At 50.5% G+C, this 70,020-nt stretch overlaps 7 protein-coding genes across 7 annotated transcripts; all 7 read right to left on the bottom strand.

The window, feature by feature from the left end:
* Window positions 1-6,961: 6,961 nt before the first annotated feature.
* LOC142830405 (olfactory receptor 52K2-like) lies at window positions 6,962-7,969 on the bottom strand. The gene has a single exon (XM_075935082.2). The coding sequence runs from the start codon at window positions 7,967-7,969 to the stop codon at window positions 6,962-6,964; it is 1,008 nt and encodes a 335-aa protein (XP_075791197.2).
* Window positions 7,970-14,842: 6,873 nt separating this feature from the next.
* On the bottom strand, window positions 14,843-15,985 carry LOC149526074 (olfactory receptor 52J3-like). The gene has a single exon (XM_089771357.1). The coding sequence runs from the start codon at window positions 15,983-15,985 to the stop codon at window positions 14,843-14,845; it is 1,143 nt and encodes a 380-aa protein (XP_089627483.1).
* A 6,132-nt stretch (window positions 15,986-22,117) lies between these two features.
* Window positions 22,118-23,260, bottom strand: LOC142830412 (olfactory receptor 52K2-like). The gene has a single exon (XM_075935164.2). It carries the CDS (start codon window positions 23,258-23,260, stop codon window positions 22,118-22,120), a length of 1,143 nt encoding a protein of 380 aa, XP_075791279.2.
* Window positions 23,261-29,997: 6,737 nt separating this feature from the next.
* Window positions 29,998-31,140, bottom strand: LOC149526075 (olfactory receptor 52K2-like). The gene has a single exon (XM_089771496.1). It carries the CDS (start codon window positions 31,138-31,140, stop codon window positions 29,998-30,000), a length of 1,143 nt encoding a protein of 380 aa, XP_089627622.1.
* A 6,121-nt stretch (window positions 31,141-37,261) lies between these two features.
* On the bottom strand, window positions 37,262-37,831 carry LOC149526076 (olfactory receptor 52J3-like). Its single transcript, XM_089771557.1, has one exon. The coding sequence runs from the start codon at window positions 37,829-37,831 to the stop codon at window positions 37,262-37,264; it is 570 nt and encodes a 189-aa protein (XP_089627683.1).
* An 8,023-nt stretch (window positions 37,832-45,854) lies between these two features.
* Window positions 45,855-46,802, bottom strand: LOC149526077 (olfactory receptor 52E8-like). The gene has a single exon (XM_089777148.1). The coding sequence runs from the start codon at window positions 46,800-46,802 to the stop codon at window positions 45,855-45,857; it is 948 nt and encodes a 315-aa protein (XP_089633274.1).
* Window positions 46,803-58,758: 11,956 nt separating this feature from the next.
* LOC142818197 (olfactory receptor 52E8-like) lies at window positions 58,759-59,706 on the bottom strand. Its single transcript, XM_006126308.4, has one exon. It carries the CDS (start codon window positions 59,704-59,706, stop codon window positions 58,759-58,761), a length of 948 nt encoding a protein of 315 aa, XP_006126370.3.
* Window positions 59,707-70,020: the final 10,314 nt, after the last annotated feature.

Here is a 70,020-nt window from a genome sequence, read left to right on the forward strand (position 1 = left end):
CAATCCCCCCCCACAGCTCGTTAGGAACCAATAGTACACAATCAAGTAGCATCAGTCCCCCGAAATATAAAAAATAAAATAAAATAAATAAAATAAAAATGTAAATGCAGGGCACTTCTATGTTAACTTTAAAATATAAACAATGAAGGGAATGTTTTAAAGAACAGATTTAACGAGGCTAGGAAGCAATGGAGAGGCTGGTATGGGATTGTTTTTAACCAAAGAAGGAATATAATTAATGCCAGCGAACAAGAGGGCTTATGGAAAACCGCATGTGTCTAATTCCATCCTTTGATGAGAGTAAATGTTTGGCCGATTAAGGGAATTGCGTGGACGCGCAATTTGATTTCTGAGAGGCATTTGATTTAGTAATGGAAAACATTCAGGGGAAAAATGAACATTGTACAGTATCACTGGAATGGAGGTAAAATGGACGAGACCCTGGCTCTCGGACAGATCTTGGAAAGCTGCTGTCAATGGGAAATTGTCAGTGAACAGGACTATTTTGAGCAGGGCTATGCAGGGATCAGATCTCGGCCTGAAGCTGTTCAGCGTTTATGATCACCGATCAGGAAGCAAATAGGAAATGCCTGTGGAGTTCATTTAGGTGCCAAAGACTGGCAGAGCAGTGACTAGCCGATGATGAATGGAGTCCAATAGAAAACGATCAACTCAGAACTGGAAATGTAGGCCTGGCCCACAGACTATAGCGCTGTGTTCTGGAACACAGGGACACAGAGAAGTTGGAGCAGGGGAAGGATTACAGCTCTGCACGTGGCATCGGTGCAACCGACTGTGTCCTGTCCTGGGGTTGAAAAATTGGAGACAGTGCAGAAAAGAGCCACAAAAATGACTGGAGGCTGCAGAAAGAGACTTAATGAGCTTCTCCTACTTTTGTCATCAAAAGACAATCAAGTGAGATGTTCATGAGGAGAAAACCATGGGTGATAAGGGCTCTTTAATCTTGTGGAGAAAGCCAGCGCACATCGCAGTGGCTGGAAGCTGTAGCCAGACAGGAAACCCCTTGTAACATCTATTTTTGCTTGCCTGGAGCATGCAGGGCACACAGAGCAGAAGGCCCAGGCTGTGTGACCGTGAATGGCTGTAAACAGAGATACGCCAATTGCTGACCAAGAGGCTGCCAAGGAGTGCCCTTGACTCAAACCCATATTGATACCAACACACCGCTGCCCGCGGGGGGAGGAATCTCTCGCCCAGTAAAAAAATGCCTAGTACTCACAATTTAGTTCTCTCTCTTGCAAGTGTAAATTAACTTGAAACTTGCTTGTAAGAACTGGCGCCACGAAACGGACCAGTACAATTTGGCCTCTTAGATAAGAAAGAGGATACGGGCCCCCAGGGGTATATAGATGGGTCCAGCAGCACATTTTCTCTGAGTGTCAATCTACCATCTATCTGCTGGTTGGGTTAGGTGTTTGATCTCCCAAGGTTCCAAGGGGATGCCCACCTCGTATTCGTCTTTCCTAGGAATTGAGAGACCGGCCCTGGCCTGACACGCTGGAATCGAGAGGCACAGAAAGGTGTAAAAATTGTACTTGGATGTGGTACTTTGTCTTAAGTGTACACATAGACTTAGAGCTCTTTAAAGATTAAGCTGTCACTTGGTACCATTATTTCTATTTTCTACCTTTATTTTCTTTGTAACCATTTTTAAAATCTGTATTTGTTAACAGTTAAGAAAGAGAGCAATAGCCATTGTAACCATATGCTTTTATAAGTCTTTTAATAAACCTGTAACTGTTTAAGCTTTAACCTGACTCCTTCAGTTGCTGTGATAGAACCAAGCACAATTTAAAAGAACTTCAGCCGGTCATAAAGGGACAGACATAGGGAGAGCTTGGGCGTTTGGATCTGTGTCACTCCCAGGTGACAGATCCGTTGGGGCACTTTTCAGCCTTCCCTAGGCTGCCCGCTGTGAAGGAACCCCTGTGTTCTAGCAGCTAAAATCTAAGGTGTAATATGTTCTTCCTATATAACGGGGCATCTGTTGGCCTGCTGGCCACCCTCTGCGATGGGACCCCGGTCCTAGCAGTAAAGACACGGACGTTAAACCTTTTCTCGGAAACATACACACACACACTGCCCTGACCGTCAGCTGACAGAATCTAAAGCCAGACAAATCCCAGCTGGAAAGAAGCACAGATGTCCCTGTAGACACTACCTACATGGCCAGCAGAGTTCTCTAATCAGTGTAGGCAATCCACCTCCCTGAGAAGTAGTAGCCAGGTGGATAGAAGAATTCTTCTGTTGACCTCATGCTGTCTGCACTGGGGTTAGCATGCTAGAGGTACATCTCACTAGGCTAAGCTTGCTAGAGGTACATCTTTTGGGCTGTGGATTTTTTTATTGCAAAATAAAACAAAAATAAAATGGTGTTGTGGGTTGCATTAAGGAGGCAAAGCGAGTAAGTAGCAGGACATGATAGTATTCTTTCGCTCCTTGCTGCTCAGAACTCAGCTGGAGTATTGTGTCCAGTTCGGTGCACCAAAGCATTGTAGGGATGTAGAAAAAACTGGGAAAGATCCCGAGGAGAAAGAAATTTAGTCCAAGGGATGGACTAAAAACCATATGAGAACAATGGCTGAAGAAGCCGGATAGGTTTAATTTAAAAAAGAAGAAAGTGAGGGGAGACACGACAGCCATCTTCAGATACTCGAGCAGCTGAAAGAAAGACCCCTTGTGGGCCTTCTCGCTCTGTGATTCAATGATGCAAACTCCTATTGGAGGTCAGGTTTCAATGAAACACAAGTTACGGAGTCCAGTACAGGGGTAACCGGGTGAAACGTAATGGCCTGTGTTATAGAGGGGGTCAGACTGGATGATCGGATGCTCCCCTCTGGCCTTGAACCCTATGAATCTGAATTAAGAAAACTAGATCTGGCATTTGCGTTCACCCTTTCTCACAGCCCACGAACGAGGGAGCATTCCATTCCACTGATGGTCTGAATGGATAACACGGATGCAGTACAATTATTTACAGTATACCGATTTGACCAGTGGAACGCCTTGCCCCTGACAGTATGGCAGAAAAGAGCTTAGCTGAATGGCATTCTCAAATGGACGGGCCATTGAAAATGGGGCTGGCAGCAGCATCTTTTGCTAAGGGGTCTGACAGCTTCAATTAGAAAACCTCATTGTCAGTTCCTTATCGGTTTGCCAATCTATACGCTTTGGGGCTAAAATGCCCCACCCTGGGTGTAATCTCAGGAAGACTGTCGTAACGGTAAGAACAGGACTGCCTGCTGCTTTGCCTTGGGAAAGTCCCAGGCCTGAGAGTTCAGCTGACTTCTCAAATGAAGCCAGGAGAGACGATGTCTTCCCCACGAAGAGAAATTCTTTGGATGGCCCCAACGAGAAACCCATATTTCCAGCAGAGAAAAGTCACAAAACCCTACCTCCCCGACACCTCCTTAACAGCCAGAGACCCGGGATGCAAGAGGAAACCAGACTACCTCTGAGCATTCACACACCGCTGGCTCCTCAGTTCTTTACTCAGTTCTAACTACAAGGGGAGTTTTCCCTCAGTGGGGGTTAAGTAAAGTCCGGGTCGCAGCCCCAGAATCTGGCCTCGTACCACACATCTATTAACCCCTTTCATCCAGACGGAGTCTCTCTGGCACTGAAACACAGTCCCTAGGAACTGGAGGACATTGACCGGAGAGGGGGACGAGGGTATCAAAAAGGGATATTTTGGCCAGTGACACTGGAGCAACCTCATCCCCGGGTCAAGGTCCTGGGAGTTTAATGTCTGTGCAGTGGGCGAAGGACCCCAGACTTTCCCTCTGTCCCCTCACACGCACCGTGCACTGGGTCTGTCAGGCTGTGGAGTCTTCCTCAGTGCCTTGGACTTGTGAGACGCAAGTGTCTTCCCTGGGTACCTCGCTCCGTTCACCTTCTCCCACGCCGCTCTGACCCCAGCATGGCCTGGACCCGCCCACGCCGAGAGCCGACAGCGGGGTGTGCACCGTTTATAACAGATCTCCGTGCAATCCCAGCGGGGTTCCCTCAGCCCCGAGCGGAGATGCAGCGTCTGGATGTAAACAGGCTGGAGATGAGCCCGTCCGGGCTCGTGGGCTATTTATCGAGATTTAGGAGTAAACATCATTTAAGGGCCCTTCCCACAGGGCGAGGAGAACTCCTGAGCTCTGGGCTGAGTCAGGGAGGAATTGGCCGCTCTGGGCATTTGCGTGTATTGAACAATGATTGTTTATTGGGATGAAAATCTTGGGTTACTATGGAGCTAAAATGCCCAGGAAGGACAGGTTGATGGTAAACAAAAAGCTCTGGAGAAAGATGGCTGAGGAGAGATGTGAACACGCCCTGCAGATGCACAGGGCTGTCGCGATCAGTCGTTCTAATCAGTAACTATCGTCGTTTTGTGCGGCGGCTTTTCTTTTAAGCCCTTCAAGATACCCAGCAATTGAAAGTCCATCCCCATGATAGACATAGGGAAACTGAGGCAGGGGGGCGACATGACTGTTCCAAAGTCACACAGAGATTGAATGTCCGAGTGAGACAGAACCCAGAGGTCCTGCCTTCCCTGCTGTGTCACCACCATTTCTCCCTCATGCCTAGACGGGACCGGACTCCCGCTCTGTGGGGCCTGTGTGTTGGCTGGGAGGTAGGGGAGTGGCTGGAAGGCACTGGGGCCGGAGAGAGGCACAAGGGCGTTCGAGGGGATGCTGTCACCCCCCTCTCAAGGTGAATCTGAGGGATTTAGACCATGGCAGGCTGTGGGATCACCCCGCTCCTGGGATGTGGGAACACCCCGGGCTCTGTTTCCACTCACAGAGACCTGCCAATGCATCACTTGGGGGAAGCGACTCACTGGAGGCGACATGAGCAGTGTTTTTGTGGGCAGGGGTTAGCGGGGGCCAACCCAGGGCCAGAGGCCTCATGACCCCCCTCCCTCACCTAACACTGCCCTCAAACAAGGGTGGAGAACAGATCCTAGAGCAGTATTTGCATTGGGTTTAGTCTGCAGCAGGCTCTCCCGGGGGGACCTGGAATCGGAGGTGCCAGGCTGTGTCAGGGTATGTCTACACTACAAAGTTAGTTCGAACTAACTTTCATAGGCGTTACACTAGTTCTCCGTTAGTTCGAATTTAATTAGAACGAACGGAGTGCTTAGTTTGAATTAGGTAATCGTCATTCCATGAGGATTAAACCTAGTTTGAATTTACTAGTCCGAATTAAGGGGTGTGTAGCCCCTTAATTCGAACTAGTGGGAGGCTAGTCCTCCCCAGCTTGCCCTGGTGGCCACTCTGGCCAACACCAGGGAAACTTTATGCCCCCCTCCCGGCCCCGGAGCCCTTAAAGGGCCACGGGCTAGCTACACAGTTTGTGCCAGGTGCAAGCCTGCCAGCACCCAGCCAGCACACACACCCTGCACCTGGCACGGCTCGAGCCAGCCACCCGATGCCCCCCAGCCCTCCCCCTCTTCCCGGGACCAGGCTGGCGGCTGCCGGGAGCTTGCCCAGGACCGCAAGAGGCGGGCACCCGCCTGGTCCAGTGCAGACATTGTGGACCTCGTCCATGACCTCTGCACTAGGCACAGGACAGTGGCCGTCTAGGGCAGGAGAGCTGCCAGCCTGGCCACCCAGGAGCAGGTTTGCATGAAAATCAAGGTGGTCCACTGAGACCCCCGACCCTGAGCCCTGAGCTTAGAATAGCCGTCCTGGGTCAGACCAAAGGTCCATCTAGCCCAGTAGCCTGTCTGCCGACAGCGGCCAATGCTAGGGACCCTGGAGGGGATGGACCAAAACAATAACCAAGCCATTTGTCTCGTGCCATCCATCTCCAGCCTTCCACAAACAGAGGCCAGGGACACCATTTCTACCCCTAGCTAATAGCACTCCATGGACCCAGCCTCCATGAATTTACCTCACTTCTCTTTAAACTCTGTTCTAGTTCTAGCCTTCACAGCCTCCTGCAGCAAGGAGTTCCACAGGTTGACTATTTGCTTTGTGAAGAAGAACTTTCTGTTATTAGTTTGAAGCCTGCTACCCATTCCTTTCCTCTAGTGTCCTCTAGTCCTTCCTTATGGGAGCTAATGAAGAACTTTTCTGTATGCATCCTCTCCACCCCACTCATACTTTTATAGACCTCTATCATATCCCCCCTCCATCTCCTCTTTTCTAAGCTGAAAAGTCCCAGTCTGTTTAGCCTCTCTTCATATGGGACCTGTTCTAAACCCCTCATCATTGTAGTTGCCCTCTCCTCTCCCACCCTCTGACTTCCCTTCTCCCACCTCCTTTTCCCAGTCTCTTCCAGTTTTGTTCAATAAAGAGAGATTCTATTTTTGACCACACGTGTCCTTTATTTTGTACATGAGGAAGGGGGGCTAGGGAGGGTAAGTGGAAGGAGGTGAAGGAGGAATGGGGTACGCGCCCCCGATGGGGAGGACTGGGCTGCCTCTGCGGGCTTCTGGAGGTGGAACCTCTCCTGCAGCCCCCCAATTGCCCCCTCTCCCCAGATGGCAGCCTGCGGCAAGTGCAGCCGGTCTGATGGCTGAGTGGTGTGATGTGCCCAGTGTGGGTACTCTGGGCACTCCAAGCCAGGACTGCTTTGCAAGCGGGGCACCCCTTAGAACTGTCTGTACGGGGTGGGGGTCGGGTCCCTTTAAGCGCAGCCCTCGGCTAGCCTGAGACAGCTGCTCCACACTCTAAGTCCTCCTCTGATGCCCTGCCGGCACTGCTTCCGGCCATCCTTAAGCCCGGTTCAGGGTCCACTCTGTGTGGACATGCTTGTTCGAATGAGCAAAACGCTAATTCGAACTAGTTTTTTAGTCTGGATGCGTTAGTTCGAATTAGCGCTGTAGTGCAGACATACAAATCTACCTGGTGCCAGTTACAAACACACACCAACTCTAGAGTTTGTCGCGCTGGAATAGTCCATTGACTGTCTAGTACCTGATTGAGGGAAGAGAGCACAGCCCATTCTAACCCACCAGAGTTGCATGGGATGTGGTCTGCCAGCTGGAGCCCCAGGCAAAAGCTTTCCGAGTCCCTTTACGCGTAAACAGACAGAGCAGCCTGTCCCGGATCTGCTGGGTCTTCACCCCGTAGATGATGGGGTTCAGCGTGGGGGGCCCCAGGACGTACATGTTGCCAATGAGAACTTGGAAATATAGGGGCACATTGTGGCCAAAGCGGTGCGTGAGGAAGGAGAAGAGATACGGGATGTAAAAGCCTAAAATGGCACCCAGGTGGGAGCCGCAGGTCCCGAAAGTCTTGATCCGGGCATCCTTGGTGGGGAGGCTGAAGACGGCCCTGAGGATCTGGGTGTAGGACATGGTGATAAAAAACACATCAGGAGCAGACACTAAGAACAACACAAAGAGTCCATAGTAGCTATTAATGCGGGTGTCGGCGCAGGCCAGCTTCACCACGGCCATGTGCTCGCAGTGCGTGTGGGATATGATGTTGGTTCGGCAATAAGGCCACCGCCTGGCCAGGAAGGGAGTGGGCAATGCGAGTGTGACCCCGCGCAGCACCACGGCCAGGCCGATCTTGGCGACCACCGAGTGTGTGAGGATGGTGGAATGTCTCAGGGGGTGGCAGATGGCCACGTAGCGATCCAACGCCATTGCCACCAAGATCCCAGACTCCACCGCTATGGAGCTGAGCATGAAGAACATCTGGGCGAGGCAGGCGCTGAAATCGATCTCCCTGGAATTGAACCAGAAGATGCTCAGTGTTTTTGGCAGCAGGGATGTGGAGAGGACCAGGTCGGTGACAGCCAGCATGCAGAGGAAATAGTACATGGGCACGTGGAGGCTCGGCTCCATCTTCACAACCAACAGGATGGTGAGGTTCCCGAAGAGGGCGATGGCGTACGTGATGCAGAAGGGGATGGAGATCCAGCCATGGGCTGACTCCCAGCCAGGGATGCCCAGCAGGATGAAAGTGGAGGGGTTGGTGAAGTCGGTGGTGTTGAAATCTGACATGGAGCAGGGGAGAAGGCGTCCAACTCCGAAACAGAATGGTGTCTCCAGCAAGGACCGTATGTTCCCCTGACGGCCTGTCTGCGCCCAGGCTCGAGGGTGATGGTCACAGTCCAAATGCCTGGAGGGAGAGACCATGTTAACATGAGACATGACATGCGCTACTGGAGGCTGTTCTCATGTCACGGGTGAAGCACGTTTTTTTCACTTCACACACTGAGAAATGACATTTCCATTGTCCAGAGACATGAATGATGAGCCACTGACTCTCCAACACTGTAGGGATTTCTAGTCACCCCACTGCTCAAAATCTGAGAGTGGAGACCATCTGAGGCTTTGCCAAGCCACGTGCTTGGGGAAACATCCCTCCTGCAACACATCTCATGGAACAAAAACCTGCCTATCATGTGTAGCAGCCGTGTGAAAACACCTGTACATTCCCGGTGGTGGGAAAAACAAACACAATGGTCCAATTCTGAAGGAGAGGGGTGGAAGATTACTTGTTCTAGACACGTGCTCAGATTTGGTCACTGAGTCTGTACAAAGGAAATCACAGCTAAAAAGGGGGTTTCTGAGATGGACTGTGAGAATTGGGGAGGCTGTCCTATGCAGACAGATGGCAAATCTGCGACTGTTTCATAGAGAGAAGAGGCAGACAAAGGACACAAACAGAGAAGAACAAAATAAAAGTTTGGAACTGATTACATTCCAACTGACATAAAGATAAGAGTTCCTAACCAGAAATATCCATAGAGTCTTAGTGCTTGAAAGGGGCTCGTTCTCTAAAGCGGCAGCAAATTATTAGCACAGCTGATTGGAACAAAAAATGTAAGCAGGGAGCTGACAGTTAAAATTGGGGGCTCTTTAAGAAGAGTGCATTGGACAGCAAAAATTCCTCGATGCTACAGTAAAAAAGCACCAAGTTAAACATTGAGGTTGCGTCTAGATTGGCAATTTTTGCGCAAATACTTTTAATGGAAACATTTTTCTTTTAAAAGTATTTGTGCAAGAGAGAGTCTATACTGGCACGTGCCTTTGTGCAAAAGATTTGCTTTTGCGCAAAAGCATCCGTGCCCAGTATAGACGCTCTCTTGCGCAAGAAAGCTGCAATGGCCATTTTAGCCATCGGGCTTTCTTGCGCAAGAAATTAAGGTGGCTGTCTACACTGGCCCTCTTGCACAAGAATACTTGCACAAGAGGGCTTATCCCTGAGCAGGAGCATCAAAGTATTTGCACAAGAACCACTGATTTTGTACATTACAAGGTCAGTGTTCTTGCGCAAATACTAGCGGAGAGTGTAGACAGACGGCAAGAGTTAGCGCAAAATCATGCTAATCTAGACACAGTCTGAGGGTACGTCTAGACTACAAGCCTCTTTTGAAACAGGCTTTTTCAAAAGACATCATCTAGACAGCTACAAGAGCTTCAAAAAAGTGATCTGCAATCTCTTTCAAAAGAGCCTTGTGTGCGTTTAAGAATGCCTTTTTTCAAAACAAAATACAGGACTATGTAGCACTTTAAAAGAGCTCTTTTGAAAAAGGGCGTTATTCCTGGTAAAATAGGTTTACCGATTGCAAAAAACCTGCCACATTCTTTCGATTTAATTTCGAAAGAACAGGGATGGCAGTCTAGATGCAAGGACACTTTTTTGGAAAAAACTCGGTAGTCTAGACCAGAGGTGTCCAAACTTTTTTCAAAGAGGGCCAGATTTGATGAAGTGAACATGCGTGAGGGCCGACCATTTTGCCTGACATTCTTTGAACCATTAAAATTAAACGCCAATTAACTATTTTATGCAAAGTTTATTGCAAACGGCATACTTTTCATTTCGTCACATGGATGACAAATCTAAACAGGTGTTAAATCACTCTGCCTTTCATATCTGAAGGCCAGATGAAAAAAAAAATCCAGGAAGCTGAAATATATGTCAGGAACGTTGTAAAGTACATTACATATTATTGGTAATAAAGGTTGTCTGTCAACTTTTAAGTTCAAAAAATATGAACAGGAACATAACACCAAGTATACATGTTGTGTCCAAATATATTTATAACTGATTTAGACCAACTGACATTAACTGAGATTTTACAATGTATTCATCTCAATACATATGGATTCGTTGGGGGCCATAAAAGATAGATATTGCCAAATTACCTGGGGGGCCGTATTAAACCGGAACACGGGCCGCAATTGGCCCGCGGGCCGGACTTTGGACATGCCTGGTCTAGACACACCCTGATTCAGTGGCAGTGAAGGGAAGGAGGAGCAATATATAACTAATAGGAACAAGGGAGCTAGAGAAGTCATGACATTTGATAAAGAACGTTAAAAACATCAGGGAAAAATCCATGTTTGTAAGGATCACAAAAAGGATGTTATTCGGAACAAAAGTCCTTCATTTACATTCCTCTGTCGAAAGAGGAATGTCGTCCAGACTTACCAATCTTAGAAAAGGTTTGGCTGTGTCCGAGAAAGATGAAGGGAAATGTGTTAATGTTGCAGGAAAGTCAGACGTGTTCAAAAAATAGCTCTGTTCTGTGTTTGGAAGGAAGCAGTGGGAGGAATTCATATCACCGGAGGAGATGAAATACGTTGCAGGACAGTGCCAGTCAAGGAGGGTGTAGAAGAGCAGCTACAGTAGAACCTTAGGGTCCTTTTGGAGTACATTCTTCTTTCGACAGAGGAATGGAAACGAAGGACTTCAAAATTACAAATGAAGCGCTGATTTTCAAATTCCGCACTTCCTTTGCATCATGGATGCTGATTGTTTTTTCAACAAAGGATTTTTCGAAAAAATATCCCTGCGGTGTCGATGCAGTTCTTTTGAGAAAAAAAAAAAACTTTTTATGAAAGAACACTAATGCCTGAAAAAATGAGGTTTATAGGTTCTATTGAAAAAGGGTTTTTTCCCCCGGAAAGAACTGTGTCTAGACCGCTGGGTTTTCTCTGTGAAAAATACTTTGTCGAAAAAGCGATTGGAATCCATTATGCAAATGAAGTGCTTCATTTGCAATTTCAAAGTCCTTCATTTACATTCCTCTGTCGAAAGAGGAATGTCGTCCAGACTTACCAACACCAGAAATAACAACCCACCGAACAAACAGTCACCTCATTTGGAACCAAAAGCACACAAATCGGGCAGCAGCCGAGACAAAAGCAAGCAAAAAGCAAGTGGTAAACACAGGAGAGATCTGTGTTTAACTTTGAAATAGAACAAATGAAGGAAACGTTTTAAAGATAAGATATAACAAGATTAGGAAACAATAGAAGACCTGACATGTGATTGGTTAAAAAAAATTCTAAGCATGTAGATGGGTGATGGGGTGTAATTAGGAAGGCCAAAGTGTGTTTGGAAATACACCGAGCACGAGGAGGCGAGGCTGCCTCTGAGCATTCAGACCTGGCTGGCTCCTGAGCTCTTTACTCAGTTGTAACTACAAGGGGAGTTTTCCCTCAGTGGGGGTTAAGTAAAGTCCGGCTCGCAGCCCCAGAATCTGGCCTCGTACCACACATCTATTAACCCCTTTCATCCTGACGGAGTCTCTCTGGCACTGAAACACAGCCCCTGGGAACTGGAGGACATTGACCGGAGAGGGGGACGAGGGTATCAAAAAGGGATATTTTGGCCAGTGACACTGGAGCAACCTCATCCCCGGGTCAAGGGCCTGGGATGTTTAATGTCTGTGCAGTGGGCGAAGGACCCCAGACTTTCCCTCTGTCCCCTCACACGCACCGTGCACTGGGTCTGTCAGGCTGTGGAGTCTTCCTCAGTGCCTTGGACTTGTGAGACGCGAGTGTCTTCCCTGGGAACCTCGCTCCGTTCACCTTCTCCCACGCTGCTCTGACCCCAGCATGGCCTGGACCCGCCCACGCCGAGAGCCGACAGCGGGGAGTGCACCGTTTATAACAGATCTCCGTGCAATCCCAGCGGGGTTCTCTCAGCCCCGAGCGGAGACGCAGCGTCTGGATGTAAACAGGCTGGAGATGAGCCCGTCCGGGCTCGTGGGCTATTTATCGAGATTTAGGAGTAAACATCATTTAAGGGCCCTTCCCACAGGGCGAGGGGAACTCCTGAGCTCTGGGCTGAGTCAGGGAGGAATTGGCCGCTCTGGGCATTTGCGTGTATTGAACAATGATTGTTTATTGGGATGAAAATCTTGGGTTACTATGGAGCTAAAATGCCCAGGAAGGACAGGTTGATGGTAAACAAAAAGCTCTGGAGAAAGATGGCTGAGGAGAGATGTGAACACGCCCTGCAGATGCACAGGGCTGTCGCGATCAGTCGTTCTAATCAGTAACTATCGTCGTTTTGTGCGGCGGCTTTTCTTTTAAGCCCTTCAAGATACCCAGCAATTGAAAGTCCATCCCCATGATAGACATAGGGAAACTGAGGCAGGGGGGCGACATGACTGTTCCAAAGTCACACAGAGATAGAATGTCCGAGTGAGACAGAACCCAGAGGTCCTGCCTTCCCTGCTGTGTCACCACCATTTCTCCCTCATGCCTAGACGGGACCGGACTCCTGCTCTGTGGGGCCTGTGTGTTGGCTGGGAGGCAGGGGAGTGGCTGGAAGACACTGGGGCCGGAGAGAGGGACAAGGGCGTTCGAGGGGACGCTGTCACCCCCCTCTCAAGGTGAATCTGAGGGTTTTAGAACATGGCAGGCTGTGGGATCACCCCGCTCCTGGGAGGTGGGAACACCCCGGGCTCTGTTTCCACTCACAGAGACCTGCCAATGCATCACTTGGGGGAAGCGACTCACTGGAGGTGACATGAGCAGTGTTTCTGTGGGCAGGGGGTAACGGGGGCCAACCCAGGGCCAGAGGCCTCATGACCCCCCCTCCCTCACCTAACCCTGCCCCCAAACAAGGGTGGAGAACAGAGCCTAGAGCAGTATTTGCATTGGGTTTAGTCTGCAGCAGGCTCTCCCGGGGGGACCTGGAATCGGAGGTGCCAGGCTGTGTCAGGGTATGTCTACACTACAAAGTTAGTTCGAACTAACTTTCATAGGCGTTACACCAGCGCTCCGTTAGTTCGAATTTAATTCGAACGAACGGAGCGCTTAGTTTGAATTAGGTAATCCTCATTCCATGAGGATTAAACCTAGTTTGAATTTACTAGTCCGAATTAAGGGGTGTGTAGCCCCTTAATTCGAACTAGTGGGAGGCTAGTCCTCCCCAGCTTGCCCTGGTGGCCACTCTGGCCAACACCAGGGAAACTCTACTGCCCCCCTCCCGGCCTTGGACCCCTTAAAGGGGCACGGGCTGGCTACACAGTTTGTGCCAGGTGCAAGCCTGCCAGCACCCAGCCAGCACACACACCCTGCACCTGGCACGGCTCGAGCCAGCCACCCGATGCCCCTCAGCCCTCCCCCTCTTCCCGGGACCAGGCTGGCGGCTGCCGGGAGCTTGTCCAGGACCGCAAGAGGCGGGCACCCACCTGGTCCAGTGCAGACATCGTGGACCTCGTCCATGACCTCTGCACTAGGCACAGGAAAGTGGCCGTCTAGGGCAGGAGAGCTGCCAGCCTGGCCACCCAGGAGCAGGTTTGCATGAAAATCAAGGTGGTCCACTGAGACCCCCGACCCTGAGCCCTGAGCTTAGAATAGCCATACTGGGTCAGACCAAAGGTCCATCTAGCCCAGTAGCCTGTCTGCCGACAGCGGCCAACCCTAGGGACCCTGGAGGGGATGGACCAAAACAATAACCAAGCCATTTGTCTCATGCCATCCATCTCCAGCCTTCCACAAACAGAGGCCAGGGACACCATTCCTACCCCCTAGCTAATACCACTCCATGGACCCAGCCTCCATGAATTTACCTCACTTCTCTTTAAACTCTGTTCTAGTTCTAGCCTTCACAGCCTCCTGCAGCAAGGAGTTCCACAGGTTGACTATTTGCTTTGTGAAGAAGAACTTTCTGTTATTAGTTTGAAGCCTGCTACCCATTCCTTTCCTCTAGTGTCCTCTAGTCCTTCCTTATGGGAGCTAATGAAGAACTTTTCTGTATGCACCCTCTCCACCCCACTCATGCTTTTATAGACCTCTATCCTATCCCCCCTCCATCTCCTCTTTTCTAAGCTGAAAAGTCCCAGTCTGTTTAGCCTCTCTTCATATGGGACCTGTTCCAAACCCCTCATCATTGTAGTTGCCCTCCCCTCTCCCACCCTCTGTCTTCCCCTCTCCCACCTCCTTTTCCCAGTCTCCCCCAGTTTTGTTCAATAAAGAGAGATTCTATTTTTGAACACAATTGTCCTTTATTTTGTACATCAGGAAGGGGGACTAGGGAGGGTAAGTGGAAGGAGGTGATGGAGGAATGGGGTACGCGCCCCCGATGGGGAGGTCTGGGCTGCCTCTGCGGGCTTCTGTGGGTGGAACCTCTCCTTCAGCCCCCCAATTGCCCCCTCTCCTGAGATGGCAGCCTGCGGCAAGTACAGCCGGTCTGATGGACAAGTGCTGTGATGTGCCCAGTGCGGGTACTCCGGGCACTCCAAGCCAGGACTGCTTTGCAAGCGGGGCACCCCTGAGAACTGTCTGTCCGGGGTGGGGGTCGGGTCCCTTTAAGCACAGCCCTCGGCTAGCCTGAGACAGCAGCTCCACGCTCTAAGTCCTCTTCTGATGCCCTGCCGGCACTGCTTCCGGCCATCCTTAACCCCGGTTCAGGGTCCACTCTGTGTGGTCATGCTTGTTCGAATGAGCAAAACGCTAATTCGAACTAGTTTTTTAGTCTGGATGCGTTAGTTCGAATTAGCGCTGTAGTGCAGACATACAAATCTACCTGGTGCCAGTTACAAACACACACCAACTCTAGAGTTTGTCGCGCTGGAATAGTCCATTGACTGTCTAGTACCTGATTGAGGGAAGAGAGCACAGCCCATTCTAACCCACCAGAGTTGCATGGGATGTGGTCTGCCAGCTGGAGCCCCAGGCAAAAGCTTTCCGAGTCCCTTTACGCGTAAACAGACAGAGCAGCCTGTCCCGGATCTCCTGGGTCTTCACCCCGTAGATGATGGGGTTCAGCGTGGGGGGCCCCAGGACGTACATGTTGCCAATGAGAACTTGGAAATATAGGGGCACATTGTGGCCAAAACGGTGCGTGAGGAAGGAGAAGAGATACGGGATGTAAAACCCTAAAATGGCACCCAGGTGGGAGCCGCAGGTCCCGAAAGTCTTGATCCGGGCATCCTTGGTGGGGAGGCTGAAGACGGCCCTGAGGATCTGGGTGTAGGACATGGTGATAAAAAACACATCAGGAGCAGAAACTAAGAACAACACAAAGAGTCCATAGTAGCTATTAATGCGGGTGTCGGCGCAGGCCAGCTTCACCACGGCCATGTGCTCGCAGTGCGTGTGGGATATGATGTTGGTTTGGCAATAAGGCCACCGCCTGGCCAGGAAGGGATTGGGCAATGCGAGTGTGACCCCACGCAGCACCACGGCCAGGCCCATCTTGGCAACCACCGAGTGTGTGAGGATGGTGGAATGTCTCAGGGGGTGGCAGATGGCCACGTAGCGATCCAACGCCATGGCCACCAAGATCCCAGACTCCACCGCTATGGAGCTGAGCATGAAGAACATCTGGGCAAGGCAGGCGCTGAAATTGATCTCCCTGGAATTGAACCAGAAGATGCTCAGTGTTTTGGGCAGGAGGGATGTGGAGAGGACCAGGTCGGTGACAGCCAGCATACAGAGGAAATAGTACATGGGCACGTGGAGGCTCGGCTCCTTCTTCACAACCAACAGGATGGTGAGGTTCCCGAAGAGGGCGATGGCGTACGTGATGCAGAAGGGGATGGAGATCCAGCCATGGGCTGACTCCCAGCCAGGGATGCCCAGCAGGATGAAAGTGGAGGGGTTGGTGAAGTCAGTGGTGTTGAAATCTGACATGGAGCAGGGGAGAAGGCGTCCAACTCCGAAACAGAACGGTGTCTCCAGCGTGGACCGTATGTTCCCCTGACGGCCTGTCTGCGCCCAGGCTCGAGGGTGATGGTCACAGTCCAAATGCCTGGAGGGAGAGACCATGTTAACATGAGACACGACATGCGCTACTGGAGACTGTTCTCATGTCACGGGTGAAGCACGTTTTTTTCACTTCACACACTGAGAAATGACATTTCCATTGTCCAGAGACATGAATGATGAGCCACTGACTCTCCAACACTGTAGGGATTTCTAGTCACCCCACTGCTCAAAATCTGAGAGTGGAGACCATCTGAGGCTTTGCCAAGCCATGTGCTTGGGGAAACATCCCTCCTGCAACACATCTCATGGAACAAAAACCTGCCTATCATGTGTAGCAGCCGTGTGAAAACACCTGTACATTCCCGGTGGTGGGAAAAACAAACACAATGGTCCAATTCTGAAGGAGAGGGGTGGAAGATTACTTGTTCTAGACATGTGCTTAGATTTGGTCACTGAGTCTGTACAAAGGAAATCGCAGCTAAAAAGGGGGTTTCTGAGATGGACTGTGAGAATTGGGGAGGCTGTCCTATGCAGACAGATGGCAAATCTGTGACTGTTTCATAGAGAGAAGAGGCAGACAAAGGACACAAACAGAGAACAACAAAATAAAAGTTTGGAACTGATTACATTCCAACTGACATATAGATAAGAGTTCCTAACCAGAAATATCCATAGAGTCTTAGTGCTTGAAAGGGGTTCATTCTCTAAAGCGGCAGCAAATTATTAGCACAGCTGATTGGAACAAAAAATGTAAGCAGGGAGCTGACAGTTAAAATTGGGGGCTCTTTAAGAAGAGTGCATTGGACAGCAAAAGTTCCTCGATGCTACAGTAAAAAAGCACCAAGTTAAACATTGAGGCTGCGTCTAGATTGGCAATTTTTCCGCAAATACTTTTAATGGAAACGTTTTTCTTTTAAAAATATTTGTGCAAGAGAGAGTCTATACTGGCATGTGCCTTTGTGCAAAAGATTTGCTTTTGCGCAAAAGCATCCGTGCCCAGTATAGACGCTCTCTTGCGCAAGAAAGCTGCAATGGCCATTTTATCCATCGGGCTTCCTTGCGCAAGAAATTAACGTGGCTGTCTACACTGGCCCTCTTGCACAAGAATACTTGCACAAGAGGGCTTATCCCTGAGCAGGAGCATCAAAGTATTTGCACAAGAACCACTGATTTTGTACATTACAAGGTCAGTGTTCTTGCGCAAATACTAGCGGCCAGTGTAGACAGACGGCAAGAGTTTGCGCAAAATCATGCTAATCTAGGCGCAGTCTGAGGGTATGTCTAGACTACAAGCCTCTTTTGAAACAGGCTTTTTCAAAAGACATCATCTAGACAGCCACAAGAGCTTCAAAAAAGTGATCTGCAATCTCTTTAAAAAGAGCCTTGTGTGCGTTTAAGAATGCCTTTTTTCAAAACAAAATACAGGACTATGTAGCATTTTAAAAGAGCTCTTTTGAAAAAGGGCGTTATTCCTGGTAAAATAGGTTTACCGATTGCAAAAAACCTGCCACATTCTTTCGATTTAATTTCGAAAGAACAGGGACGGTAGTCTAGATGCAAGGACACTTTTTTGGAAAAAACTCGGTAGTCTAGACACACCCTGATTCAGTGGCAGTGAAGGGCAGGAGGAGCAATATATAACTAATAGGAACAAGGGAGCTAGAGAAGTCATGACATTTGATAAAGAACGTTAAAAACATCAGGGAAAAATCCATGTTTGTAAGGATCACAAAAAGGATGTTATTCGGAACAAAAGAAAACTTAGAAAAGGTTTGGCTGTGTCCGAGAAAGATGAAGGGAAATGTGTTAATGTTGCAGGAAAGTCAGACGTGTTCAAAAAATAGCTCTGTTCTGTGTTTGGAAGGAAGCAGTGGGAGGAATTCATATCACCGGAGGAGATGAAATACTTTACAGGACAGTGCCAGTCAAGGAGGGTGTAGAAGAGCAGCTACAGGAGAACGTTAGGGTCCTTTTGGAGTACATTCCTCTTTCAAAAGAGGAATGGAAACGAAGGACTTCAAAATTGCAAATGAAGCGCTGATTTTCAAATTCCGCACTTCCTTTGCATCATGGATGCCGATTGCTTTTTCAACAAAGGATTTTTCGAAAAAACATCCCTGCGGTGTCGATGCAGTTCTTTTGAAAAAAAAAAAAACTTTTTATGAAAGAACACTAAGGCCTGAAAAAATGAGGTTTATAGGTTCTATTGAAAAAGGGTTTTTTCCCCCCGGAAAGAACTGTGTCTAGACCGCTGGGTTTTCTCTCTGAAAAATACTTTGTCGAAAAAGCGATCGGAATCCATTATGCAAATGAAGTGCTTCATTTGCAATTTCAAAGTCCTTCATTTACATTCCTCTGTCGAAAGAGGAATGTCGTCCAGACTTACCGACACCAGAAATAACAACCCACCGAACAAACAGTCACCTCATTTGGAACCAAAAGCACACAAATCGGGCAGTAGCCGAGCCAAAAGCAAGCAAGCAAGCAAGTGGTGAACACAGGAGAGATCTGTGTTTAACTTTGAAATAGAACAAATGAAGGAAACGTTTTAAAGATAAGATATAACAAGGTTAGGAAACAATAGAAGACCTGACATGTGATTGGTTAAAAAAAATTCTAAGCATATAGATGGGTGATGGGGTGTAATTAGGAAGGCCAAAGTGTGTTTGGAAATACACCGAGCACGAGGAGGCGAGGCTGCCTCTGAGCATTCAGACCCGGCTGGCTCCTGAGCTCTTTACTCAGTTCTAACTACAAGGGGAGTTTTCCCTCAGTGGGGGTTAAGTAAAGTCCCGCTCGCAGCCCCAGAATCTGGCTTTGTACCACACATCTATTAACCCCTTTCATCCTGATGGAGTCCCTCTGGCACTGAAACACAGCCCCTGGGAACTGGAGGACATTGACCGGAGAGGGGGACGAAGGTATCAAAAAGGGACATTTTGGCCAGTGACACTGGAGCAACCTCATCCCCGGGTCAAGGGCCTGGGAGTTTAATGTCTGTGCAGTGGGCGAAGGACCCCAGACTTTCCCTCTGTCCCCTCACACGCACCGTGCACTGGGTCTGTCAGGCTGTGGAGTCTTCCTCGGGGCCTTGGACTTGTGAGATGCGAGTGTCTTCCCTGGAAACCCCGCTCCGTTCACCTTCGCCCACGCCGCTCTGACCCCAGCATGGCCTGGACCCGCCCACGCCGAGAGCTGACAGCGGGGAGTGCACCGTTTATAACAGATCTCCGTGCAATCCCAGCGGGGTTCCCTCAGCCCCGAGCGGAGACGCAGCGTCTGGATGTAAACAGGCTGGAGATGAGCCCGTCCGGGCTCGTGGGCTATTTATCGAGATTTAGGAGTAAAAATCATTTAAGGGCCCTTCCCACAGGGCGAGGGGAACTCCTGAGCTCTGGGCTGAGTCAGGGAGGAATTGGCCGCTCTGGGCATTTGCGTGTATTGAACAATGATTGTTTATTGGGCTGAAAATCTTGGGTTACTATGGAGCTAAAATGCCCAGGAAGGACAGGTTGATGGTAAACAAAAAGCACTGGAGAAAGATGGCTGAGGAGAGATGTGAACACGCCCTGAAGATGCACAGGGCTGTCGCGATCAGTCGTTCTAATCAGTAACTATCGTCGTTTTGTGCGGCGGCTTTTCTTTTAAGCCCTTCAAGATACCCAGCAATTGAAAGTCCATCCCCATGATAGACATAGGGAAACTGAGGCAGGGGGGCGACATGACTGTTCCAAAGTCACACAGAGATTGAATGTCCGAGTGAGACAGAACCCAGAGGTCCTGCCTTCCCTGCTGTGTCACCACCATTTCTCCCTCATGCCTAGACGGGACCGGACTCCTGCTCTGTGGGGCCTGTGTGTTGGCTGCGAGGTAGGGGAGTGGCTGGAAGACACTGGGGCCGGAGAGAGGGACAAGGGCGTTCGAGGGGACGCTGTCACCCCCCTCTCAAGGTGAATCTGAGGGATTTAGAACATGCCAGGGTGAGGGATCACCCCGCTCCTGGGAGGTGGGAACACCCCGGGCTCTGTTTCCACTCACAGAGACCTGCCAATGCATCACTTGGGGGAAGCGACTCACTGGAGGCGACATGAGCAGTGTTTTTGTGGGCAGGGGTTAGCGGGGGCCAACCCAGGGCCAGAGGCCTCATGACCCCCCCCCCTCCCTCACCTAACCCTGCCCTCAAACAAGGGTGGGGGACAGATCCTAGAGCAGTATTTGCATTGGGTTTAGTCTGCCCCAGGCTCTCCCGGGGGGACCTGGAATCGGAGGTGCCAGGCTGTGTCAGGGTATGTCTACACTACAAAGTTAGTTCGAACTAACTTTCATAGGCGTTACACTAGCGCTCCGTTTGTTCGAATTTAATTAGAACGAACGGAGCGCTTAGTTTGAATTAGGTAATCCTCATTCCATGAGGATTAAACCTAGTTTGAATTTACTAGTCCGAATTAAGGGGTGTGTAGCCCCTTAATTCGAACTAGTGGGAGGCTAGTCCTCCCCAGCTTGCCCTGGTGGCCACTCTGGCCAACACCAGGGAAACTTTATGCCCCCCTCCCGGCCCCGGAGGCCTTAAAGGGCCACTGGCTAGCTACACAGTTTGTGCCAGGTGCAAGCCTGCCAGCACCCAGCCAGCACACACACCCTGCACCTGGCACGGCTCGAGCCAGCCACCCGATGCCCCCCAGCCCTCCCCCTCTTCCCGGGACCAGGCTGGCGGCTGCCGGGAGCTTGCCCAGGACCGCAAGAGGCGGGCACCCGCCTGGTCCAGTGCAGACATTGTGGACCTCGTCCATGACCTCTGCACTAGGCACAGGACAGTGGCCGTCTAGGGCAGGAGAGCTGCCAGCCTGGCCACCCAGGAGCAGGTGTGCATGAAAATCAAGGTGGTCCACTGAGACCCCCGACCCTGAGCCCTGAGCTTAGAATAGCCGTCCTGGGTCAGACCAAAGGTCCATCTAGCCCAGTAGCCTGTCTGCCGACAGCGGCCAATGCTAGGGACCCTGGAGGGGATGGACCAAAACAATAACCAAGCCATTTGTCTCGTGCCATCCATCTCCAGCCTTCCACAAACAGAGGCCAGGGACACCATTTCTACCCCTAGCTAATAGCACTCCATGGACCCAGCCTCCATGAATTTACCTCACTTCTCTTTAAACTCTGTTCTAGTTCTAGCCTTCACAGCCTCCTGCAGCAAGGAGTTCCACAGGTTGACTATTTGCTTTGTGAAGAAGAACTTTCTGTTATTAGTTTGAAGCCTGCTACCCATTCCTTTCCTCTAGTGTCCTCTAGTCCTTCCTTATGGGAGCTAATGAAGAACTTTTCTGTATGCATCCTCTCCACCCCACTCATACTTTTATAGACCTCTATCATATCCCCCCTCCATCTCCTCTTTTCTAAGCTGAAAAGTCCCAGTCTGTTTAGCCTCTCTTCATATGGGACCTGTTCTAAACCCCTCATCATTGTAGTTGCCCTCTCCTCTCCCACCCTCTGACTTCCCTTCTCCCACCTCCTTTTCCCAGTCTCCCCCAGTTTTGTTCAATAAAGAGAGATTCTATTTTTGACCACACGTGTCCTTTATTTTGTACATGAGGAAGGGGGGCTAGGGAGGGTAAGTGGAAGGAGGTGAGGGAGGAATGGGGTACGCGCCCCCGATGGGGAGGACTGGGCTGCCTCTGCGGGCTTCTGGGGGTGGAAGCTCTCCTGCAGCCCCCCAATTGCCCCCTCTCCCCAGATGGCAGCCTGCGGCAAGTGCAGCCGGTCTGATGGCCGAGTGGTGTGATGTGCCCAGTGTGGGTACTCCGGGCACTCCAAGCCAGGACTGCTTTGCAAGCGGGGTACCCTGAGAACTGTCTGTCCGGGGTGGGGGTCGGGTCCCTTTAAGCGCAGCCCTCGGCTAGCCTGAGACAGCTGCTCCACACTCTAAGTCCTCCTCTGATGCCCTGCCGGCACTGCTTCCGGCCATCCTTAAGCCCGGTTCAGGGTCCACTCTGTGTGGACATGCTTGTTCGAATGAGCAAAACGCTAATTCGAACTAGTTTTTTAGTCTGGATGCGTTAGTTCGAATTAGCGCTGTAGTGCAGACATACAAATCTACCTGGTGCCAGTTACAAACACACACCAACTCGAGAGTTTGTCGTGCTGGAATAGTCCATTGACTGTCTAGTACCTGATTGAGGGAAGAGAGCACAGCCCATTCTAACCCACCAGAGTTGCATGGGATGTGGTCTGCCAGCTGGAGCCCCAGGCAAAAGCTTTCCGAGTCCCTTTACGCGTAAACAGACAGAGCAGCCTGTCCCGGATCTCCTGGGTCTTCACCCCGTAGATGATGGGGTTCAGCGTGGGGGGCCCCAGGACGTACATGTTGCCAATGAGAACTTGGAAATATAGGGGCACATTGTGGCCAAAACGGTGCGTGAGGAAGGAGAAGAGATACGGGATGTAAAAGCCTAAAATGGCACCCAGGTGGGAGCCGCAGGTCCCGAAAGTCTTGATCCGGGCATCCTTGGTGGGGAGGCTGAAGACGGCCCTGAGGATCTGGGTGTAGGACATGGTGATAAAAAACACATCAGGAGCAGAAACTAAGAACAACACAAAGAGTCCATAGTAGCTATTAATGCGGGTGTCGGCGCAGGCCAGCTTCACCACGGCCATGTGCTCGCAGTGCGTGTGGGATATGATGTTGGTTCGGCAATAAGGCCACCGCCTGGCCAGGAAGGGATTGGGCAATGCGAGTGTGACCCCACGCAGCACCACGGCCAGGCCCATCTTGGCAACCACCGAGTGTGTGAGGATGGTGGAATGTCTCAGGGGGTGGCAGATGGCCACGTAGCGATCCAACGCCATGGCCACCAAGATCCCAGACTCCACCGCTATGGAGCTGAGCATGAAGAACATCTGGGCAAGGCAGGCGCTGAAATTGATCTCCCTGGAATTGAACCAGAAGATGCTCAGTGTTTTGGGCAGGAGGGATGTGGAGAGGACCAGGTCGGTGACAGCCAGCATACAGAGGAAATAGTACATGGGCACGTGGAGGCTCGGCTCCAGCTTCACAACCAACAGGATGGTGAGGTTCCCGAAGAGGGCGATGGCGTACGTGATGCAGAAGGGAATGGAGATCCAGCCATGGGCTGACTCCCAGCCAGGGATGCCCAGCAGGATGAAAGTGGAGGGGTTGGTGAAGTCGGTGGTGTTGAAATCTGACATGGAGCAGGGGAGAAGGCGTCCAACTCCGAAACAGAATGGTGTCTCCAGCAAGGACCGTATGTTCCCCTGACGGCCTGTCTGCGCCCAGGCTCCAGGGTGATGGTCACAGTCCAAATGCCTGGAGGGAGAGACCATGTTAACATGAGACACGACATGCGCTACTGGAGGCTGTTCTCATGTCACGGGTGAAGCACGTTTTTTTCACTTCACACACTGAGAAATGACATTTCCATTGTCCAGAGACATGAATGATGAGCCACTGACTCTCCAACACTGTAGGGATTTCTAGTCACCCCACTGCTCAAAATCTGAGAGTGGAGACCATCTGAGGCTTTGCCAAGCCATGTGCTTGGGGAAACATCCCTCCTGCAACACATCTCATGGAACAAAAACCTGCCTATCATGTGTAGCAGCCGTGTGAAAACACCTGTACATTCCCGGTGGTGGGAAAAACAAACACAATGGTCCAATTCTGAAGGAGAGGGGTGGAAGATTACTTGTTCTAGACATGTGCTTAGATTTGGTCACTGAGTCTGTACAAAGGAAATCACAGCTAAAAAGGGGGTTTCTGAGATGGACTGTGAGAATTGGGGAGGCTGTCCTATGCAGACAGATGGCAAATCTGGGACTGTTTCATAGAGAGAAGAGGCAGACAAAGGACACAAACAGAGAACAACAAAATAAAAGTTTGGAACTGATTACATTCCAACTGACATATAGATAAGAGTTCCTAACCAGAAATATCCATAGAGTCTTAGTGCTTGAAAGGGGTTCATTCTCTAAAGCGGCAGCAAATTATTAGCACAGCTGATTGGAACAAAAAATGTAAGCAGGGAGCTGACAGTTAAAATTGGGGGCTCTTTAAGAAGAGTGCATTGGACAGCAAAAATTCCTCGATGCTACAGTAAAAAAGCACCAAGTTAAACATTGAGGCTGCGTCTAGATTGGCAATTTTTGCGCAAATACTTTTAATGGAAACGTTTTTCTTTTAAAAGTATTTGTGCAAGAGAGAGTCTATACTGGCACGTGCCTTTGTGCAAAAGATTTGCTTTTGCGCAAAAGCATCCGTGCCCAGTATAGACGCTCTCTTGCGCAAGAAAGCTGCAATGGCCATTTTAGCCATCGGGCTTTCTTGCGCAAGAAATTAAGGTGGCTGTCTACACTGGCCCTCTTGCACAAGAATACTTGCACAAGAGGGCTTATCCCTGAGCAGGAGCATCAAAGTATTTGCACAAGAACCACTGATTTTGTACATTACAAGGTCAGTGTTCTTGCGCAAATACTAGCGGAGAGTGTAGACAGACGGCAAGAGTTTGCGCAAAATCATGCTAATCTAGACACAGTCTGAGGGTACGTCTAGACTACAAGCCTCTTTTGAAACAGGCTTTTTCAAAAGACATCATCTAGACAGCCACAAGAGCTTCAAAAAAGTGATCTGCAATCTCTTTCAAAAGAGCCTTGTGTGCGTTTAAGAATGCCTTTTTTCAAAACAAAATACAGGACTATGTAGCACTTTAAAAGAGCTCTTTTGAAAAAGGGCGTTATTCCTGGTAAAATAGGTTTACCGATTGCAAAAAACCTGCCACATTATTTCGATTTAATTTCGAAAGAACAGGGATGGCAGTCTAGATGCAAGGACACTTTTTTGGAAAAAACTCGGTAGTCTAGACCAGAGGTGTCCAAACTTTTTTCAAAGAGGGCCAGATTTGATGAAGTGAACATGCGTGAGGGCCGACCATTTTGCCTGACATTCTTTGAACCATTAAAATTAAACGCCAATTAACTATTTTATGCAAAGTTTATTGCAAACGGCATACTTTTCATTTTGTCACATGGATGACAAATCTAAACAGGTGTTAAATCACTCTGCCTTTCATATCTGAAGGCCAGATGAAAAAAAAAATCCAGGAAGCTGAAATATATGTCAGGAACGTTGTAAAGTACATTACATATTATTGGTAATAAAGGTTGTCTGTCAACTTTTAAGTTCAAAAAATATGAACAGGAACATAACACCAAGTATACATGTTGTGTCCAAATATATTTATAACTGATTTAGACCAACTGACATTAACTGAGATTTTACAATGTATTCATCTCAATACATATGGATTCGTTGGGGGCCATAAAAGATAGATATTGCCAAATTACCTGGGGGGCCGTATTAAACCGGAACACGGGCCGCAATTGGCCCGCGGGCCGGACTTTGGACATGCCTGGTCTAGACACACCCTGATTCAGTGGCAGTGAAGGGAAGGAGGAGCAATATATAACTAATAGGAACAAGGGAGCTAGAGAAGTCATGACATTTGATAAAGAACGTTAAAAACATCAGGGAAAAATCCATGTTTGTAAGGATCACAAAAAGGATGTTATTCGGAACAAAAGTCCTTCATTTACATTCCTCTGTCGAAAGAGGAATGTCGTCCAGACTTACCAATCTTAGAAAAGGTTTGGCTGTGTCCGAGAAAGATGAAGGGAAATGTGTTAATGTTGCAGGAAAGTCAGACGTGTTCAAAAAATAGCTCTGTTCTGTGTTTGGAAGGAAGCAGTGGGAGGAATTCGTATCACCGGAGGAGATGAAATACGTTGCAGGACAGTGCCAGTCAAGGAGGATGTAGAAGAGCAGCTACAGGAGAACGTTAGGGTCCTTTTGGAGTACATTCTTCTTTCGACAGAGGAATGGAAACGAAGGACTTCAAAATTGCAAATGAAGCGCTGAGTTTCAAATTCCGCACTTCCTTTGCATCATGGATGCTGATTGTTTTTTCAACAAAGGATTTTTCGAAAAAATATCCCTGCGGTGTCGATGCAGTTCTTTTGAGAAAAAAAAAAAACTTTTTATGAAAGAACACTAAGGCCTGAAAAAATGAGGTTTATAGGTTCTATTGAAAAAGGGTTTTTTTCCCCCCGGAAAGAACTGTGTCTAGACCGCTGGGTTTTCTCTCTGAAAAATACTTTGTCGAAAAAGCGATCGGAATCCATTATGCAAATGAAGTGCTTCATTTGCAATTTCAAAGTCCTTCATTTACATTCCTCTGTCGAAAGAGGAATGTCGTCCAGACTTACCAACACCAGAAATAACAACCCACCGAACAAACAGTCACCTCATTTGGAACCAAAAGCACACAAATCGGGCAGTAGCCGAGCCAAAAGCAAGCAAAAAGCAAGTGGTAAACACAGGAGAGATCTGTGTTTAACTTTGAAATAGAACAAATGAAGGAAACGTTTTAAAGATAAGATATAACAAGATTAGGAAACAATAGAAGACCTGACATGTGATTGGTTAAAAAAAATTCTAAGCATGTAGATGGGTGATGGGGTGTAATTAGGAAGGCCAAAGTGTGTTTGGAAATACACCGAGCACGAGGAGGCGAGGCTGCCTCTGAGCATTCAGACCCGGCTGGCTCCTGAGCTCTTTACTCAGTTGTAACTACAAGGGGAGTTTTCCCTCAGTGGGGGTTAAGTAAAGTCCGGCTCGCAGCCCCAGAATCTGGCCTCGTACCACACATCTATTAACCCCTTTCATCCTGACGGAGTCTCTCTGGCACTGAAACACAGCCCCTGGGAACTGGAGGACATTGACCGGAGAGGGGGACGAGGGTATCAAAAAGGGATATTTTGGCCAGTGACACTGGAGCAACCTCATCCCCGGGTCAAGGGCCTGGGATGTTTAATGTCTGTGCAGTGGGCGAAGGACCCCAGACTTTCCCTCTGTCCCCTCACACGCACCGTGCACTGGGTCTGTCAGGCTGTGGAGTCTTCCTCAGTGCCTTGGACTTGTGAGACGCGAGTGTCTTCCCTGGGAACCTCGCTCCGTTCACCTTCTCCCACGCTGCTCTGACCCCAGCATGGCCTGGACCCGCCCACGCCGAGAGCCGACAGCGGGGAGTGCACCGTTTATAACAGATCTCCGTGCAATCCCAGCGGGGTTCCCTCAGCCCCGAGCAGAGACGCAGCGTCTGGATGTAAACAGGCTGGAGATGAGCCCGTCCGGGCTCGTGGGCTATTTATCGAGATTTAGGAGTAAACATCATTTAAGGGCCCTTCCCACAGGGCGAGGGGAACTCCTGAGCTCTGGGCTGAGTCAGGGAGGAATTGGCCGCTCTGGGCATTTGCGTGTATTGAACAATGATTGTTTATTGGGATGAAAATCTTGGGTTACTATGGAGCTAAAATGCCCAGGAAAGACAGGTTGATGGTAAACAAAAAGCTCTGGAGAAAGATGGCTGAGGAGAGATGTGAACACGCCCTGCAGATGCACAGGGCTGTCGCGATCAGTCGTTCTAATCAGTAACTATCGTCGTTTTGTGCAGCGGCTTTTCTTTTAAGCCCTTCAAGATACCCAGCAATTGAAAGTCCATCCCCATGATAGACATAGGGAAACTGAGGCAGGGGGGCGACATGACTGTTCCAAAGTCACACAGAGATTGAATGTCCGAGTGAGACAGAACCCAGAGGTCCTGCCTTCCCTGCTGTGTCACCGCCATTTCTCCCTCATGCCTAGACGGGACCGGACTCCTGCTCTGTGGGGCCTGTGTGTTGGCTGGGAGGCAGGGGAGTGGCTGGAAGACACTGGGGCCGGAGAGAGGGACAAGGGCGTTCGAGGGGACGCTGTCACCCCCCTCTCAAGGTGAATCTGAGGGATTTAGAACATGCCAGGGTGAGGGATCACCCCGCTCCTGGGAGGTGGGAACACCCCGGGCTCTGTTTCCACTCACAGAGACCTGCCAATGCATCACTTGGGGGAAGCGACTCACTGGAGGCGACATGAGCAGTGTTTTTGTGGGCAGGGGTTAGCGGGGGCCAACCCAGGGCCAGAGGCCTCATGACCCCCCCCCTCCCTCACCTAACCCTGCCCTCAAACAAGGGTGGGGGACAGATCCTAGAGCAGTATTTGCATTGGGTTTAGTCTGCAGCAGGCTCTCCCGGGGGGACCTGGAATCGGAGGTGCCAGGCTGTGTCAGGGTATGTCTACACTACAAAGTTAGTTCGAACTAACTTTCATAGGCATTACACTAGCGCTCCGTTTTTTCGAATTTAATTCGAACGAACAGAGCGCTTAGTTTGAATTAGGTAATCCTCATTCCATGAGGATTAAACCTAGTTTGAATTTACTAGTCCGAATTAAGGGGTGTGTAGCCCCTTAATTCGAACTAGTGGGAGGCTAGTCCTCCCCAGCTTTCCCTGGTGGCCACTCTGGCCAACACCAGGGAAACTCTACTGCCCCCCTCCCGGCCCCGGAGCCCTTAAAGGGCCACGGGATAGCTACACAGTTTGTGCCAGTTGCAAGAATGCCAGCACCCAGCCAGCAGACCCTGCACCTGGCACAACTCGAGCCAGCCACCCGATGCCCCGCAGCCCTCCCCCTCTTCCCGGGACCAGGCTGGCGGCTGCCGGGAGCTTGCCCAGGACCGCAAGAGGCGGGCACCCGCCTGGTCCAGTGCAGACATTGTGGACCTCGTCCATGACCTCTGCACTAGGCACAGGACAGTGGCCGTCTAGGGCAGGAGAGCTGCCAGCCTGGCCACCCAGGAGCAGGTGTGCATGAAAATCAAGGTGGTCCACTGAGACCCCCGACCCTGAGCCCTGAGCTTAGAATAGCCGTCCTGGGTCAGACCAAAGGTCCATCTAGCCCAGTAGCCTGTCTGCCGACAGCGGCCAATGCTAGGGACCCTGGAGGGGATGGACCAAAACAATAACCAAGCCATTTGTCTCGTGCCATCCATCTCCAGCCTTCCACAAACAGAGGCCAGGGACACCATTTCTACCCCTAGCTAATAGCACTCCATGGACCCAGCCTCCATGAATTTACCTCACTTCTCTTTAAACTCTGTTCTAGTTCTAGCCTTCACAGCCTCCTGCAGCAAGGAGTTCCACAGGTTGACTATTTGCTTTGTGAAGAAGAACTTTCTGTTATTAGTTTGAAGCCTGCTACCCATTCCTTTCCTCTAGTGTCCTCTAGTCCTTCCTTATGGGAGCTAATGAAGAACTTTTCTGTATGCATCCTCTCCACCCCACTCATACTTTTATAGACCTCTATCATATCCCCCCTCCATCTCCTCTTTTCTAAGCTGAAAAGTCCCAGTCTGTTTAGCCTCTCTTCATATGGGACCTGTTCTAAACCCCTCATCATTGTAGTTGCCCTCTCCTCTCCCACCCTCTGACTTCCCTTCTCCCACCTCCTTTTCCCAGTCTCTTCCAGTTTTGTTCAATAAAGAGAGATTCTATTTTTGACCACACGTGTCCTTTATTTTGTACATGAGGAAGGGGGGCTAGGGAGGGTAAGTGGAAGGAGGTGAGGGAGGAATGGGGTACGCGCCCCCGATGGGGAGGACTGGGCTGCCTCTGCGGGCTTCTGGGGGTGGAACCTCTCCTGCAGCCCCCCAATTGCCCCCTCTCCCCAGATGGCAGCCTGCGGCAAGTGCAGCCGGTCTGATGGCCGAGTGGTGTGATGTGCCCAGTGTGGGTACTCCGGGCACTCCAAGCCAGGACTGCTTTGCAAGCGGGGCACCCCTGAGAACTGTCTGTCCGGGGTGGGGGTCGGGACCCTTTAAGCGCAGCCCTCGGCTAGCCTGAGACAGCAGCTCCACACTCTAAGTCCTCCTCTGATGCCCTGCCGGCACTGCTTCCGGCCATCCTTAACCCCGGTTCAGGGTCCACTCTGTGTGGTCATGCTTGTTCGAATGAGCAAAACGCTAATTCGAACTAGTTTTTTAGTCTGGATGCGTTAGTTCGAATTAGCGCTGTAGTGCAGACATACAAATCTACCTGGTGCCAGTTACAAACACACACCAACTCTAGAGTTTGTCGCGCTGGAATAGTCCATTGACTGTCTTGTACCTGATTGAGGGAAGAGAGCACAGCCCATTCTAACCCACCAGAGTTGCATGGGATGTGGTCTGCCAGCTGGAGCCCCAGGCAAAAGCTTTCCGAGTCCCTTTACGCGTAAACAGACAGAGCATCCTGTCCCGGATCTCCTGGGTCTTCACCCCGTAGATGATGGGGTTCAGCGTGGGGGGCCCCAGGACGTACATGTTGCCAATGAGAACTTGGAAATATAGGGGCACATTGTGGCCAAAACGGTGCGTGAGGAAGGAGAAGAGATACGGGATGTAAAAGCCTAAAATGGCACCCAGGTGGGAGCCGCAGGTCCCGAAAGTCTTGATCCGGGCATCCTTGGTGGGGAGGCTGAAGACGGCCCTGAGGATCTGGGTGTAGGACATGGTGATAAAAAACACATCAGGAGCAGAAACTAAGAACAACACAAAGAGTCCATAGTAGCTATTAATGCGGGTGTCGGCGCAGGCCAGCTTCACCACGGCCATGTGCTCGCAGTGCGTGTGGGATATGATGTTGGTTCGGCAATAAGGCCACCGCCTGGCCAGGAAGGGATTGGGCAATGCGAGTGTGACCCCACGCAGCACCACGGCCAGGCCCATCTTGGCAACCACCGAGTGTGTGAGGATGGTGGAATGTCTCAGGGGGTGGCAGATGGCCACGTAGCGATCCAACGCCATGGCCACCAAGATCCCAGACTCCACCGCTATGGAGCTGAGCATGAAGAACATCTGGGCAAGGCAGGCGCTGAAATTGATCTCCCTGGAATTGAACCAGAAGATGCTCAGTGTTTTGGGCAGGAGGGATGTGGAGAGGACCAGGTCGGTGACAGCCAGCATACAGAGGAAATAGTACATGGGCACGTGGAGGCTCGGCTCCTTCTTCACAACCAACAGGATGGTGAGGTTCCCGAAGAGGGCGATGGCGTACGTGATGCAGAAGGGGATGGAGATCCAGCCATGGGCTGACTCCCAGCCAGGGATGCCCAGCAGGATGAAAGTGGAGGGGTTGGTGAAGTCGGTGGTGTTGAAATCTGACATGGAGCAGGGGAGAAGGCGTCCAACTCGGAAACAGAATGGTGTCTCCAGCAAGGACCGTATGTTCCCCTGACGGCCTGTCTGCGCCCAGGATCGAGGGTGATGGTCACAGTCCAAATGCCTGGAGGGAGAGACCATGTTAACATGAGACACGACATGCGCTACTGGAGGCTGTTCTCATGTCACGGGTGAAGCACGTTTTTTTCACTTCACACACTGAGAAATGACATTTCCATTGACCAGAGACATGAATGATGAGCCACTGACTCTCCAACACTGTAGGGATTTCTAGTCACCCCACTGCTCAAAATCTGAGAGTGGAGACCATCTAAGGCTTTGCCAAGCCATGTGCTTGGGGAAACATCCCTCCTGCAACACATCTCATGGAACAAAAACCTGCCTATCATGTGTAGCAGCCGTGTGAAAACACCTGTACATTCCCGGTGGTGGGAAAAACAAACACAATGGTCCAATTCTGAAGGAGAGGGGTGGAAGATTACTTGTTCTAGACACGTGCTCAGATTTGGTCACTGAGTCTGTACAAAGGAAATCGCAGCTAAAAAGGGGGTTTCTGAGACGGACTGTGAGAATTGGGGAGGCTGTCCTATGCAGACAGTTGGCAAATCTGGGACTGTTTCATAGAGAGAAGAGGCAGACAAAGGACACAACAAGAGAAGAACAAAATAAAAGTTTGGAACTGATTACATTCCAACTGACATATAGATAAGAGTTCCTAATCAGAAATATCCATAGAGACTTAGTGCTTGAAAGGGGTTCATTCTCTAAAGCGGCAGCAAATTATTAGCACAGCTGATTGGAACAAAAAATGTAAGCAGGGAGCTGACAGTTAAAATTGGGGGCTCTTTAAGAAGAGTGCATTGGACAGCAAAAATTCCTCGATGCTACAGTAAAAAAGCACCAAGTTAAACATTGAGGCTGCGTCTAGATTGGCAATTTTTCCGCAAATACTTTTAATGGAAACGTTTTTCTTTTAAAAATATTTGTGCAAGAGAGAGTCTATACTGGCATGTGCCTTTGTGCAAAAGATTTGCTTTTGCGCAAAAGCATCCGTGCCCAGTATAGACGCTCTCTTGCGCAAGAAAGCTGCAATGGCCATTTTAGCCATCGGGCTTCCTTGCGCAAGAAATTAACGTGGCTGTCTACACTGGCCCTCTTGCACAAGAATACTTGCACAAGAGGGCTTATCCCTGAGCAGGAGCATCAAAGTATTTGCACAAGAACCACTGATTTTGTACATTACAAGGTCAGTGTTCTTGCGCAAATACTAGCGGCCAGTGTAGACAGACGGCAAGAGTTTGCGCAAAATCATGCTAATCTAGGCGCAGTCTGAGGGTATGTCTAGACTACAAGCCTCTTTTGAAACAGGCTTTTTCAAAAGACATCATCTAGACAGCCACAAGAGCTTCAAAAAAGTGATCTGCAATCTCTTTCAAAAGAGCCTTGTGTGCGTTTAAGAATGCCTTTTTTCAAAACAAAATACAGGACTATGTAGCATTTTAAAAGAGCTCTTTTGAAAAAGGGCGTTATTCCTGGTAAAATAGGTTTACCGATTGCAAAAAACCTGCCACATTCTTTCGATTTAATTTCGAAAGAACAGGGACGGTAGTCTAGATGCAAGGACACTTTTTTGGAAAAAACTCGGTAGTCTAGACACACCCTGATTCAGTGGCAGTGAAGGGCAGGAGGAGCAATATATAACTAATAGGAACAAGGGAGCTAGAGAAGTCATGACATTTGATAAAGAACGTTAAAAACATCAGGGAAAAATCCATGTTTGTAAGGATCACAAAAAGGATGTTATTCGGAACAAAAGAAATCTTAGAAAAGGTTTGGCTGTGTCCGAGAAAGATGAAGGGAAATGTGTTAATGTTGCAGGAAAGTCAGACGTGTTCAAAAAATAGCTCTGTTCTGTGTTTGGAAGGAAGCAGTGGGAGGAATTCATATCACCGGAGGAGATGAAATACTTTACAGGACAGTGCCAGTCAAGGAGGGTGTAGAAGAGCAGCTACAGGAGAACGTTAGGGTCCTTTTGGAGTACATTCCTCTTTCGAAAGAGGAATGGAAACGAAGGACTTCAAAATTGCAAATGAAGCGCTGATTTTCAAATTCCGCACTTCCTTTGCATCATGGATGCCGATTGCTTTTTCAACAAAGGATTTTTCGAAAAAACATCCCTGCGGTGTCGATGCAGTTCTTTTGAAAAAAAAAAAAACTTTTTATGAAAGAACACTAAGGCCTGAAAAAATGAGGTTTATAGGTTCTATTGAAAAAGGGTTTTTTCCCCCCGGAAAGAACTGTGTCTAGACCGCTGGGTTTTCTCTCTGAAAAATACTTTGTCGAAAAAGCGATCGGAATCCATTATGCAAATGAAGTGCTTCATTTGCAATTTCAAAGTCCTTCATTTACATTCCTCTGTCGAAAGAGGAATGTCATCCAGACTTACCGACACCAGAAATAACAACCCACCGAACAAACAGTCACCTCATTTGGAACCAAAAGCACACAAATCGGGCAGTAGCCGAGCCAAAAGCAAGCAAGTGGTAAACACAGGAGAGATCTGTGTTTAACTTTGAAATAGAACAAATGAAGGAAACGTTTTAAAGATAAGATATAACAAGGTTAGGAAACAATAGAAGACCTGACATGTGATTGGTTAAAAAAAATTCTGAGCATATAGATGGGTGATGGGGTGTAATTAGGAAGGCCAAAGTGTGTTTGGAAATACACCGAGCACGAGGAGGCGAGGCTGCCTCTGAGCATTCAGACCCGGCTGGCTCCTGAGCTCTTTACTCAGTTCTAACTACAAGGGGAGTTTTCCCTCAGTGGGGGTTAAGTAAAGTCCCGCTCGCAGCCCCAGAATCTGGCTTTGTACCACACATCTATTAACCCCTTTCATCCTGATGGAGTCCCTCTGGCACTGAAACACAGCCCCTGGGAACTGGAGGACATTGACCGGAGAGGGGGACGAAGGTATCAAAAAGGGACATTTTGGCCAGTGACACTGGAGCAACCTCATCCCCGGGTCAAGGGCCTGGGAGTTTAATGTCTGTGCAGTGGGCGAAGGATCCCAGACTTTCCCTCTGTCCCCTCACACGCACCGTGCACTGGGTCTGTCAGGCTGTGGAGTCTTCCTCGGGGCTTTGGACTTGTGAGATGCGAGTGTCTTCCCTGGAAACCCCGCTCCGTTCACCTTCGCCCACGCCGCTCTGACCCCAGCATGGCCTGGACCCGCCCACGCCGAGAGCTGACAGCGGGGAGTGCACCGTTTATAACAGATCTCCGTGCAATCCCAGCGGGGTTCCCTCAGCCCCGAGCGGAGACGCAGCGTCTGGATGTAAACAGGCTGGAGATGAGCCCGTCCGGGCTCGTGGGCTATTTATCGAGATTTAGGAGTAAAAATCATTTAAGGGCCCTTCCCACAGGGCGAGGGGAACTCCTGAGCTCTGGGCTGAGTCAGGGAGGAATTGGCCGCTCTGGGCATTTGCGTGTATTGAACAATGATTGTTTATTGTGCTGAAAATCTTGGGTTACTATGGAGCTAAAATTCCCAGGAAGGACAGGTTGATGGTAAACAAAAAGCACTGGAGAAAGATGGCTGAGGAGAGATGTGAACACGCCCTGAAGATGCACAGGGCTGTCGCGATCAGTCGTTCTAATCAGTAACTATCGTCGTTTTGTGCGGCGGCTTTTCTTTTAAGCCCTTCAAGATACCCAGCAATTGAAAGTCCATCCCCATGATAGACATAGGGAAACTGAGGCAGGGGGGCGACATGACTGTTCCAAAGTCACACAGAGATTGAATGTCCGAGTGAGACAGAACCCAGAGGTCCTGCCTTCCCTGCTGTGTCACCACCATTTCTCCCTCATGCCTAGACGGGACCGGACTCCTGCTCTGTGGGGCCTGTGTGTTGGCTGCGAGGTAGGGGAGTGGCTGGAAGACACTGGGGCCGGAGAGAGGCACAAGGGCGTTCGAGGGGACGCTGTCATCCCCCTCTCAAGGTGAATCTGAGGGATTTAGAACATGCCAGGGTGAGGGATCACCCCGCTCCTGGGAGGTGGGAACACCCCGGGCTCTGTTTCCACTCACAGAGACCTGCCAATGCATCACTTGGGGGAAGCGACTCACTGGAGGCGACATGAGCAGTGTTTTTGTGGGCAGGGGTTAGCGGGGGCCAACCCAGGGCCAGAGGCCTCATGACCCCCCCCTCCCTCACCTAACCCTGCCCTCAAACAAGGGTGGGGGACAGAGCCTAGAGCAGTATTTGCATTGGGTTTAGTCTGCAGCAGGCTCTCCCGGGGGGACCTGGAATCGGAGGTGCCAGGCTGTGTCAGGGTATGTCTACACTACAAAGTTAGTTCGAACTAACTTTCATAGGCGCTACACTAGCGCTCCGTTTGTTCAAATTTAATTCGAACGAACAGAGCGCTTAGTTTGAATTAGGTAATCCTCATTCCATGAGGATTAAACCTAGTTTGAATTTACTAGTCCGAATTAAGGGGTGTGTAGCCCCTTAATTCGAACTAGTGGGAGGCTAGCCCTCCCCAGCTTTCCCTGGTGGCCACTCTGGCCAACACCAGGGAAACTCTACTGCCCCCCTCCCGGCCCCGGAGCCCTTAAAGGGCCACGGGATAGCTACACAGTTTGTGCCAGTTGCAATAATGCCAGCACCCAGCCAGCAGACCCTGCACCTGGCACGGCTCGAGCCAGCCACCCGATGCCCCCCAGCCCTCCCCCTCTTCCCAGGTCCAGGCTGGCGGCTCCCGGGAGCTTGCCCAGGACCGCAAGAGGCGGACACCCGCCTTGTCCAGTGCAGACATCGTGGACCTCGTCCATGACCTCTGCACTAGGCACAGGAAAGTGGCCGTCTAGGGCAGGAGAGCTGCCAGCCTGGCCACCCAGGAGCAGGTGTGCATGAAAATCAAGGTGGTCCACTGAGACCCCCGACCCTGAGCCCTGAGCTTAGAATAGCCATACTGGGTCAGACCAAAGGTCCATCTAGCCCAGTAGCCTGTCTGCCGACAGCGGCCAACCCTACGGACCCTGGAGGGGATGGACCAAAATAATAACCAAGCCATTTGTCTCGTGCCATCCATCTCCAGCCTTCCACAAACAGAGGCCAGGGACACCATTCCTACCCCCTAGCTATTAGCATTCTATGGACCCAGCCTCCATGAATTTACCTCACTTCTCTTTAAACTCTGTTCTAGTTCTAGCCTTCACAGCCTCCTGCAGCAAGGAGTTCTACAGGTTGACTATTTGCTTTGTGAAGAAGAACTTTCTGTTATTAGTTTGAAGCCTGCTACCCATTCCTTTCCTCTAGTGTCCTCTAGTCCTTCCTTATGGGAGCTAATGAAGAACTTTTCTGTATGCACCCTCTCCACCCCACTCATGCTTTTATAGACCTCTATCATATCCGCCCTCCATCTCCTCTTTTCTAAGCTGAAAAGTCCCAGTCTCTTTAGCCTCTCTTCATATGGGACCTGTTCCAAACCCCTGATCATTGTAGTTGCCCTCCCCTCTCCCACCCTTTGACTTCCCTTCTCCCACCTCCTTTTCCCAGTCTCCCCCAGTTTTGTTCAATAAAGAGAGATTCTATTTTTGACCACACGTGACCTTTATTTTGTACATCAAGAAGAGGGGCTAGGGAGGGTAAGTGGAAGGAGGTGAAGGAGGAATGGGGTAAGCGCCCCCGATGGGAAGGACTGGGCTGGCTCTGCAGGCTTCTGGGGGTGGAAGCTCTCCTGCAGCCCCCCAATTGCCCCCTCTCCCCAGATGGCAGCCTGCGGCAAGTACAGCCAGGCTGATGGCCGAGTGCTGTGATGTGCCCAGTGCGGATACTCTGGGCAATCCAAGCCAGGACTGCTTTGCAAGTGGGGAACCCCTGAGAACAGTCTGTCTGGGGTGGGGGTCGGGTCCCTTTAAGCACAGCCCTCGGCTAGCCTGAGACAGCAGCTCCACACTCTAAGTCCTCCTCTGATGCCCTGCCGGCACTGCTTCCGGCCATCCTTAAGCCCGGTTCAGGGTCCACTCTGTGTGGACATGCTTGTTTGAATGAGCAAAACGCTAATTCGAACTAGTTTTTTAGTCTGGATGCGTTAGTTCGAATTAGCGCTGTAGTGTAGACATACAAATCTACCTGGTGCCAGTTACAAACACACACCAACTCGAGAGTTTGTCGCGCTGGAATAGTCCATTGACTGTCTTGTACCTGATTCAGGGAAGAGAGCACAGCCCATTCTAACCCACCAGAGTTGCATGGGATGTGGTCTGCCAGCTGGAGCCCCAGGCAAAAGCTTTCCGAGTCCCTTTACGCGTAAACAGACAGAGCAGCCTGTCCCGGATCTGCTGGGTCTTCACCCCGTAGATGATGGGGTTCAGCGTGGGGGGCCCCAGGACGTACATGTTGCCAATGAGAACTTGGAAATATAGGGGCACATTGTGGCCAAAGCGGTGCGTGAGGAAGGAGAAGAGATACGGGATGTAAAAGCCTAAAATGGCACCCAGGTGGGAGCCGCAGGTCCCGAAAGTCTTGATCCGGGCATCCTTGGTGGGGAGGCTGAAGACGGCCCTGAGGATCTGGGTGTAGGACATGGTGATAAAAAACACATCAGGAGCAGACACTAAGAACAACACAAAGAGTCCATAGTAGCTATTAATGCGGGTGTCGGCGCAGGCCAGCTTCACCACGGCCATGTGCTCGCAGTGCGTGTGGGAGATGATGTTGGTTTGGCAATAAGGCCACCGCCTGGCCAGGAAGGGATTGGGCAATGCGAGTGTGACCCCACGCAGCACCACGGCCAGGCCCATCTTGGCGACCACCGAGTGTGTGAGGATGGTGGAATGTCTCAGGGGGTGGCAGATGGCCACGTAGCGATCCAACGCCATGGCCACTAAGATCCCAGACTCCACTGCTATGGAGCTGAGCATGAAGAACATCTGGGCGAGGCAGGCGCTGAAATCAATCTCCCTGGAATGGAACCAGAAGATGCTCAGTGTTTTGGGCAGGAGGGATGTGGAGAGGACCAGGTCGGTGACAGCCAGCATGCAGAGGAAATAGTACATGGGCACGTGGAGGCTCGGCTCCATCTTCACAACCAACGGGATGGTGAGGTTCCCGAAGAGGGCGATGGCGTACGTGATGCAGAAGGGGATGGAGATCCAGCCATGGGCTGACTCCCAGCCAGGGATGCCCAGCAGGATGAAAGTGGAGGGGTTGGTGAAGTCGGTGGTGTTGAAATCTGACATGGAGCAGGGGAGAAGGCGTCCAACTCCGAAACAGAACGGTGTCTCCAGCAAGGACCGTATGTTCCCCTGACGGCCTGTCTGTGCCCAGGCTCCAGGGTGATGGTCACAGTCCAAATGCCTGGAGGGAGAGACCATGTTAACATGAGACACGACATGCGCTAATGGAGGCTGTTCTCATGTCACGGGTGAAGCACGTTTTTTTCACTTCACACACCGAGAAATGACATTTCCATTGTCCAGAGACATGAATGATGAGCCACTGACTCTCCAACACTGTAGGGATTTCTAGTCACCCCACTGCTCAAAATCTGAGAGTGGAGACCATCTAAGGCTTTGCCAAGCCATGTGCTTGGGGAAACATCCCTCCTGCAACACATCTCATGGAACAAAAACCTGCCTATCATGTGTAGCAGCCGTGTGAAAACACCTGTACATTCCCGGTGGTGAGAAAAACAAACACAATGGTCCAATTCTGAAGGAGAGGGGTGGAAGATTACTTGTTCTAGACACGTGCTCAGATTTGGTCACTGAGTCTGTACAAAGGAAATCGCAGCTAAAAAGGGGGTTTCTGAGACGGACTGTGAGAATTGGGGAGGCTGTCCTATGCAGACAGATGGCAAATCTGCGACTGTTTCATAGAGAGAAGAGGCAGACAAAGGACACAAACAGAGAACAACAAAATAAAAGTTTGGAACTGATTACATTCCAACTGACATATAGATAAGAGTTGCTAACCAGAAATATCCATAGAGACTTAGTGCTTGAAAGGGGTTCATTCTCTAAAGCGGCAGCAAATTATTAGCACAGCTGATTGGAACAAAAAATGTAAGCAGGGAGCTGACAGTTAAAATTGGGGGCTCTTTAAGAAGAGTGCATTGGACAGCAAAAATTCCTCGATGCTACAGTAAAAAAGCACCAAGTTAAACATTGAGGCTGCGTCTAGATTGGCAATTTTTCCGCAAATACTTTTAACAGAAAAGATTTTCTGTTAAAAGTATTTGTGCAAGAGAGAGTCTATACTGGCATGTGCCTTTGTGCAAAAGATTTGCTTTTGCGCAAAAGCACCCGTGCCCAGTATAGATGCTCTCTTGCGCAAGAAAGCTGCAATGGCCATTTTAGCCATCGGGCTTCCTTGCGCAAGAAATTAAGGTGGCTGTCTACACTGGCCCTCTTGCACAAGAATACTTGTACAAGAGGGCTTATCCCTGAGCAGGAGCATCAAAGTATTTGCACAAGAACCACTGATTTTGTACATTACAAAGTCAGTGTTCTTGCGCAAATACTAGCGGCCAGTGTAGACAGACGGCAAGAGTTTGCGCAAAATCATGCTAATCTAGACGCAGTCTGAGGGTACGTCTAGACTACAAGCCTCTTTTGAAAAGACATCATCTAGACAGCCACAAGAGCTTCAAAAAAGTGATCTTCAATCTCTTTCAAAAGAGCCTTGTGTGCATTTAAGAATGCCTTTTTTCAAAACAAAATACAGGACTATGTAGCACTTTAAAAGAGCTCTTTTGAAAAAGGGCATTATTCCTGGTAAAATAGTTTTACCGATTGCAAAAAAACCTGCCACATTCTTTCGATTTAATTTCGAAAGAACAGGGACGGCAGTCTAGATGCAAGGACACTTTTTTGGAAAAAACTCGGTAGTCTAGACACACCCTGATTCAGTGGCAGTGAAGGGCAGGAGGAGCAATATATAACTAATAGGAACAAGGGAGCTAGAGAAGTCATGACATTTGATAAAGAACGTTAAAAACATCAGGGAAAAATCCATGTTTGTAAGGATCACAAAAAGGATGTTATTTGGAACAAAAGAAATCTTAGAAAAGGTTTGGCTGTGTCCGAGAAAGATGAAGGGAAACGTGTTAATGTTGCAGGAAAGTCAGACGTGTTCAAAAAATAGCTCTGTTCTGTGTTTGGAAGGAAGCAGTGGGAGGAATTCATATCACCGGAGGAGATGAAATACTTTACAGGACAGTGCCAGTCAAGGAGGGTGTAGAAGAGCAGCTACAGGAGAACCTTAGGGTCCTTTTGGAGTACATTCCTCTTTCGACAGAAGAATGGAAACGAAGGACTTCAAAATTGCAAATGAAGCGCTGATTTTCAAATTCCGCACTTCCTTTGCATCATGGATGCCGATTGCTTTTTCAACAAAGGATTTTTCGAAAAAACATCCCTGCGGTGTCGATGCAGTTCTTTTGAAAAAAAAAAAAACTTTTTATGAAAGAACACTAAGGCCTGAAAAAATGAGGTTTATAGGTTCTATTGAAAAAGGGTTTTTTCCCCCCGGAAAGAACTGTGTCTAGACCGCTGGGTTTTCTCTCTGAAAAATACTTTGTCGAAAAAGCGATCGGAATCCATTATGCAAATGAAGTGCTTCATTTGCAATTTCAAAGTCCGTCATTTACATTCCTCTGTCGAAAGAGGAATGTCATCCAGACTTACCGACACCAGAAATAACAACCCACCGAACAGTCACCTCATTTGGAACCAAAAGCACACAAATCAGGCAGCAGCCAAGCCAAAAGCAAGCAAAAAGCAAGTGGTGAACACAGGAGAGATCTGTGTTTAACTTTGAAATAGAACAAATGAAGGAAACATTTTAAAGATAAGATATAACAAGACTAGGAAACAATAGAAGACCTGACATGTGATTGGTTAAAAAAAATTCTAAGCATGTAGATGGGTGATGGGGTGTAATTGGGAAGGCCAAAGTGTGTTTGGAAATACACCGAGCACGAGGAGGCGAGGCTGCCTCTGAGCATTCAGACCCGGCTGGCTCCTGAGCTCTTTACTCAGTTCTAACTACAAGGGGAGTTTTCCCTCAGTGGGGGTTAAGTAAAGTCCGGCTCGCAGCCCCAGAATCTGGCCTCGTACCACACATCTATTAACCCCTTTCATCCTGACGGAGTCTCTCTGGCACTGAAACACAGCCCCTGGGAACTGGAGGACATTGACCGGAGAGGGGGACGAGGGTATCAAAAAGGGACATTTTGGCCAGTGACACTGGAGCAACCTCATCCCCGGGTCAAGGGCCTGGGATGTTTAATGTCTGCGCAGTGGGCGAAGGATCCCAGACTTTCCCTCTGTCCCCTCACACGCACCGTGCACTGGGTCTGTCAGGCTGTGGAGTCTTCCTCGGGGTCTGGGAATTGTGAGACGCGAGTGTCTTCCCTGGGAACCTCGTTCCGTTCACCTTCTCCAACGCCGCTCTGACCCCAGCATGGCCTGGACCCGCCCACGCCGAGAGCCGACAGCGGGGAGTGCACCGTTTATAACAGATCTCCGTGCAATCCCAGCGGGGTTCCCTCAGCCCCGAGCGGAGACGCAGCGTCTGGATGTAAACAGGCTGGAGATGAGCCCGTCCGGGCTCGTGGGCTATTTATCGAGATTTAGGAGTAAACATCATTTAAGGGTCCTTCCCACAGGGCGAGGGGAACTCCTGAGCTCTGGGCTGAGTCAGGGAGGAATTGGCCGCTCTGGGCATTTGCGTGTGTTTAACAAATAAGCTGATTAGGATGAAAAAACTTGGGGTAATGCTGAGATCTCCATAGGTTCTAAACCTCCGTAAATGCCCAGGAAGGACGGGTTGGTAGTAAGCAGAAGGCTCTGGAGAAAGATGGCTGAACGAGAGATGTGAACTCGCCCTGCAGATGCACAGGGCTGTCGTGAAGGGAGCCGACAGCAGCAGTTCTAATCAGTAGCTGTCACCATTCTGTGCAGCAGACGTTTTTTAACATTCTTCAAAATATCCAGCAAATGGAAGTCACTTGTAACATTTCCCCATTCTAGAGATAAGAAAACCGAGGTGGGGAGAGGGTGACAAGAATTGGCCAAGGCGATGGAGGGGCTGATTATCAGAGGGAGACAGAGCCGAGAGTCCTGCCATTTCTCCCTCACACCAAGAGGGGACCGGACCCCTGCTCTGCTGGGTGGGAGGCAGGGGAGTGGCTGGAAGACGCTGGGGCCGGAGAGAGGCACAAGGGCGTTCGAGGGGATGCTGTCACCCCCCTCTCAAGGTGAATCTGAGGGTTTTAGAACATGCCAGGGTGTGGGATCACCCCGCTCCTGGGGGGTGGGAACTCCGGGACTCCACCTCCCCACCCCACCCCGAGACCTGTCCGCACAGCTCAGTCCCTGAGGTCACTGGGGGGACCAGACTCATAGAGGTGACACCAGCAGTGTTTCTGTGGGGAGGGGGCTGCCCAGGGGACAAACACCTCATGGTCCCCCATCTCCGAGCTGCTCTTGAGCAGGGCGGGAGGCCCAGCAGCACAGAGCTTGGGTCGGCGTTTGCGCTGGGTTTGTCCCACCCCAGGGGGTCCATTTCCTGCCAGTGTCTCCCGGGGAACTGGAATCGGAGGTGCCAGGCTGAGTCAGACTTTCCAGCCCTGTCCCGGCTGGAGGGCGCTTGGATCCCAGCGCTGGGCTCTCGGCCTGCCCCTCTGGCCAATCGGGGATACTTCTCCAGTGAGAAGCGCCTGGGTTATAAGCACTGGGAGGAGACTGAACAAATTCTCCTCTCCGACTCCTCCGCTCCGAGCACAACAGAGGTGCTGAGTCCACCTGTGTGCGAGTTACTTGTGCCCTGTAGTATAGCCAGGCTTGGCTTTCTTCTGAAGCTAAAGGCAAAGGGCCGGGGGTATCTAGGCTCTCATTTGGGTGTCTCCATCTGGAAACACCTGGCCTATGTCTACACTGGCGCGCTATTGCACCAGAAATATGCAAATGAGGCTAAGCGTGGAATATCGCCAAACCTCATTTGCATATCTAATGAGCCACCATTTTTGCGGAAGAGGCTCTCGTGCCAGAAGGAGTGTCTACACGGCCCCTTCTTGCGCCAGAAAAACCCTCTTGCGCAATGCCGCTACGCTGATTATTTTCAGGTAGAACGGCATCGCGCAAGAGGGTTTTTCTTGCGCAAGAAGGGGCCGTTTAGACACTCCTTCTGGCGCAAGAGCCTCTTCCGCAAAAATGGCGGCTCATTAGATATGCAAATGAGGCTCGGCGATATTCCACGCTTAGCCTCATTTGCATATTTCTGGCGCAAGAGCGCGCCAGTGTAGTCATAGCCCTGCAGTGCAGAGGCTGACCGGTGGGAACTGCGGGTCCCCGGGCAAGGGACTGGGGAGTGAATTCATACAGCTTGGGCGTCTGACCACGGCCGGACAGCACGGCCCTGGGGTCCTAGGCTGGAGAGCGGGGGCACGATTGTGCCGGAGCCTTGGCACCGTGGGTTGGGGAGGGGTTGGCTGTCTCTCGGCGGCAGGGCCCTGGGGAAGGAGTACAGCTACCCCTGCACCCCGCAGTGCCTGACAGGCCTGTCCCCCACTAGTCCTGCAGTGTGTCTACCCCTCCTGGAGCACACTCCGGCCTGCCGACGAGGAGAGGAAGGACAAAGGGAGCATCTGTGTCCTGGGATTTCGAAAGCGCCTGGGGCTCCTGGAAACGATCACGCTAAGGGCTGGCTGAGAGGGAGGGGGCAGAGCGGTGAGGTCTGGGCAGTGCTGCGAGCTAGCTGCCCCACTCCCGCCCCGCTGCCTCAGGGCCGGGGCGCTGGGCCCCCCACCTTGCCCAGGAACCCAGAAAGCTGTTGCCTCCCCTCCGAGCCCACTACACCCCCGCCCTCTCAGAGCGGAGGAAGAACCAAGAGGCCTGGTGGAGTCTCTCTCTGCAGCGATGATAACAAAGCAAGAATGTACATTCCCATTTTCAGCCCAACCAGAGTCCTTAAGGGACTTGCCGCCAGACGTGAAACACGCACATGACTGATCATGACTATTCCTGCATGTTTATTACACGGATACAGGAAGTAGAGACACCGCTCCTGTCAGGTAACTGCTAATTGAACTGACAAAAAATTAGCGCTCTCACAGACCTAAGTCACCACGGGAACCGCAGGAAAAGTCCCTCTCCTCCCACCCCACTCCAAAATCTGCAATGGCCAGGCGTGGAAGAGGTGGACATGATTCAGGGAGTGATGGGAGAAAGGAGAAGAGCAGGGGACCGCGGAGGGAGGCAGAGGCACAGTTGTGCTGGGCCTTGGTGGAGGACATAGGCCTGCAAAGGTCAAGTGACCAGAAATTCGAAGAGGCTTCCCTATGACAATAGTGCTGTGATGGACCCCCCCAACATGCTTTATGAAATGGACGTATGGACATGAATATACGTAACTCAAAGGGTGTGTCTAGACTACAGAGTTTTGTCGACAAAAGTGGACTTTTGTCGACAAAACGATACCTGCGTCTACACTACCGCTGAGTTCTGTCGACATAACGTCAACAGAACTCAGCAGTTTTGTCGACGCTGGTAAACCTCATTTTACGAGGCATAACACCTTTTCTCGACAGAGTTCTGTCGACAGAAGGTGTCATTGCATGTAGGATTGTGTCTAGACTACAGGGTTTTGTCGACAAAGCAAGCTGCTTTGTCGACAGACCTGAATGTGTCTAGACGCTCTTTGTCGACAGAAGTTTTGTCGACAGATACCGTCGACAAAACTTCTGTCAACAAAAGCCTGTAGTCTAGACGTACCCAAAGGTGCTTTGAGCGAATTATTTTGTGTCACCCATCGACCCTTATGTCAGTCTGCTGGTTCTCTTTATCTTACTCTGTTGTGTGTATCACTGGGGTGTGTGAAATTAGACCAATGGCGCAGGGACTACGTTGTGAGTTTCAAATGTGTGAATGGGAGACACGGAGGGTGTTACCTGCAACTTCTTGATGAGCAACGGTTAAACCATCTCTTTTGTCCTCATGTCTGAGCAGTGGTTGGTAGGGAGCAGCCTCAATTCCTTAACCAAAAGAATAGGAGAGCAGAGGCCTGGGTCTTTTGGCCGGGCTGCACCTGAAGGAAGGAGCCGAAGACCCCAGCGTGGGGAGACAGCCTGGTTTGGAGGGGCAGCTGGAAAAGAGGCTCTAGGGGGAGTTTGAGTAAGTTTGTGCTGAGGTTTCAGTGGAGAATTAGCCAAGAGCTTTGGCATCTTTTGGTTTGGAACCTACTTTGCTCGGCCTGTTCTCACTTATTGCCGCTTCAATCCTACTGCTTGTACCTAATAAAATCACTTTTACTTTCTATCGACCCCAGTGTAAACAATGGTTCCGGGGGGGGGGGGGGGCACCAGTGTGCATATCCCCCCTTTTATTGCTAAAGGGGGCTCACCTATTTCTTTGGGGTCTGATCCCATGTGGGGAGTGCTCTCTCATGAGGCTGGGCCCCAAACAGCGCTCTCCTTGGACCTGAAGAGGTTCAGTGTCTGTGCTGCTTCTCGGTGGGGCAGGGACCTCAGTTTGGGGACTTGCCTGGGGGACACCAGGGAGCTGGCCCAGCAGGTGAGGAGCCCCAGAGAGCAGGAAGGCGAGTGGCAGGGGCCGTGTCAGAACCCCAGGAGGCCCCCCCCGAGGGGTCGTCTGGGACCGCCCCCATCACAGGTGCACAGACTGATTCCTGCAGTCTGTCGCACTCACACAGTGTGTTACGTCCCGGAAAGCCCTGAATAGCTCTGGAACAGAGCCCAGCCCTTCCGCACCCACCAGAGCCGCAAGGGGCCGGGTCTGCCAGCCAGGTCGCCAAGAGAAAATCTTAGGTCCCTTTCTGAGTTAACAGACGTAGCAGCCTGTCCCGGATCTGTCTGGTCCTCACCCCGTAGATGACGGGGTTCAGCGTGGGGGGCACCAGGAGGTACACGCTGCCAAGGAGAATGTGGAAACGCAAGGGCACATTGTGGCCAAAGCGGTGCGTGAGGAAGGAGAAGAGATACGGGATGTAGAAGGCTAAGATGGCACCCAGGTGGGAGCCGCAGGTCCCGAAAGTCTTGATCCGGGCCTCCTTGGTGGGGAGGCTGAAGACGGCCCTGAGGATCTGGGCGTAGGACATGGTGATAAAAAACACATCCACTCCAGTTACTAAGAACACCACAGAGAGCCCATAGTAACTACTGAGGCGAGTGTCGGCACAGGCCAGCTTCACCACGGCCATGTGCTCGCAGTGCGTGTGAGAGATGATGTTGGTTCGGCAATAGGGCCACCGTCTTGCCAGGAAGGGAGTGGGCAAAACGAGCACGCTACTGCGCAGCACCACGGCCAGGCCGATCTTCACCACTGTGGGGTTGGTCAGGATGGTGGAATGTCGCAGGGGATAGCAGATGGCCACGTAGCGATCCAACGCCATGGCCGTGAAGATCCCAGACTCTATTGCTATGAAGCAGTGAATGAAGAACATCTGGGTGAGGCAGGCACTGAAATCGATCTCCCTGGAATTGAACCAGAAGATGCTCAGTGTTTTAGGCAGGATGGACGTAGACAGGATCAGGTCGGTGGTGGCCAGCATGCAGAGGAAATAGTACATGGGCTCATGGAGGCTTGGCTCCTTCTTCACAATGAACAGGATGGTGAAGTTCCCCAAGAGGGCTATGACGTACATGGTGCAGAAGGGGATGGAGAACCAGACATGGGCCTCCTCCAGGCCGGGAATGCCAAGCAGGATGAAGGAGGAGGGGTTGGTGAAGTCGCTGGTGTTGGAATCTGACATGGAGTCGGGAAGAATGCGTCCAGCTCTGAGGCAGAACAATGTCTCCTGCACATACCTCACATTCCCCTGACTTCCTTTATATGCTCAGGCTCTAGGGTGATGGTCGCAACACAAATACCTGGGTGGAGAGACTGTGTTAGTATGTGTAAGACATGACACTACAAGCACTACTGGAGTCTGGTCTGGACTGGCCTTCACACACTGAAAAAAATAACATTTTCATTATTCAGATAAATGAAGCTCGTCTTGCTTCTATATCAAGCCATGGTACCTGCTTCTATATCAAGCAGAGCAGAACTCAGCCGAGCCCCACGGTGCAAGGCAACAGCGCCCCCCAGAGTTGACTCGTAACGTTACAGCGTTAGAGTCACAGACACGGGGCTACTGTATATATGATGAGCAGAAATCAGGCGTGAATACTGGTGAGCTATCACCCTTCCTTAATGTAATGACACCCAAGCTCGAAGGTGTATACTGTAGGGATTTCCCTAGTCACCCATTTGCTCAATATCTCAAAGTAGAGAAAAGCAAAACTTTGCCAAACCATGTGCCGGGGGAAACATCCCACCTGGACCAAAGACCTGCATGCCTTTTATAGCAGCTCCATGGAAACACCTGTACGTTTCCTGCAGTGGCAAAAGCAAAGTTCAGATGCCGGAGGGGTGGGGTACGGGACATCCTGCTCTGGACATGTGCCCCATTTGGTCACACATCTACCCAACAGGACAAAACTCGAAATAAATTACGCAACTTGAGCTATGCCAATTTAAAATGTTTATATATTTATATATTTGTATTTCGTTTAAAAAATTGTGTAAGCCGTCTCGACTATTTTAAATAGAGAGGTGGGTAAAAACATGTAACTAAATGAATGAATAAATAAATAAATCATTGCGGAGCTTGAGTCGAAAGAGATTATTTCGTCTTCTGGTGCTGCCTACACAGCACTTATTTCGAAATAGATCACCCTTCTCCCAACTTCCCTTACTGAACAGCCAGCAAGGTTTGCAGAAGTTGGAGGAAGAATCCCGTTATTTTGAATTTATTTGGAAGTAATGGGCTTGCTGTGTAGACATGCACCGCATTATTTCGGAAGAAGTGACGATTTACTGAAATAATGCTGCTGCGAAGACGTTGCCACAGCTAGAAAGGGGGGTTCTGACAGAACTGATAAGAACATAAGAACTTAAGAACGGCCGTACTGGGTCAGACCAAAGGTCCTTCTGGCCCATTACCGACAGTGGCCAGCACCAGATGAATTACATTCCAACTGACAGACAGAGAAGAGCTCCTAACCAGTAATATCGATGGAGACTTAGCACTTGAAGGGGAATCATTCCCGAAACAGCAGCAAATTTAGTTACGACTGGTCCTGCTTTGGGCTGGGGGTTGGATTTGATGTCCTCCTGAGGAAGAGAAATCCTAGAAAAGGTTTAGCTATTTCCTAGAAGGAGAAAGGAAACTTGTTGTTGTTACAGAAAAGACTGCTGGGTTCAAAAACAGCCATGTTCAGCATCTGGAAAGAAGCAGTGTGAGGTACTTATGGCACATGAAGTGGTGAAATAGTTTCCAGGTCGTTCCGGCTACATCTACAAAGCAGCTTTGTTTCAGATTCACTGATGTTATTCTGAAATAACATAGCACACGTTTACACTACAAGCAGTTATTTTGACATAATGTCAGAATAATGTCGAGCTGGAGGACTTCTTACTCCAACTCCTGTAACCCTCATTGTACGAGGAGGAAGGGAAGTCGGAGGAAGAGTGCTCTAACTCAGACTTCTTGCTGTGTAGACAGCACCAAAAGCCAAATTAATCTATTTTGACTTCAGCTATGCAATTGATGTAGCTCAAGTTAGAATCATAGAACCATAGAGCTGGAAGAGACCTCAGGAGGTCCTAAAGTCCAGCCTATTGCCCAAGGTAGGACCAACCCCAACTCAATCAACCCAGCCAGGGCTTTGTCCAGCTGAGACTTAAACACCTCTAGGGATGGAGATTCCATCCCCTTCCTAGGGAACCCATCCCAGTGCTTCACCACCCTCCTAGGAAAATAGTTTTTCCTAATATCCAACCCACTGTAACTTAAGACCCTTGCTCTCTGTTCTGCATCCGTCACTACTGTGAACAGCCTCTCTCCAGCCTCCTTGGAACTTCCCTTCAGGAAGTTGAAGGCTGCTCTCAAATCCCCCCTCACTCTTCTCTTCTACAGACTAAACAAACCCAAATCCCCAGCCTCTCCTCATAGGTCATGTGCTCCAGCCCTCTCATCATTTCGGTCGCCCTCCGCTGGACCCTCTCCAATATGTCCACATCCTTTCTGTAGTGGGGGGCCCAGAACTGGATGCAATACTCCACGTGTGGTCTCACCAGAGCCGAATAAAGGGGAATAAACATTTCTCTAGATCTGCAGGCAATGCTCCTCTTAATGCAACTTAATATGCCATTCGCCTTCTTGGCTATAAGGGCACCCTGTTGACTCGTATCCAGCTTCTCATCTACTGTAATCCCCAGGTCCTCTTCTGCAGAAGTTGCCTAGATTATTTTGGCTTTACCTCTGCTGTGTAGATGTGCCCTTCCATTTGAGGAGTTTAAATAGCATGTATAGCAGAACATTAGCCTTACCAACACCAGAGTTACAAACTAACCAAACCAATCCCCCCCACAGCTCGTTGGGAACCAATAGTACACAATCAAGTAGCATCAGTCCCCCGAAATATAAAAAATAAAATAAAATAAATAAAATAAAAACGTAAATGCAGGGCACTTCTATGTTAACTTTAAAGTATAAACAATGAAGGGAATGTTTTAAAGAACAGATTTAACGAGGCTAGGAAGCAATGGAGAGGCTGGTATGGGATTGTTTTTAACCAAAGAAGGAATATAATTAATGCCAGCGAACAAGAGGGCTTATGGAAAACCGCTTGTGTCTAATTCCATCCTTTGATGAGAGTAAATGTTTGGCCGGTTAAGGGAATTGCGCAGATGCGCAATTTGATTTCTGAGAGGCATTTGATTTAGTAATGGAAAACATTCAGGGGAAAAATGAACATTGTACATTATCACTGGAATGGAGGTAAAATGGACTAGACCCTGGCTCACGGACAGATCTTGGAAAGCTGCTGTCAATGGGAAATTGTCAGTGAACAGGGCTATTTCGAGCAGGGCTCTGCAGGGATCAGATCTCGGCCTGAAGCTGTTCAGCGTTTATGATCACCGATCAGGAAGCAAATAGGAAATGCCTGTGGAGTTCATTTAGGTGCCAAAGACTGGCAGAGCAGTGACTAGCCGATGATGAATGGAGTCCAATAGAAAACGATCAACTCAGAACTGGAAATGTAGGCCTGGCCCACAGACTATAGCGCTGTGTTCTGGAACACAGGGACACAGAGAAGTTGGAGCAGGGGAAGGATTACAGCTCTGCACGTGGCATCGGTGCAACCGACTGTGTCCTGTCCTGGGGCTGAAAAATTGGAGACAGTGCAAAAAAGAGCCACAAAAATGACTGGAGGCTGCAGAAAGAGACTTAATGAGCTTCTCCTACTTTTGTCATCAAAAGACAATCAAGTGAGATGTTCATGAGGAGAAAACCATGGGTGATAAGGGCTCTTTAATCTTGTGGAGAAAGCCAGCGCACATCGCAGTGGCTGGAAGCTGTAGCCAGACAGGAAACCCCTTGTAACATCTATTTTTGCTTGCCTGGAGCATGCAGGGCACACAGAGCAGAAGGCCCAGGCTGTGTGACCGTGAATGTCTGTAAACAGAGATACGCCAATTGCTGACCAAGAGGCTGCCAAGGCGTGCCCTTGACTCAAACCCATATTGATACGAACACACAGCCGCACGCGGGGGGAGGAATCTCTCGCCCAGTAAAAAAATGCCTAGTACTCACAATTTAGTTCTCTCTCTTGCAAGTGTAAATTAACTTGAAACTTGCTTGTAAGAACTGGCGCCACGAAACGGACCAGTACAATTTGGCCTCTTAGATAAGAAAGAGGATACGGGCCCCCAGGGGTATATAGATGGGTCCAGCAGCACATTTTCTCTGAGTGTCAATCTACCATCTATCTGCTGGTCGGGTTAGGTGTTTGATCTCCCAAGGTTCCAAGGGGATGCCCACCTCGTATTCGTCTTTCCTAAGAATTGAGAGACCGGCCCTGGCCTGACACGCTGGAATCGAGAGGCACAGAAAGGGGTAAAAATTGTACTTGGATGTGGTACTTTGTCTTAAGTGTACACATAGACTTAGAGCTCTTTAAAGATTAAGCTGTCACTTGGTACCATTATTTCTATTTTCTACCTTTATTTTCTTTGTAACCATTTTTAAAATCTGTATTTGTTAACAGTTAAGAAAGAGAGCAATAGCCATTGTAACCATATGCTTTTATAAGTCTTTTAATAAACCTGTAACTGTTTAAGCTTTAACCTGACTCCTTCAGTTGCTGTAATAGAACCAAACACAATTTAAAAGAACTTCAGTCGGTCATAAAGGGACAGGTATAGGGAGAGCTTGGGCGTTTGGATCTGTGTCACTCCCAGGTGACAGATCCGTTGGGGCACTTTTCAGCCTTCCCTAGGCTGCCCGCTGCGAAGGAACCCCTGTGTTCTAGCAGCTAAAATCTAAGGTGTAATAAGCTCTTCCTATATAACGGGGCATCTGTTGGCCTGCTGGCCACCCTCTGCGATGGGACCCCGGTCCTAGCAGTAAAGACACGGATGTTAAACCTTTTCTCGAAAACATACACACACACACTGCCCTGACCGTCGGCTGACAGAATCTAAAGCCAGACAAATCCCAGCTGGAAAGAAGCACAGACGTCACTGTAGACACTACTTACATGGCCAGCAGAGTTCTCTAATCAGTGTAGGCAATCCACCTCCCTGAGAAGTAGTAGCCAGGTGGATAGAAGAATTCTTCTGTTGACCTCATGCTGTCTGCACTGGGGTTAGCATGCTAGAGGTACATCTCACTAGGCTAAGCTTGCTAGAGCTTTTGGGCTGTGGATTTTTTTATTGCAAAATAAAACAAAAATAAAATGTTCTTGTGGGTTGCATTAAGGAGGCAAAGCGAGTAAGTAGCAGGACATGATAGTATTCTTTCGCTCCTTGCTGCTCAGAACTCAGCTGGAGTTTTGTGTCCAGTTTGGTGCACCAAAGCATTGTAGGGATGTAGAAAAAACTGGGAAAGATCCCGAGGAGAAAGAAATTTAGTCCAAGGGATGGACTAAAAACCATATGAAAACAATGGCTGAAGAAGCCGGATAGGTTTAATTTAAAAAAGAAGAAAGTGAGGGGAGACACGACAGCCATCTTCAGATACTCGAGCAGCTGAAAGAAAGACCCCTTGCTGGGCCTTCTCGCTCTGTGATTCAATGATGCAAACTCCTATTGGAGATCAGGTTTCAATGAAACACAAGTTACGGAGTTCAGTACAGGGGTAACCGGGTGAAACGTAATGGCCTGTGCTATAGAGGGGGTCAGACTGGATGATCGGATGCTCCCCTCTGGCCTTGAACCCTATGAATCTGAATTAAGAAAACTAGATCTGGCATTTGCGTCCACCCTTTCTCACAGCCCACGAACGAGGGAGCATTCCATTCCACTGATGGTCTGAATGGATAACACGGATGCAGTACAATTATTTACAGTATACCGATTTGACCAGTGGAACCCCTTGCCACTGACAGTATGGCAGAAAAGAGCTTAGCTGAAGGGCATTCTCAAATGGACGGGCCATTAAAAACGGGTCTGGCAGCAGCATCTTTTGCTAAGGGGTCTGACAGCTTCAATTAGAAAACCTCATTGTCAGTTGCTTATCGGTTTGCCAATCTATACGCTTTGGGGCTAAAATGCCCCACCCTGGGTGTAATCTCAGGAAGACTGTCGTAACGGTAAGAACAGGACTGCCTGCTGCTTTGCCTTGGGAAAGTCCCAGGCCTGAGAGTTCAGCTGACTTCTCAAATGAAGCCAGGAGAGACGATGTCTTGCCCACGAAGAGAAATTCTTTGGATGGCCCCAACGAGAAACCCATATTTCCAGCAGAGAAAAGTCACAAAACCCTACCTCCCCGACACCTCCTGAACAGCCAGAGACCCGGGATGCAAGAGGAAGCCAGACTACCTCTGAGCATTCACACACCGCTGGCTCCTGAGCTCTTTACTCAGTTCAAACTACGAGGGGAGTTTTCCCTCAGTGGGGGTTAAGTAAAGTCCCGCTCGCAGCCCCAGAATCTGGCCTCGTACCACACATCTATTAACCCCTTTCATCCTGACGGAGTCTCTCTGGCACTGAAACACAGCCCCTGGGAACTGGAGGACATTGACCGGAGAGGGGGACGAGGGTATCAAAAAGGGACATTTTGGCCAATGACACTGGAGCAACCTCATCCCCGGGTCAAGGGCGTGGGAGTTTAATGTCTGCGCAGTGGGCGAAGGATCCCAGACTTTCCCTCTGTCCCCTCACACGCACCGTGCACTGGGTCTGTCAGGCTGTGGAGTCTTCCTCGGGGCCTGGGAATTGTGAGACGCGAGTGTCTTCCCTGGAAACCCCGCTCCGTTCACCTTCTCCCACGCCGCTCTGACCCCAGCATGGCCTGGACCCGCCCACGCCGAGAGCCGACAGCGGGGAGTGCACCGTTTATAACAGATCTCCGTGCAATCCCAGCGGGGTTCCCTCAGCCCCGAGCGGAGATGCAGCGTCTGGATGTAAACAGGCTGGAGATGAGCCCGTCCGGGCTCGTGGGCTATTTAAGGAGTAAACATCATTTAAGGGCCCTTCCCACAGGGCGAGGGGAACTCCTGAGCTCTGGGCTGAGTCAGGGAGGAATTGGCCGCTCTGGGCATTTGCGTGTATTGAACAATGATTGTTTATTGGGATGAAAATCTTGGGTTACTATGGAGCTAAAATGCCCAGGAAGGACAGGTTGATGGTAAACAAAAAGCACTGGAGAAAGATGGCTGAGGAGAGATGTGAACACGCCCTGCAGATGCACAGGGCTGTCGCGATCAGTCGTTCTAATCAGTAACTATCGTCGTTTTGTGCAGCGGCTTTTCTTTTAAGCCCTTCAAGATACCCAGCAATTGAAAGTCCATCCCCATGATAGACATAGGGAAACTGAGGCAGGGGGGCGACATGACTGTTCCAAAGTCACACAGAGATTGAATGTCCGAGTGAGACAGAACCCAGAGGTCCTGCCTTCCCTGCTGTGTCACCGCCATTTCTCCCTCATGCCTAGACGGGACCGGACTCCTGCTCTGTGGGGCCTGTGTGTTGGCTGGGAGGCAGGGGAGTGGCTGGAAGACACTGGGGCCGGAGGGAGGGACAAGGGCGTTCGAGGGGACGCTGTCACCCCCCTCTCAAGGTGAATCTGAGGGATTTAGAACATGCCAGGGTGAGGGATCACCCCGCTCCTGGGGGGTGGGAACACCCCGGGCTCTGTTTCCACTCACAGAGACCTGCCAATGCATCACTTGGGGGAAGCGACTCACTGGAGGCGACATGAGCAGTGTATCTGTGGGCAGGTGGCAGTGGGGGCCAACCCAGGGCCAGAGGCCTCATGACCCCCCTCCCTCACCTAACACTGCCCTCAAACAAGGGTGGGGGACAGAGCCTAGAGCAGTATTTGCATTGGGTTTGGTCTGCAGCAGGCTCTCCCGGGGGGACCTGGAATCGGAGGTGCCAGGCTGTGTCAGGGTATGTCTACACTACAAAGTTAGTTTGAACTAACTTTCATAGGCGTTACACTAGTTCTCCGTTAGTTCGAATTTAATTAGAACGAACGGAGCGCTTAGTTTGAATTAGGTAATCCTCATTCCATGAGGGTTAAACCTAGTTTGAATTTACTAGTCCGAATTAAGGGGTGTGTAGCGGAGGGGGCTGCCCAGGGGACAAACACCTCATGGTCCCCCATCTCCGAGCTGCTCTTGAGCCGGGCGGGAGGCCCGGCAGCACAGAGCTTGGGTCGGCATTTGCGCTGGGTTTGTCCCACCCCAGGGGGTCCATTTCCTGCCAGTGTCTCCCGGGGAACTGGAATCGGAGGTGCCAGGCTGTGTCAGACTTTCCAGCCCTGCCCCGGCTGGAGGGTGCTTGGATCCCAGCGCTGGGCTCTCGGCCTGCCCCTCTGGCCAACTGGGGATACTTCTCCAGTGAGAAGCGCCTGGGTTATGAGCACTGGGAGGAGACTGAACAAATTCTCCTCTCCGACTCCTCCGCTCCGAGCACAACAGAGGTGCTGAGTCCACCTGTGTACGAGTTACTTGTGCCCTGTAGAATAGCCAGGCTTGGCTTTCTTCTGAAGCTAAAGGCAAAGGGCCGGGGGTATCTAGGCTCTCATTTGGGTGTCTCCATCTGAAAACACCTGGCCTATGTCTACACTGGCGCGCTATTCCACCAGAAATATGCAAATGAGGCTAAGCGTGGAATATCGCCGAACCTCATTTGCATATCTAATGAGCCACCATTTTTGCGGAAGAGGCTCTTGCGCCAGAAGGAGCGTCTACACGGCCCCTTCTTGCGCAAGAAAAACCCTCTTGCGCGATGCCGCCACGCTGATTATTTTCAGGTAGAACGGCGTCGCGCAAGAGGGTTTTTCTTGCACAAGAAGGGGCCGTATAGACGCTCCTTCTGGCGCAAGAGACTCTTCCGCAAAAATGGCGGCTCATTAGATATGCAAATGAGGCTCAGCGATATTCCACGCTTAGCCTCATTTGCATATTTCTGGCGCAAGAGCGCGCCAGTGTAGTCATAGCCCTGCAGTACAGAGGGTGACCGGTGGGAAGTGCGGGTCCCCGGGCAAGGGACTGGGGAGTGAATTCATACAGCTCGGGCATCTGACCACGGCCGGACAGCACGGCCCTGGGGTCCTAGGCTGGAGAGCGGGGGCACGATTGTGCCGGAGCCTCGGCACCGTGGGTTGGGGAGGGGTTGGCTGTCTCTCGGCGGCAGGGCCCTGGGGAAGGAGTACAGCTACCCCTGCACCCCGCAGTGCCTGACAGGCCTGTCCCCCACTAGTCCTGCGGTGTGTCTACCCCTCCTGGAGCGCACTCCGGCCTGCCGACGAGGAGAGGAAGGACAAAGGGAGCATCTGTGTCCTGGGATTTCGAAAACGCCTGGGGCTCCTGGAAACCATCATGCTAAGGGCTGGCTGAGGGGGAGAGGGCAGAGCGGTGAGGTCTGGGCAGTGCTGCAAGGTGGCTACCCCACTCCTGCCCTGCTGCCTGAGGGCCGGGGCGCTGGGCCCCCCAACCTTGCCCAGGAACCCAGAAAGCTGTTGCCCACCCCCCCCCGACCTCCCACTAACTCCGCCTTCTCAGAGCGGAGGGAGAACCAAGAGGCCTGGTGGAGTCTCCCTCTGCAGCGATGATAACAAAGCAAGAATGTACATTCCCATTTTCAGCCCAACCAGAGTCCTTAAGGGACTTGCCGCCAGACGTCAAACATGCACATGACTGATCATGACTATTCCTGCATGTTTATTACATGGATACAGGAAGTAGAGACACCGCTCCTGTCAGGTAACTGCTAATTGAACTGACAAAAAATTAGCGCTCTCACAGACCTAAGTCACCACGGGAACCGCAGGAAAAGTCCCTCTCCTCCCACCCCACTCCAAAATCCGCAATGGCCAGGCGTGGAAGAGGTGGAAATGATTCAGGGAGTGATGGGAGAAAGGAGAAGAGCAGGGGACCGCGGAGGGAGGCAGAGGCACAGTTGTGCTGGGCCTTGGTGGAGGACATAGGCCTGCAAAGGTCAAGTTACCAGAAATTCGAAGAGGCTTCCCTATGACAATAGTGCTGTGATGGACCCCCCCCAACATGCTTTATGTAATGGACGTATGGACATGAATCTACGTAACTCAAAGGGTGTGTCTAGACTACAGAGTTTTGTCGACAAAACGATACCTGCGTCTACACTACCGCTGAGTTCAGTCCACATAACGTCAACAGAACTCAGCAGTTTTGTCGACGCTGGTAAACCTCATTTTACGAGGCATAACACCTTTTCTCGACACAGTTCTGTCGACAGAAGGTGTTATTGCATGTAGGATTGTGTCTAGACTACAGGGTTTTGTCGACAAAGCAAGCTGCCGTCAACGCGAGTCACTCCGCCACACTCCACTTGTCGTCAGGTAAGCCGCCTCCACTGTCCGGCTCCGCAAATCCGTCTCTGTCCACGCTCCGGGCTGCCAGCTGGTTTGCTCCTGCTGCTGCTCCGCCAGCTGCCGCTCCTACCAGCCGCAGGCCGCTGTCAGCTGCTCTGCTGTCTGCTGTCTGCTCTCAGGTCGCCCCGCCAGCTGCATCTACTGTCGGCCTGCGCTTGCTGGTTGCCCCTTGCAAACCGCTCTGCTAGCAGCACAGCGCCAGGCTCCCCTCAGCAACAGTGACTTCAGCTCTTGTCCACAGCTCAGCACACAGTGATTTCAGCTCTTGTCCACAGCTCAGCAACAGTGACTTCAGCTCTCGTCCACAGCTCAGCACACAGTGATTTCAGCTCATAACAGAGGAGCCTTAGCGCTGGCCCACAGCAAAGTTAGCTCCACAGCTCACAACTAGACTCCTAATGGAATCTAAATTAACTCTGATATTCCACAGTGGAGGGAGTGCAATCAGTGTTGTTTAGGCCCTCAGACAGGGCCCCACCACCAGGTACCAAGACCTGTCCCCAACCTCTCTCAATTTGACTGGGTTTGGAACCCATGCCCCTTGTCTAGCGAGTGCTACTTAGTTTATGGCGAATCCCTCTGTCATAAACAGTTCCACCATTCCATTGTCCTTGATTCGCATAATCAGGGTAACAACACTTTTATCCCCCCTGCCTCAATAACAGAGAGACTGGGGCTCCCACAGTGGCCAAAGTGACGATTTGGGCTGCTGTGGCACATACTAGACAGGGTGGGTGTGTCTATGCAAATTGGGCTCAGCCCCTGAAGTCTCTTTGCACCACTTGCCACAGTTCACCACTAGATGTCAGGATAGAGTTTACCCTGCTTACATGTGTATCACTGGGGTGTGTGAAATTAGACCTATGGCGCAGGGACTACCTTTTGAGTTTCAAATGTGTGAATGGGAGACACGGAGGGTGTTACCTGCAACTTCTTGATGAGCAACGGTTAAACCATCTCTTTTGTCCTCATGTCTGAGCAGTGGTTGGTAGGGAGCAGCCTCAATTCCTTAACCAAAAGAATAGGAGAGCAGAGGCCTGGGTCTTTTGGCCGGGCTGCACCTGAAGGAAGGAGCCGAAGACCCCAGCGTGGGGAGACAGCCTGGTTTGGAGGGGCAGCTGGAAAAGATGCTTTAGGGGGAGTTTGAGTAAGTTTGTGCTGAGGTTTCAGTGGAGAATTAGCCAAGAGCTTTGGCATCTTTTGGTTTGGAACCTACTTTGCTCGGCCTGTTCTCACTTATTGCCACTTCAATCCTACTGCTTGTACCTAATAAAATCACTTTTACTTTCTATCGACCCCAGTGTAAACAATGGTTCCGGGGGGGCGGGGGGGCACCAGTGTGCATATCCCCCGTTTTATTGCTTAAGGGGGCTCACCTATTTCTTTGGGGTCTGATCCCATGTGGGGAGTGCTCGCTCAGGAGGCTGGGCCCCAAACAGCGCTCTCCTTGGACCTGGAGAGGTTCAGTGTCTGTGCTGCTTCTCGGTGGGGGCAGGGATCTCAGCTCGGAGCCTTGTCTGGGGGACACCAGGGAGCTGGCCCAGCAGGTGAGGAGCCCCAGAGAGCAGGAAGGCGAGTGGCAGGGGCCATGTCAGCACCCCAGGAGGCCTCCCCCAAGGGGTCATCTGGGACCGCCCCCATCACAGGTGCACAGACTGATTCCTGCAGTCTGTCGCACTCACACAGTTTGTTACGTCCCGGAAAGCCCTGAATAGCTCTGGAACAGAGCCCAGCCCTTCCTCACCCACCAGAGCCGCACGGGGCCGGGTCTGCCAGCCAGGCAGCCAAGACAAAAACCTTAGGTCCCTTTCTGAGTTAACAGACGTAGCAGCCTGTCCCGGATCTGTCTGGTCCTCACCCCGTAGATGACGGGGTTCAGCGTGGGGGGCACCAGGAGGTACACGCTGCCAAGGAGAATGTGGAAACGCAAGGGCACATTGTGGCCAAAACGGTGCGTGAGGAAGGAGAAGAGATACGGGATGTAGAAGGCTAAGATGGCACCCAGGTGGGAGCCGCAGGTCCCGAAAGTCTTGAGCCGGGCGTCCTTGGTGGGGAGGCTGAAGACGGCCCTGAGGATCTGGGCGTAGGACATGGTGATAAAAAACACATCCACTCCAGTGACTAAGAACACCACAGAGAGCCCATAGTAACTACTGAGGCGAGTGTCGGCGCAGGCCAGCTTCACCACGGCGATGTGCTCGCAGTGCGTGTGAGAGATGATGTTGGTTCGGCAATAGGGCCACCATCTTGCCAGGAAGGGAGTGGGCAAAGCGAGCACACCACTGCGCAGCACCACGGCCAGGCCCATCTTGGCCACCACAGGGTCTGTCAGGATGGTGGAATGTCGCAGGGGATAGCAGATGGCCACGTAGCGATCCAATGCCATGGCCGTGAAGATCCCAGACTCTATTGCTATGAAGCAGTGAATGAAGAACATCTGGGTGAGGCAGGCGCTGAAATCGATCTCCCTGGCATTGAACCAGAAGATGCTCAGCGTTTTGGGCAAGATGGACGTAGACAGGATCAGGTCGGTGCTGGCCAGCATGCAGAGGAAATAGTACATGGGCTCATGGAGGCTCGGCTCCCTCTTCACAATGAACAGGATGGTGAAGTTCCCCAAGAGGGCGATGACGTACATGGTGCAGAAGGGGATGGAGATCCAGACATGGGCCTCCTCCAGGCCGGGAACGCCCTGCAGGATGAAGGAGGAGGGGTTGGTGAAGTCGCTGGTGTTGGAATCTGACATGGAGTCGGGAAGAAGGCGTCCAGCTCTGAGGCAGAACAATGTCTCCTGCACATACCTCACATTCCCCTGACTTCCTTTATATGCTCAGGCTCCAGGGTGATGGTCGCAACACAAATGCCTGGATGGAGAGACTGTCTTAGTATGTGTAAGACATGACACTACAAGCACTACTGGAGTCTGGTCTGGACTGGCCTTCACACACTGAAAAAAATAACATTTTCATTATTCAGAGAAATGAAGCTCGTCTTGCTTCTATATCAAGCCATGGTATCTGCTTCTATATCAAGCAGAGCAGAACTCAGCCGAGCCCCACGGTGCAAGGCAACAGCGCCCCCCCAGAGTTGACTCGTAACGTTACAGCGTTAGAGTCACAGACACTGGGCTACTGTATATATGATGAGCAGAAATCAGGCGTGAATACTGGTGAGCTATCACCCTTCCTTAATGTAATGACACCCAAGCTCGAAGGTGTATACTGTAGGGATTTCCCTAGTCACCCATTTGCTCAATATCTCAAAGTAGAGAAAAGCAAAACTTTGCCAAACCATGTGCCGGGGGAAACATCCCACCTGGACCAAAGACCTGCATGCCTTTTATAGCAGCTCCATGGAAACACCTGTACATCTCCTGCAGTGGCAAAAGCAAAGTTCAGATGCCGGAGGGGTGGGGTGAGGGACATCCTGCTCTGGACATGTGCCCCATTTGGTCACACATCTACCCAACAGGACAAAACTCAAAATAAATTACGCAACTTGAGCTATGCCAATTTAAAATGTTTATATATTTATTTATTTGTATTTCGTTTAAAAAATTGTGTAAGCCGTCTCGACTATTTTAAATAGAGAGGTGGGTAAAAACATGTAACTAAATGAATGAATAAATAAATAAATCATTGCGGAGCTTGAGTCGAAAGAGATTATTTCGTTTTCTGGTGCTGCCTACACAGCACTTATTTCGAAATAGAGCACCCTTCTCCCAACTTCCCTTACTGAACAGCCAGCAAGGTTTGCAGAAGTTGGAGTAAGAATCCCGTTATTTTGACTTTATTTGGAAGTAATGGGCTTGCTGTGTAGACATGCACCGCATTATTTCGGAAGAAGTGACGATTTACTGAAATAATGCTGCTGCGAAGACGTTGCCACAGCTAGAAAGGGGGGTTCTGACAGAACTGATAAGAACATAAGAACTTAAGAACGGCCGTACTGGGTCAGACCAAAGGTCCTTCTAGCCCATTACTGACAGTGGCCAGCACCAGATGAATTACATTCCAACTGACAGACAGAGAAGAGCTCCTAACCAGTAATATCGATGGAGACTTAGCACTTGAAGGGGAATCATTCCCGAAACGGCAGCAAATTTAGTTACGACTGGTCCTGCTTTGGGCTGGGGGTTGGATTTGATGTCCTCCTGAGGAAGAGAAATCCTAGAAAAGGTTTAGCTATTTCCTAGAAGGAGAAAGGAAACTTGTTGTTGTTACAGAAAAGACTGCTGGGTTCAAAAACAGCCATGTTCAGCGTCTGGAAAGAAGCAGTGTGTGGTACTTATGGCACATGAAGTGGTGAAATAGTTTCCATGTCGTTCCGGCTACATCTACAAAGCAGCTTTGTTTCAGATTCACTGATGTTATTCTGAAATAACATAGCACACGTTTACACTACAAGCAGTTATTTTGACATAATGTCAGAATAATGTCGAGCTGGAGGACTTCTTACTCCAACTCCTGTATCCCTCATTGTACGAGGAGGAAGGGAAGTCGGAGGAAGAGTGCTCTAACTCAGACTTCTTGCTGTGTTGACAGCACGAAAAGCCAAATTAAGCTATTTTGACTTCAGCTATGCAATTGATGTAGCTCAAGTTAGAATCATAGAACCATAGAGCTGGAAGAGACCTCAGGAGGTCCTAAAGTCCAGCCTATTGCCCAAGGTAGGACCAACCCCAACTCAATCAACCCAGCCAGGGCTTTGTCAAACTGAGACTTAAACACCTCTAGGATTCCATCACCTTCCTAGGGAACCCATCCCAGTGCTTCACCACCCTCCTAGGAAAATAGTTTTTCCTAATATCCAACCCCACTGTAACTTAAGACCCTTGCTCTCTGTTCGGCATCCGTCACTACTGTGAACAGCCTCTCTCCAGCCTTCAGGAAGTTGAAGGCTGCCATCAAATCGCCCCTCACTCTTCTCTTCTGCAGACTAAACAAACCCAAATCCCTCAGCCTCTCCTCATAGGTCATGTGCTCCAGCCCTCTCATCATTTCGGTCGCCCACCGCTGGACCCTCTCCAATATGTCCACATCCTTTCTATAGTGGGGGGCCCAGAACTGGATGCAATACTCCACGTGTGGTCTCACCAGAGCCTAATAAAGGGGAATAAACATTTCTCTAGATCTACAGGCAATGCTCCTCTTAATGCAAATTAATATGCCATTCGCCTTCTTGGCTACAAGGGCACACTGTTGACTCGTATCCAGCATCTCATCTACTGTAATCCCCAGGTCCTTTTCTGCAGAAGTTGCCTAGATTATTTTGGCTTTACCTCTGCTGTGTAGATGTGCTCTCCCATTTGAGGATTTTCAATAGCATGTATAGCAGAACATTAGCCTTACCAACACCAGAGTTACAAACTAACCAAAGCAATCACCCCCACATCTCGTTGGGAACCAATAGTACACAATCAAGTAGCATCAATCCCCCGAAATATAAAACATAAAATAAAAACGTAAATGCAGGGCAGTTGTATGTTAACTTTAAAGTATAACAATGAAGGGAATGTTTTAAAGAACAGATTTAACGAGGCTAGGAAGCAATGGAGAGGCTGGTATGGGATTGTTTTTAACCAAACAAGGAATATAATTAATGTCAGCGAACAAGAGGGCTTATGGAAAACCGCATGTGTCTAATTCCATCCTTTGATGAGAGTAAATGTTTGGCTGATTAAGGGAACTGCGCGGACGCACAATTTGATTTCTGAGAGGCATTTGATTTAGTAATGGAAAACATTCAGGGGAAAAATGAACATTGTACAGTATCACTGGAATGGAGGTAAGATGGACTAGACCCTGGCTCACGGACAGATCTTGGAAAGCTGCTGTCAATGCGAAATTGTCAGTGAACAGGGCTATTTCGAGCAGGGCTCTGCAGGGATCAGATCTCGGCCTGAAGCTGTTCAGCGTTTATGATCACCGATCAGGAAGCAAATAGGAAATGCCTGTGGAGTTCATTTAGGTGCCAAAGACTGGCAGAGCAGTGACTAGCCGATGATGAATGGAGTCCAATAGAAAACGATCAACTCAGAACTGGAAATGTAGGCCTGGCCCACAGACTATAGCGCTGTGTTCTGGAACACAGGGACACAGAGAAGTTGGAGCAGGGGAAGGATTACAGCTCTGCACGTGGCATCGGTGCAACCGACTGTGTCCTGTCCTGGGGTTGAAAAATTGGAGACAGTGCAGAAAAGAGCCACAAAAATTACTGGAGGCTGCAGAAAGAGACTTAATGAGCTTCTCCTACTTTTGTCATCAAAAGACAATCAAGTGAGATGTTCATGAGGAGAAAACCATGGGTGATAAGGGCTCTTTAATCTTGTGGAGAAAGCCAGCGCACATCGCAGCGGCTGGAAGCTGTAGCCAGACAGGAATCCCCCTTGTAACATCCATTTTTGCTTGCCTGGAGCATGCAGGGCACACAGAGCAGAAGGCCCAGGCTGTGTGACCGTGAATGGCTGTAAACAGAGCTACGCCAATTGATGACCAAGAGGCTGCCAAGGAGTGCCCTTGACTCAAACCCATATTGATACGAACACACAGCCGCCCGCGGGGGGAGGAATCTCTCGCCCAGTAAAAAAATGCCTAGTACTCACAATTTAGTTCTCTCTCTTGCAAGTGTAAATTAACTTGAAACTTGCTTGTAAGAACTGGCGCCACAAAACGGACCAGTACAATTTGGCATCTTAGATAAGAAAGAGGATACGGGCCCTCAGGAGTATAAAGATGGGTGCAGCAGCACATTTTCTCTGAGTGTCAATCTACCATCTATCTGCTGGTCGGGTTAGGTGTTTGATCTCCCAAGGTTCCAGAGGGGACGCCCACCTCGTATTCGTCTTTCCTAGGAATTGAGAGACCGGCCCTGGCCTGACACGCTGGAGTCGAGAGGCACAGAAAGGGGTAAAAATTGTACCTGGATGTGGTACTTTGTCTTAAGTGTACACATAGGCTTAGAGCTCTTTAAAGATTAAGCTGTCACTTGGTACCATTATTTCTATTTTCTATCCTTATTTTCTTTGTAACCATTTTAAAAATCTGTATTTGTTAACAGTTAAGAAAGAGAGCAATAGCCATTGTAACCATATGCTTTTATAAGTCTTTTAATAAACCTGTAACTGTTTAAGCTTTAACCTGACTCCTTCAGTTGCTGTAATAGAACCAAGCACATTTTAAAAGAACTTCAGCCAGTCATAAAGGGACAGGCATAGGAAGAGCTTGGGCGTTTGGATCTGTGTCACTCCCAGGTGACAGATCCATTGGGGCACTTTTCAGCCTTCCCTAGGCTGCCCGCTGCGAAGGAACCCCTGTGTTCTAGCAGCTAAAATCTAAGGTGTACTAAGCTCTTCCTATATAACGGGGCGTCTGTTGGCCTCCTGGCCACCCTCTGCGATGGGACCCCGGTCCTAGCAGTAAAGACACGGATGTTAAACCTTTTCTCGGAAACACACACACACACACTGCCCTGACCGTCAGCTGACAGAATCTAAAGCCAGTCAAATCCCAGCTGGAAAGAAGCACAGATGTCACTGTAGACACTACCTACATGGCCAGCAGAGTTCTCTAATCAGTGTAGGCAATCCACCTCCCTGAGAAGTAGTAGCCAGGTGGATAGAAGAATTCTTCTGTTGACCTCATGCTGTCTGCACTGGGGTTAGCATGCTAGATGTACATCTCACTAGGCTAAGCTTGCTAGAGGTACATCTTTTAGGGCTGTGGATTTTTTTATTGCAAAATAAAACAAAAATAAAATGTTCTTGTGGGTTGCATTAAGGAGGCAAAGCGAGTAAGTAGCAGGACATGATAGTATTCTTTCGCTCCTTGCTGCTCAGAATTCAGCTGGAGTATTGTGTCCAGTTTGGTGCACCAAAGCATTGTAGGGATGTAGAAAAAACTGGGAAAGATCCCGAGGTGAACGAAATTTAGTCCAAGGGATGGACTAAGAACCATATGAAAACAATGACTGAAGAAGCCGGATAGGTTTAATTTAAAAAAGAAGAAAGTGAGGGGAGACACGAAATCCATCTTCAGATACGCGAGCAGCTGAAAGAAAGAAAGAAAGAAAGAAAGAAAGAAAGAAAGAAAGAAAGAAAGAAAGAAAGAAAGAAAGAAAGAAAGAAAGAAAGAAAGAAAGAAAGAAAGAAAGAAAGAAAGAAAGAAAGAAAGAAAGAAAGAAAGTTGCTTCCTTTTACCACAGTGGGTGAGACAAAAGACGAGGGGTTGAAACGACAGCAGACTTAGGTGAAGAATGTCGTAACTGTAAGAACAGGAGGACAAAGGAGCGATGCCTCGGCAGGAGGAAGGGTATGTCCATCCCTCACAGCTGTGTCCACACAGCCGTGTCACTAAAGTCAGGAAGCGTAACCCTCTTCGTCTGCTCTTTTGCCAACAAAAAGCTTCTGCCCTTTGTGAGGGGCCATCGCGGCGTTGTCAGGAGAGGACTCCAGCGGACAAAGCAATTCTCATAGTACTACCGGCTGTTCAGTTGGGGGTTAAGCAGCCGTGACAGACGAACGTTTTGTCACAGTTGCCTGCATAGACAAAGCCAAAAGCTCCTTCCTTGATGGGTTTCAAAGGAAGCCAGATGGCAACGTCTTTGGGATAGTTTCCATGCAACAAATCCTGCATCTTGGCAGGGGGTAGGCTACATGCCCCTTGCTGGGCCTTCACGCTCTGTGATTCAATGATGCAAACTCCTATTGGAGATCAGGTTTCAATGAAACACAAGTTACGGAGTCCAGTACAGGGGTAACCGGGTGAAACGTAATGGCCTGTGTTATAGAGGGGGTCAGACTGGATGATCGGATGCTCCCCTCTGGCCTTGAACCCTATGAATCTGAATTAAGAAAACTAGATCTGGCATTTGCGTTCACCCTTTCTCACAGCCCACGAACGAGGGAGCATTCCATTCCACTGATGGGCTGAATGGATAACACGGATGCAGTACAATTATTTACAGTATACCGATTTGACCAGTGGAACGCCTTGCCACTGACAGTATGGCAGAAAAGAGCTTAGCTGAATGGCATTCTCAAATGGCCGGGCCATTAAAAACGGGTCTGGCAGCAGCATCTTTTGCTAAGGGGTCTGACAGCTTCAATTAGAAAACCTCATTGTCAGTTGCTTATCGGTTTGCCAATCTATACGCTTTGGGGCTAAAATGCCCCACCCTGGGTGTAATCTCAGGAAGACTGTCGTAACGGTAAGAACAGGACTTCCTGCTGCTTTGCCTTGGGAAAGTCCCAGGCCTGAGAGTTCAGCTGACTTCTCAAATGAAGCCAGGAGAGACGATGTCTTGCCCACGAAGAGAAGTTCTTTGGATGGCCCCAACGAGAAACCCATATTTCCAGCAGAGAAAAGTCACAAAACCCTACCTCCCCGACACCTCCTTAACAGCCAGAGACCCGGGATGCAAGAGGAAGACAGACTACCTCTGAGCATTCAGACCCGGCTGGCTCCTCAGCTCTTTACTCAGTTCTAACTACAAGGGGAGTTTTCCCTCAGTGGGGGTTAAGTAAAGTCCCGCTCGCAGCCCCAGTATCTGGCCTCGTACCACACATCTATTAACCCCTTTCATCCTGACAGAGTCTCTCTGGCACTGAAACACAGCCCTTGGGAACTGGAGGACATTGACCGGAGAGGGGGACGAGGGTATCAAAAAGGGACATTTTGGTCAATGACACTGGAGCAACCTCATCCCCGGGTCAAGGGCCTGGGAGTTTAATGTCTGTGCAGTAGGCGAAGGATCCCAGACTTTCCCTCTGTCCCCTCACACGCACCGTGCACTGGGTCTGTCAGGCTGTGGAGTCTTCCTCAGTTCCTTGGACTTGTGAGACGCGAGTGTCTTCCCTGGGAACCCCGCTCCGTTCACCTTCGCCCACGCCGCTCTGACCCCAGCATGGCCTGAACCCGCCCACGCCGAGAGCCGACAGCGGGGAGTGCACCGTTTATAACAGATCTCCGTGCAATCCCAGCGGGGTTCCCTCAGCCCCGAGCGGAGACGCAGCGTCTGGATGTAAACAGGCTGGAGATGAGCCCGTCCGGGCTCGTGGGCTATTTATCGAGATTTAGGAGTAAACATCATTTAAGGGCCCTTCCCACAGGGCGAGGAGAACTCCTGAGCTCTGGGCTGAGTCAGGGAGGAATTGGCCGCTCTGGGCATTTGCGTGTATTGAACAATGATTGTTTATTGGGATGAAAATCTTGGGTTACTATGGAGCTAAAATGCCCAGGAAGGACAGGTTGATGGTAAACAAAAAGCTCTGGAGAAAGATGGCTGAGGAGAGATGTGAACACGCCCTGCAGATGCACAGGGCTGTCGCAATCAGTCGTTCTAATCAGTAACTATCGTCGTTTTGTGCGGCGGCTTTTCTTTTAAGCCCTTCAAGATACCCAGCAATTGAAAGTCCATCCCCATGATAGACATAGGGAAACTGAGGCAGGGGGGCGACATGACTGTTCCAAAGTCACACAGAGATTGAATGTCCGAGTGAGACAGAACCCAGAGGTCCTGCCTTCCCTGCTGTGTCACCACCATTTCTCCCTCATGCCAAGAGGGGACCGGACTCCTGCTCTGAGAGGCCTGTGTGTTGGCTGGGGGGCAGGGGAGTGGCTGGAAGACACTGGGGCCGGAGAGAGGCACAAGGGCGTTCGAGGGGACGCTGTCACCCCCTCTCAAGGTGAATCTGAGGGATTTAGACCATGGCAGGCTGTGGGATCACCCCGCTCCTGGGAGGTGGGAACACCCCGGGCTCTGTTTCCACTCACAGAGACCTGCCAATGCATCACTTGGGGGAAGCGACTCACTGGAGGCGACATGAGCAGTGTTTCTGTGGGCAGGGGGGAGTGGGGGCCAACCCAGGGCCAGAGGCCTCATGACCCCCCTCCCTCACCTAACACTGCCCTCAAACAAGGGTGGGGGACAGAGCCTAGAGCAGTATTTGCACTGGGTTTGGTCTGCCCCAGGCTCTCCCGGGGGGACCTGGAATCGGAGGTGCCAGGCTGTGTCAGGGTATGTCTACACTACAAAGTTAGTTCGAACTAACTTTCATAGGCGTTACACTAGCGCTCCGTTAGTTCGAATTTAATTCGAACTAACAGAGCGCTTAGTTCGAACTAGGTAAACCTCATTTTACGAGGATTAAGCCTAGTTCGAATTTACTAGTTCGAATTAAGGGCTGTGTAGACCCTTAATTCGAACTAGTGGGAGGCTAGCCCTCCCCAGCTTGCCCTGGTGGCCACTCTGGCCAACACCAGGGAAACTCTACTGCCCCCCTCCCGGCCCCGGAGCCCTTAAAGGTCCACGGGCTGGCTACACAGTTTGTGCCAGTTGCAAGACTGCCAGCACCCAGCCAGCACACCCAGCAGCTGACACCCATGAGCCAGACACCCGATGACACCCAGCCCTCCCCCTCTTCCCAGGACCAGCCTGGCGGCTCCCAGGACCCTGCCCGGAGCCACAAGAGGCGGGCGCCCGCGTGGTCTAGTGCGGAGATCATGGACCTCATCGAGGTTTGGGGGGAAGCCTCCAATGTCCACGATCTCTGCACTAGCCACAGGAACGCGGCCGTCTATGGCCGCATGGCTGCCAGCCTGGCCGCCAGGGGCCACCAGCGCAGCTGGGAGCAGGTGCGCTGGAAAATTAAGGACTTGTGGCAGTCCTACTCCCGGGCTTGCCTGCCAGGGGCTGACCCGGAGGCCTGCCCCCACTTCCAGGCTCTGGACCGCCTCCTGGGGGCTCATGCTGTCCCTGCCCCCCGGGACGTGATAGACCCCGGGGCAGAGGGACTGCTCCCAGACACGGAGGAGGAGGGAGAGGGCTCCGAGAGCCAGGAGACTGCCGGCAGCCTGCCCAGGACCCGGGACCCCCGAGGCACCCCACAGAGCCGCTCGCCTGTGTCGTCCGAGGCCGGGGAGGCATCCACCTGAGAGTACCATCATGCTCCCCTTATGTGTACGGGGAGCTGGGGCGAGAGGGAGCCCCAGGACCATGCGCCTGGGCCTTGCCCACCACGGAGCAGCAGCTGGGGATCCTGCAGGGGCCCTGGCCTTGCAGAGGGGAGCTGGGTTTCACACACCGGGGCCCCTGGGGTAATTGACCGCTGTTCTTGTTGAACCACAGCTGCAGCACCTGGGCCTGCAGGGCGCACCACCCCGCCTGCAGCAGCCGCCCGCGCCCGGGCCAGCAGGAGAGCCAGGAACCAGGAGGACTACCAGAGGCGGCACCTCCGGTTCCTGGAGCAACAGCTCTGTCTCCAGGAGCACTGGGTCCTGGCTCCCTCTGCTCCCCCACCTTCGCCTTTAGCTACAGACAAAGATCAACCCAGGCTTGACAACTCCAAGGTGTCAGTGACTGGTACGCCGGTGGACTCGCACTGTGGCTGTGTCTACACTACGGGGTTTTCCCAGGATGACCGGAGATATCCCAGAAAAATTCTGCTGCATCCAGGGAACGTGCCCGCTTTGTTTTGCAGAAGAGCAGACACACTTTTTCAGAAGCCCTGCAAACCTCGTTTCCTGAGGAAGAAGGGCTCTTCTGTCACATTACCAAATTGGAGGGAAGCAGCCAGATCACTGCTGCACCCCTAGGTGGGGGTGTTGGCCCCAGAAATCTGTATGAAAGGGAGCCATGTGGGGTATTGAATGGGAGCTTGTTGTTTTCTGATCCTGTGTACACTGTTTATGTGAGTATATAATGTCTGTGTGTGTAGATCTGTAATCTGTGTGGAAGCTGAATATTTCTGTGAATGTGGTTAAGCATGGCTATGGACAGGCTGAGTAGCAAAGCCCTGTGGAACAATGACTCTCAATAGGCTATGGACACACCCAAAGAATGGGATTTGTCACCTGAGGGCAGCCAGCAGGAAACCTGACCAGGTGACTTGCTGCATACTGGAAGAGGCCAGGAAGGAGTATAAAGAGGCCATGTGGTCGATGCCATTTTGTTCTCAGCTCAGCACTTCATCCCAGAGGCAGCACTGCAGGGATTGAAGAGCCCGGAAGACCTGTGAACCCATCCTGATCTTAGGATGTGCAATAAGAACTTTTAAACCAGC

This window comes from Pelodiscus sinensis, chromosome 1, assembly GCF_052426305.1.
Source record: "Pelodiscus sinensis isolate ZL-2025 chromosome 1, ASM5242630v1, whole genome shotgun sequence".
NCBI classification, from domain to species: Eukaryota; Metazoa; Chordata; order Testudines; family Trionychidae; genus Pelodiscus; species Pelodiscus sinensis.

Coding starts and splice junctions, on each gene's coding strand:
- LOC142830405 (XM_075935082.2), bottom strand. CDS start 7,969: ATGTCAGATTTCAACACCACCGACTTCACCAACCCCTCCACTTTCATC.
- LOC149526074 (XM_089771357.1), bottom strand. CDS start 15,985: ATGGTCTCTCCCTCCAGGCATTTGGACTGTGACCATCACCCTCGAGCC.
- LOC142830412 (XM_075935164.2), bottom strand. CDS start 23,260: ATGGTCTCTCCCTCCAGGCATTTGGACTGTGACCATCACCCTGGAGCC.
- LOC149526075 (XM_089771496.1), bottom strand. CDS start 31,140: ATGGTCTCTCCCTCCAGGCATTTGGACTGTGACCATCACCCTCGATCC.
- LOC149526076 (XM_089771557.1), bottom strand. CDS start 37,831: ATGGGCCTGGCCGTGGTGCTGCGTGGGGTCACACTCGCATTGCCCAAT.
- LOC149526077 (XM_089777148.1), bottom strand. CDS start 46,802: ATGTCAGATTCCAACACCAGCGACTTCACCAACCCCTCCTCCTTCATC.
- LOC142818197 (XM_006126308.4), bottom strand. CDS start 59,706: ATGTCAGATTCCAACACCAGCGACTTCACCAACCCCTCCTCCTTCATC.